The 71,263-nt window shown below is 48.4% G+C and overlaps 2 protein-coding genes across 2 annotated transcripts; both read left to right on the top strand.

The window, feature by feature from the left end:
- The first annotated feature begins 39,355 nt into the window (after nt 1-39,355).
- On the top strand, nt 39,356-46,983 carry LOC136129627 (trem-like transcript 2 protein). Its single transcript, XM_065885963.1, has 5 exons — nt 39,356-39,561; nt 41,895-42,215; nt 44,754-45,174; nt 46,481-46,587; nt 46,889-46,983. The coding sequence occupies exons 1-5, from the start codon at nt 39,513-39,515 to the stop codon at nt 46,981-46,983; spliced, it is 993 nt and encodes a 330-aa protein (XP_065742035.1). The 5' UTR covers nt 39,356-39,512.
- A 17,918-nt stretch (nt 46,984-64,901) lies between these two features.
- On the top strand, nt 64,902-69,354 carry LOC136129625 (triggering receptor expressed on myeloid cells 2-like). The gene is made up of 4 exons (XM_065885962.1): nt 64,902-65,022; nt 66,498-66,848; nt 68,288-68,378; nt 69,111-69,354. The coding sequence occupies exons 1-4, from the start codon at nt 64,983-64,985 to the stop codon at nt 69,352-69,354; spliced, it is 726 nt and encodes a 241-aa protein (XP_065742034.1). The 5' UTR covers nt 64,902-64,982.
- Nucleotides 69,355-71,263: the final 1,909 nt, after the last annotated feature.

Raw genomic sequence — 71,263 nt, 5'->3', positions numbered from 1 at the left:
ATTTATATGTCCGCCAACAGCTTTTGAGACTGCCCATTTTCTCACAACCTTATCACCACTGGAAATGACCAATATTTCAAATTCTTATTAATTTAATGGGTGCAAAAATGATCCCCTCTCTCAATTGTTTTAATTTGCATTTCCTATTTACTAATAAAATTGATCCTGTCTTCTGTATAACTTTTCCATGGGTGTTTTTTGGATTGCAATTTCTGTCCTTTTTTTTTTTTTAAATTTCTGTCCTTTTCTGTTTCTTCTGTAGAGTTGTTGCCCTACTTATAAAGTAATTCAGACCAGTAAATTTGCAGATCTAATTGGCTTTATTCAGGGGTTCATGAATTGTCAGCATTCCATCTAGAAGGGCACTCCAAGGAGTTGTACAGAATGGAAGGTCGTTATAGGAAGAAGGGTCGGGGGCAAGGGAGCTGTTAGCAAAAGAAAATAAAGTATTATCTTAAGTCCTGGGCATCTTTTTTGGGGGGAGGGGAGAAAGGGTTTTATCATGCAGACGGCCTCTTCTTCCTCTGAGAGATTAGCTCATTAGTGCTGACCATAACATTCCAGACTGGCTGACTGATTGTTCCTGGGGGAGGTTGAGACTGCAATTAGGTACTAAGTCTAGGTTAGTTGTCATGGGCTTTAGCACAAGTGGTGCCATTTTGGGCCTGTGGTTTTTCTCTTTAACACCCTTTACTTACTGATTTTATGAGCTCCTTATACATTCTGTACATTTTTTGTTTTTGTTTTTTTTTTAGATTTATTTATTTATTTAGGCTGCGCCAGGTCTTCGATGTGGCATGCGGGATCTTTTAGTTGCGGCATGCAGACTCTTACTTGCAGCAGGCATGTAGGATCTAGTTCCCCGACCAGGGATCGAACCCGGGCCTCCTGCATTGGGAGTGCGGAGTCTTACCCACTGGACCACCAGGGAAGTCCCTGGATATTTATTTTTTGTATAACATATTATTTTTCTATCCTGTCACTTTTTAAAGACAGTGTTTATAGCATCTTTTGTCATACGTAAGAATTGGTTTTCTAAGTAGAAAATCTGTAAGGCTTTTCCTCCCTGGCTTCTGTGTGGGGAGCTGTTTGCATGGAGGGGCCAGTCCTCTGTGGAAAGGGTGAGGAGCATTTCTCCTGGAAGCCTGATGCAAGCCGAGACCCATTTCCTCAGGGAAGGACTTCACTAGGGACACCGTGGGCGATTATGAAATTTTAGCAGCTGCAGGGAGCCCTGCGTTTCCCACCAGTGTGCCTGAGCTCGCCTCTCGCAGCCCAGTTAGGGCGACAGTGAAGCCAGACCTGGGCTGAGTGTGGGGAGGACACAGTCTTGCTGTATACCTGGGCCCGGGGACTGGCAGGTCACAGTGATTTGCTGAGACTCCCTCCTTTACCCCGTGAACAAAGAACAAAGAACTTTGCTCACCATCCAGTTCTGCAAGGGTTAAGTCATAACCCACTGCAGTGGCCCATGACTGTACCCTGAGAGGAATTCGGGGTGAAAACCAGCATAAGGCACAATGAGCTGTGGACAAACGGGCCCCTAGAGAGTTAGACGCGTATCCCAGGAAGAATTCCAATGACCCCAGATTCTCGCATCTTCCCGTTCACAGGAAAGCACTAAAATCATTAACTCAAAATATCCGTTCTCTGTGATAAGCAGTGATCTTTTACCAAGATGTCAACTTGACTGCATATATACCCTGGCCCCAAAACATCACATAGCTGGCTTCTCCTCTTCCTTCTTCGGAGCAGTTTCCTCAGGGCTTCTGAGCAACCGTCTCTCGGGCTACAGTCCTCAGTAAGCGTCCCTGAATAAAACTTAAACTCACAACTCTTATGTTGTGTGTTTTTCTTTAAGTTCAACAGCCCTTCTTCCCGGGGTAGGCATGGCCCTGCCCAGAGAAACCCTTCCCATTCCCTCCGACTTGGGTGTCTCTCCCCAGGAGCCTGGGATAGCTAAATGGCCTCAGGTCCAGAGGGCCCTCAGACTGGGGGAGGGGAGTGGCCTCCCATGTGCCACACTGAAACACACCTCCTGGCTGGCCCGCCGGCTGCAGGGCCTCGTCTCTCTGGCCCACCCCTTCCATCTCTCCCACCCTCCCCCTCAACCCCTCATCTGAAGTCAAGGGCACGTGCAGGCCAGGTGGAGGTGGTGTTAGCAGAAGGGGTCCTCCCAGCCAATCCGCCCCCTGCCCTGAGCCCTTGGGTGGGGTTGGAGGGTCTGAGGAATGATGTGGTCCTGGGGAAGGGGCCTGATTCATCAGGGCTCCCCCAGCACCTTTGAGAAGAAAGAATTGAGAAGGATAAAGGCCTCCTTAAGAAAGTGGGAGGCCTGGGGTGATGGGCTCTAAGGGCACAGGGGAGAAAGGAAGCAGAGCCAGGAGAAGCCCCTGTCCCCCAGGTGCACAGAACATCTCTGGGCCCTTAGAGACCTCAGCTCTGGCCGCCCTACCCCACCCCACGGCAGCCACGGGAAACTGTTGTGCTCTTGGCTCTCCTTGCCCAGCTACCCCTCCCCCCATTCAGGTGGGGCAGGGGAGGAGTTGAGAAGTCCCCGGAGGACACTGTGGTCATCTCAAGGCTGTCCACTCTCCCCCGCCCCCGGCACTTTCTACACGGTGTCTCTCATTTCCTGGGTTCTGGTTTTATCCCCCCACCCCCCAAAAGTTGGGCTAAAGACAGTTGACAAGGTCAGAGCCTCATTTGGAATCTGACCACTGTCCTAAGCCCCATTGGACCTCAGAGGTCTCACGCTCAGGTCTAACTGGTGGGTCAGTGATGTGTTTCCACCCTGGGAGGTTTCGTGGGTACTGGAGGGGAGAAAAGAGCTGGGAGCAAAGGAGGGGGCGCGTGCTGAGCAGGGGTCCCCAGGGGGGCTGGGGCTGGCTCAGGAGGAAGGCTGGGAGTAGGGGAGAGGCAGCCTGGGTGCTGGGGGTACCACTGAACCTCAGCTACCCCGCCAGAGGACATGAGGTTGGTGAAATGCTGCTTGAAAAAATAAGTAGACGAAAGAATCTAACCTACTTTCCTTCAATGAATCTGAGGATTTTTAGAATCAGGAAAACATTGGTGTTTATATGTAATTGACAAAGAAAAGAGCAAAAAACCAAAAACCTAGTGAGGTGGGTGCGATTCGAGGTGTGGCCATTGCAGACAGCAGCCGACCAGTGCCGAGCTCAGGGCTTCACTGTAATGGGGCACGTTGCTAGGACTGTGACTGTGATGGTGACTGCATTTACTGTCATCATCTGTTGATACCAGGTGGGACTCCCCAGCTGTGCCAGCCATCCGGCCTGTCCAGGGGGCACAGATGAGGCTGGAATCCCATGAGGTGCTGCCTGAGTAACCCCCTAAGAAGGGGATGCAGTTCTCTAATCAGCAGGCCCAGAGAGGTGCCTTTTTGTAACCTCCCCACAGGAAGGGGGGACCATTTGTCTTATTTCCAGAGAGGAGCATGATATGCCTGCCGTTGGCACTGTCATCGGAGCTCAGGGCCCAGATATGCCACTCTGTTTCTTTATTTTTAACTCACTGTATTTTTTATGAGGAAGTATTTAAAAATAAATTGCAGATATCCTGACATTTCACCTTTAAATAATTCAGTAGGCGTCTCTGAAAAAAGAGCTTCTTGCTACATAGGAAATTAATATTATCACAGCCAATGCAATTAAAAATCATTTCTTAATAGCCTGCGTTCACTAGTCCGTATTCAGATTTCTGAGCACTTTAACCTTGACCAGGAACCCATCTGCCTGAGACCTCTGGCTTTTCCAGAATCCCCTGCCTGGGGCCTGGAGCAGAACCTGGTCCCCAGAGGAGCCCAGAAAGAAGGCAGAGAACTGGAAAGAGGAAGTGAAAGACTGGGGTTTCTGAGGAAAAGACCCCAAACCTGGGAGCCCAAGGACACCAGCACATTGCCAGACTCTTAGAGGTGAGTGTCAATGGAATGGGGGCTTTGGCACCTTCCTGGGACTATGTACCCTCTCCAGGAAACTGTTAAAAGAAAAAGACATATTGCAATGTTTAAGAGTTTATTTGAACAAAAACAAATTTGAATTGGGCAGCATCCAATCTAGCAGATAAAGAAGAGCTCTGAGCTTTTCATAAAATGAAAGACTTTTATAGGGGAGTGGAAACAAAGAAGTTATACTGGCAAAAAAGCAGGTTGGTTATTGCAAAGTTGCTTTCCTTTAGGGGATGGCAGGGGTCTATTAGGCAGAGACCTTAACTAGGGGTGATCAGGTGATTCCTGATGGACTGGTTTAAGATTTCATTTCTGGGAGAGCTGAAACCGTAGATTAAGTTTTGGTTTGGTGACGTGGGGCTTAGCATAAGTGACTCCATTTTGGGTCTGTTGTCTTGTTTTAACAGAGCTCATGTGAAGTCATGGCTATTCTGACTCATCTTCATCCCCTCCCTTTTCTAGAGAAAGAAACAGAGGTTCAGAGAGGGGCAGTGACCTACCCAAGCCCACACAGGGAGAAACTAACCCGGGTCTTGGTTCCAAGCCTTGTTTACCCTGGACCCCTCCGCTCACTGGGCTTATGTGTAGACCCCTTCCCCGCTTCCAACAGCACCCAAGGGGCTCCCAGGCTTCCGGTTGGCCCACAAGAGAACTGAGGATCCGAAAGGGTGGTGATGGAAAAACAGAGGGCAAAGTGGAGAAGGTGGCCCCCTAGAGATCAAAGGTGGGAATACAGGGCAGAGTTTTAGAGCTTGAAGGAAATGTAGGAAAAAATATATATTCACATAATTTTATAACCTACAAGGCTTGTTCATTTGCCCTGTTTATCTTAATCCTCACAACAGTGTGGAGGTAATATGCCTCTCCCTACGGGTGAGGAAACAGGTCCAGAGAAGGTCAGTGACCTGCTGAAAGTGGCAGGTGGCTTTATTGGCGTCCGAGACTCCTGAGTTCCATCGGGATTTTCCATTGGGGCTCCCCCTGCAGTCAGAACAGGAAGCCAGGAGGGGGTCACGGGCTGCTGCAGAATGGCACACAGCCGCAGAGGCAACCCCGTCCCCATCCAGTCGTATATCAGGTTGGTGGCCCCAGCCTCCTGGTGAGGAGGAAGGCTGCCCCTGGCTGCTGCTGACCAGAAAGGGGTATCGATGAGGATGCGTGTGCTTTGGGCCCAGGTTGGTCAGTTCCTCACCCTGATTCTTTCCTATGTCCCCTCTGCTATCCACAGAGAAGAGGAGCTGACTTCCTGTAGGTCTGCAAGTTCGCCGTCTGCCCACACATTACCTGTCCCTCCAGCTGAGATCAGCTCTTTTGTCTCTGCTGTGCCACAGGCCAGTCCTCTCTCTGCTATACCTCACTCTCTCTAAAGCTCCGCATTTGTTCTGATGCTTCATGAATAGATGATCCTACTTAGTAATCCAAGTAGCTTGGCAATGTGGATGTTTTCAGTTCTGTTTCTAAGCAATGAGGAGATTGGAGGTAGAGACCGTAAGAACGTAGACCAGGTTCACTTAGCCAGTAGGTGAGGAGGAAAGGGGTCCCTGTCACGTGGTGGCAAAAAGTTTGGCAGCACCGCCACCTGCAGTAATGTGGAAAGTGGAAAATGTACCTGATGAACTGGGTGGTATAGCTGAGATCTCCAGGCAAAGTGATGAGGGAGCTGCCTCGTTTTTCTTGTGGCTTATTATGAAATGTGAGAGGAGAGAGAGAAACTACAGGCAGGGCTATTAAATGTGAAGGGAGCTGGGACTTGATGGCTTCGAAAATTCTCAGCCTCTCCAAACAGTAAATGTTGCTAAAATCAAATCCAGAGCACTCTCAGGAAAATATGGTCTAAAGATGAAACCAAGGGTATGATTGTAAAATCCTCTGTGAAGACCTCAGAAAGATCAATGATAGTGCCTCAGACCGAAGGCCCTTAATGAGTTTAAGGGCATGTGCCTCACAGATTCTTTCAATCAAACATGAGGTCTTCTAAGAAGCTTAAAGACAGTATGGAGGTTTCTAAAACACTAAAAATAAAACTGCCCTATGACCCAGCAATTCCACTCCTGGGTATATATCTGAAAAAAACAAAAACACTAATTTGAAAAGATACATGTGCCCCAATGTTCATAGCAGCAGTATTTAGAATTGCCAAGATATGGAAGCAACCTAAGTGTCCATCAACAAATGGACAGATATATACATATATATACACATACATAAAATGGGATACTGCTCAGCCATAAAAAAGAATGCATTTTACCATTTGCAACATGGATGGACTTGGAGGGCATTAGGCTAAGTGAAATAAGTCAGACAGAGAAAGACAAATACTGTATAACATCACTTATATGTGGAATCTGAAAAACACAACAAACTAGTGAATATGACAAAAAAGCAAAGTCACAGATATAGAGAACAAACTAGTGTTTACCAGAGGGGAGAGGGAAGGGAGGAGGGGCAACATAGGGGTAGGGGAGTAAGAGGTACAAATTATTCTGTACAAAATAAGCTACAAGGATATTGCACAACACAGGGGATACAGCCAATATTTTACAATAACTATAAATGGAACATAACCTTTAAATATTGTGAATCACTATATTGTACACCTGTAACTTATATAATATTGTTCATCAACTATACTTCAATTTAAAAAAGAAAGAAAAGCACTATTCCTCAGCAGCAGAAGCCCAAGGTACGGAAGAGATCTTATCTTGAAGAGATTTGCGGGGTGGCTTTTGTCTAATTGAGTGAATCCCAGTAAGATACACAGGAGACCCACACTTTTTTTTTTTTTTTTTTTTTTTAGGAGAATAACATTCACAGAACACTACCAGCTTGGACTGAAAGGCACGAGGGAGCATAACATTTAAAAAGTCCTTTGTGAAGATATACAATACAGATTGCCAACAAACACATGAAAGAATGCTCAACATCACTAATTAGAGAAATGCAAATCAAAACTACAATGAGGTATCACCTCACACCAGTCAGAATGGCCATGATCAAAAAATCTACAAACAATAAATACTGGAGAGGGTGTGGAGAAAAGGGAGCCCTCTTGCACAGTTGGTGGGAATGTAAATTGATACAGCCACTATGGAGAACAGTAGGGAGGTTCCTTAAAAAACTACAGATAGGGGCTTCCCTGGTGGCGCAGTGGTTGAGAGTCCGCCTGCCGATGCAGGGGACACGGGTTCGTGCCCCGGTCCGGGAAGATCCCACATGCCACGGAGCGGCTGGACCCGTGAGCCATGGCTGCTGAGCCTGCACGTCCAGAGCCTGTGCTCCGCAATGGGAGAGGCCACAACAGTGAGAGGCCCGCGTACCGCAAAAAAAAAAAAAAAAAAAAAAAAAAAAAAAAAAAACTACAGATAGGGGCTTCCCTGGTGGCGCAGTGGTTGAGAGTCCGCCTGCCGATGCAGGGGACACGGGTTCGTGCCCCGGTCTGGGAAGATCCCACATGCCGCGGAGCGGCTGGGCCCGTGAGCCATGGCCGCTGAGCCTGGGCGTCCGGAGCCTGTCCTCCGCAACGGGAGAGGCCACGACAGTGAGAGGCCCGCGTACCGCCAAAAAAAAAAAAAAAAAACTACAGATAGAACTACCATACGACCCAGCAATCCCACCACTGGGCATATACCCTGAGAAAACCATAATTCAAAAAGAGTCATGTACCACAATGTTCATTGCAGCTCTATTTACAATAACCAGGACATGGAAGCAACTAAGTGTCCATTAGCAGATGAGTGGATAAAGAAGATGTGGCACATATATACAATGGAATATTACTCAGCCATAAAAAGAAACGGAATTGAGTTATTTGTAGTGAGGTGGAAGGACCTAGAGTCTGTCATACAGAGTGAAGTAAGTCAGAAAGAGAAAAACAAACATCATATGCTAACACATATATACAGAATCTAAAAAAAAATAATGGTTATGGGGCTTCCCTGGTGGCGCAGTGGTTGAGAGTCCGCCTGCTGATGCAGGGGACACGGGTTCGTGCCCCGGTCCGGGAAGATCCCACATGCCGCGGAGCGGCTGGGCCCATAAGCCATGGCCGCTGAGCCTGCGCGTCTGGAGCCTGTGCTCTGCAATGGGAGAGGCCCCAACGGTGAGAGGCCCGCGTACCGCAAAAAAAAAAAAAAAAAAGATTCTCACACCCAGTGTCGGCGAGGGTGTGGGGAAGAACGTATTATCTATGTTTATAGTGGCATATAAGTTGTTCAGCATTTTTGAAGGTGAATAGGAAGGATCTATGAAGTCTAATGTGCATATTCTTTGGCTTGCCGATTCTACTTCTGGGTCTTCATCCCTGAGAAATACACACACGCGCGCACACACACACACACACACACACACGGGCACAGAAGGACCTGGACAAAGATGTTCATCACACATTGTTTGTAATTGTGAGCCTCTGTCGAGGGTTTAGCTAAACTCCCTGGTGGTCTTGCTGCCTGGACACCCATGTTGTTCAGCCAGGAGGCCTGTAGGGGCCTTAAACTGACGCCAGCCCCTCCTAGAAAGCAGTCCACAGAGTCACAAACCAACCTAAGCTCCCCATCTGACTTCCCTAATAGCCCTGTGGTCAAGAGCCTCCCCTGCAGCCCTGGGCCTTCCCTTTACCAAAACCCCACTCATTTTGGTTCGGGCTCAGCCTGGGTGCCCCAAAGCACTCCATCCACAGACCCTAATAAAGGCTTGGGCCCCAAGGTCTGTGCTCTGCCTTGACCTCCCTGTGTGGCCCCTCGAGGCACCCGTGAGTGATAACTTCTCTATTTCAATTTCCCTTGTGGCCTTTTGTTGAACACTAACTCACTATCCAGCATCCTTAACAATTGTTAATTTAACAAAGTCACAGCAGCCCCACGGGGCAGTAATAAGATAACCTGTGGTGCACCTCTTCCATTTGGTACCACGGAGCAGTTCAAAAAGAATAGGGTTCACCTTAGATGTGAACATAGCTCCATCTCTAAACCTCGTGTTGGATTTAATGGTTGTTGCAGAATAGCATGGATAGTATAATCCCATGTCTGTAAAGTAGAATCAACTCAGACTGTATATTTATTTGCTCATGCAAGCCTGTAGCTGTAGAAACTCAGAAATTGTCTGGAAAGCTACACATTCATCAAACCATGGGGGTACCTTTTGAGGGAAGGAGCTTTGTTAGTGTTGGGGGAAGGAGTGGAGAAGGGAACTTTATCTGTTTACTACTGTGGTGCTTGTTTTTAAGAAAGAATCTTTATGTACATGGGGACTTCCCTGGTGGTGCAGTGGTTGAGGATCCACCTGCCAATGCAGGGGACATAGGTTCGATCCCTGGTCCGGGAAGATCCCACATGCCACAGAGCAAGTAAGCCCGTGCGCCACAACTACTGAGCCTGCGCTCTAGAGTCTGTGCTCTAGAGCCTATGAGCCACAACTACAGAGCCAGCGTGCTGCAACGACTGAAGCCCGCACACCTACAGCCCATGCTCTGCAACAAGAGAAGCCACTGCAATGAGAAGCCCGTGCGCTGCAACGAAGAGTAGCCCCCGCTGGCTGCAACTAGAGAAAGTCCACACGCGGCAACGAAGACCCAACGCAGCCAAAAAAAAAAAAAAAGGAATCTTTATGTACATAATTTCATATGTTGCTGTGTAATGAAGATAATGTTTTACATGTTATATTTTAAATGGTAAAGGAGGTGGGACGGCGAAAATGGGCATTTGCCGAGGACCCAGGAGTCTGTGCTCCCGGAGGCCAGTGCAGGAGGGGTGGGTGGTGACAGCCCCAGGGCAGGACACCCCACCGAGGTGAGAGGCTTGTCTGAAAGTCCAAGAAGAAGGTATAAATTGAACAACGGCACAGGAGAACCAGTGAGAACACAGTGCTCAGGAGATAGCCAGCAGAGAGGGGCTTTAGACAAACTTGAGACCAGGAAGTGTCATGGGGACTGGAGCCCTTGATGACCAGAAGAGGGGCTGGTGAAGGGCATGGTCAGTAGTGATGGGGTTCAGGGCAGGCCACCCCAAAATATGCCACTTTGGTATGATCATTTTGAATGAAAGTTACTTGGGAAACAGCTGGTACAAGAAGAACACTCTGACTGGCCTTTGTGTCCCTGAGAGCAGGAAATTAATCTCCCATGTGAAGGTACCCTCCCTGTAGCAGGAGGATAGGAAGCATGCTTATTGCTAGAGACAGGGAGTTCAAGGCTGAGAAAGCTGTAGAAACAAACTTTGTTACTTCTTCATTATCTGCAACCTCAAGCCCAAACCCCTTTGTTTTGTCAAACCTTCACAACTAATTGTTTCTTTGTCTAAAAGGTATAAAAGCTGCCTGCTTTGGTCGCTTCTTTGAACCTCATGTCTTTGGAGTTCCCATAGGTATGAAATCAAATTTGATTGTTTTCTCTTGTTGATCTGGCTTCTGTCAATTTAATTATTAGATCAGCCAAAAAGAACCTATAGGCCCTGCCCCAGGCCCTGGGGAATCTTTCCAAGTACCTTGAAGAGCCTCTGACTTGAGCCTGGCCTTGTCCTGAGTCCTCAGGTGCGTCCTGTGCTGTCCAGGTATCCTGAGTGAGAGGAGGTGACAGCGGGGGCATGGGGGGCACAAGGTCCACAATCTGAGACCAGAGGGGACAGTGCCCCTCAGCAGACGGCAGCCTGAGAGAGAGAGAGAGGGAAGAGTGAGGAGTGAAAGCCTGAGCTGCTGTTAAGCTAACCATGCCGGAGTGACAGTCCCTTATTCTGCCTGTGCCAGGCTTGTCTTGGCGGTTTCACAGACAAGGAACTCACGTGCTTGTTGGAGTCAAAGTCACGGGCAATTTTGGTTGTCTAAATGACTGCTCAGGGTTCCCCATGCAAATGGTTTAAACCCTTGCAATGGTCAAGATGGAAAAAATTTTAAAAAACCAAATAAAATTCTCTAATTAAAGAAAAAACCCCTTCAAAAGTACTTGTATGTTCCTCTGTCGTAGAATATTGGAAAACTTTGATAAATATGCAATTTGAATCAATTGTGTTAGAGCTTCAGTTCTGTCCCAATTTGTGTCGAACTTCAAAACTGCTTTCAAATACTCAGTTTCTTTAAGGAAATCTTTTTCCTTTTTCCGGTCTTCCCAGTTTCTGGAATCCTTGCTGCGTTGCCCAGGTCTTATCTCCTTCCACCTGGTTGACAGCAAGAGTCACCCAACTGGACTTCCTCCCTGCAGTGTGGGCTGTACCTCCTGTACCTGGTCTCTGGAGGTCACAGAATTAATGGTGAGCTTTAGAAGGAGCATGGAAGAGTGGAAAGAGCCCTGACTCAGTCTGATCGTGTGTGTGTGTGTGTGTGTGTGTGTGTTTGTGGGTGGAGAGGTATTGAGAAGATCTGGTCCTGAGCCCACTCCTCTGTGGGGGACCAGAGTAGAGGGCCCCAGGCAGGAAGACTCCAGAAAAAAAACATCTAAGGGAAGGCTACTGGAAGTCTAGCCAGAGCTATGGACCTCACGGACATCATGGGAGAGAAAGTGTAATATTCCTATTTTACAGACAGGGAAATTGAGTCCCCTCTGTCCCTGCAGCCTTACTAAGAGGGAGGAGCGGCAGGTGGAGCTGCCTCTCCTCAGCCCTCCTAGGACTGCTGTGGTCTCAGCTTCTCCCAGATTCCTCTTGTGTCCTGAATCTTGGGGTTGGAGGAAGAAGTTACAGGTACTCCCTAGGTCAACAGAGTGGGTATGGGGGCCATCCTGGGCTGTTTCCTCTAACAGGGCCACAGACTATGCCACTCCTGGCAGTGACCCTGAGTGCCCCATTTCCCAGGCACCTCCCAGAACCCAGTTCCCACAGAGCCACCTGCCCCCAGCTCCTCCTGGGGGAGCTGCACCTGTGAAGAGGAGATGGACCTCAGGATTGGGGACAGAGACTGACTTGGGGCATTCTCTCTCTGCAGCCTCCATTTGCAGAGATCACACTGAGCTTCCAACAAAGGCCCAGATATTCAGCAGAGTCTGCACCCATGGGGGCTCTGAGACCTCGGCTCTGCATGAAGGATGCTCACCCCATTGACACCGGTGGGGAGACCACAGCTCAGAGAAATGGTGACTCCACCTTCCAAGCGCTCACTGTCTGTGGTGGAGGGAGGACGCCTTGTCACACAGCAAAGAGCAAGTCGGAAGGACAGAGGGCCACAGGGAGTATAGGGTGTGGGGAGAAGGTGATCTTGGGACCCTGCTGGGAGGAGGGAAAGGAGGGATCGGTGGGAAGCTGCGGCGCTGTTCACACACACACACACACACACACACACACACACACACACACACACACAATGGCTGTCGTAGCGCGCTTTGGCCAGCAGGGGGCGGGGCAGCCCGTCCATCACGCCAAGCGCACCCCAGGCTCCCTGGCGCTCCCCTGCTCTGCTGCAGACCAGCCCTGGCTGAGCTCCCTGTCCGGCCCGGGGAGGTACCGGCATCAGAAGGAGCTCTGAGCTCGGAGGCCTGGGCACTGGTGATGCCACTAATTCACTGGAAAACCTTAAGAGACTCCCCGTGCCTCAGTTTCCTCACCGTGAAAGGGGATAGTGACAACCGCTTCACAAGGATTTTGTGGAAATCAGATTAGATCAGTGGTAAAATAGATAGCTAGTGGGAAGCAGCCGAATAGCACAGGGAGATCAGCTCGGTGCTTTGTGACCACCTAGAGGGGTGGGATAGGGAGGGTGGGAGGGAGATGCAAGACGGAGGAGATATGGGGATATATGTATATGTATGGCTGATTCACTTTGTTATAAAGCAGAAACTAACACACCATTGTAAAGCAATTATACTCCAATAAAGATGTTTTAAAAAACAAAACAGAACAAAAAGAAAAAAACAAAAAACACCGATGCCTGGTCCCACCCCACTGGGATCATTTCACTGGTCTGGGTCTGGTGTGGGCGTTGGCATCTTCTCACACCGCCCAGGTGATTCTAAGGTGAAGATAAGTTTGGGAATTCCAGAGTTAGATACTCAGGTGACCAGGCTTTGGAAACTCTAAGTTGGAAGTTTGTTTTTAACTCTTTCTCCTAAGGTCCCTTTTTTTACTACCTTATTTTCATAAAATTCAAATTCTATCTTCTCTCTCTTTTTATCTTCATAGCTCCTGCATAACCTCTCGAAATGGAAAATGTAGATTTTCCTAACAATCTGAACTCAAATTACTCAACTATGCACTCCTACCACCTATGATGTAAATAAACCTGTGATGTAAAGACACATGAAATCATTAGTTAGCCTGAGCTGAGGGCTTGTTTCCTAGGCTCCTGGGTGGTGTGGGCAGTGCAGGGTCAGATAGTTGTGAAATATCAGTTCTCTTCCCAGGAAGGTGAGTATAAGAACAAAAACCGGGGTAAAGAAGTGGTTCCAGGTCATTGTTCCAGCTTAGTCCCCAGCTCCAGGCCCCAGGAAACGGCTCAGAACTCTCCATATTTTATCTGGGACAACCTTGCTGCTGAGGAAGATGACAGACTCCAGGGGGAAGGAGAGACTTCAAGGAATGAAAAGGGGCCTGGGAAGAGGGTCTGATGGAGGAGAAGGCATGGAACAGGGAGTGAATGAACTTCTTATCCTGAATTCCCTGCTCCTTCCCCTGCTCAAAAATAAACAAATGAGGGGCTTCCCTGGTGGCGCAGTGGTTGGGAGTCCTCCTGCCGATGCAGGGGACATGGGTTCGTGCCCCGGTCCGGGAAGATCCCACATGCTGCGGAGCGGCTGGGCCCGTGAGCCACAGCCGCTGAGCCTACGCGTCCGGAGCCTGTGCTCTGCAACGGGAGGGGCCACAACAGTGAGAGGCCCGCATACCGCAAAAAAACAAAAATGAAACAACAACAACAAAAAACAAAAACAAATGAGACCTAATGAAACTTAAAAGCTTTTGCAAAGCAAAGATAACTACAAACAAGACAAAAAGACAACCCTCAGAATGGGAGAAAATATTTGCAAATGAAACAACAGACAAAGGATTATTTCCAAAATATACAAACAGCCCATGGAGCTCAATATCAAAAAAACAAACAGTCCAGTTAAAAAATGGGCAGAAGACCTAAATAGACATTTCACCAAGGAAGACATACAGATGGCCAAAAGGCACATGAAAAGATGCTCAACATCACTGATTATTAGAGAAATGCAAATCAAAACTACAATGAGGTATCACCTCACGCTGGTCAGAATGGCCATTATCAAAATATCTAGAAAAAATAAAGGCTGGAAAGGGTGTGGTGAAGAGGGAACCCTCCTATATTGTTGGTGGGAATGTAAATTGATACAGCCACTATGGAGAACAGTATGGAGGTTCCTTAAAAAACTAAAACTAGAACTACCATATGACCCAGCAATCTCACTACTGGGCATATACCCTAAGAAAACCATAATTCAAAAAGAGACATGTACCACAATGTTCATTGCAGCACTATTTACCAGCCAGGACATGGAACCAACCTAAATGTCCATTGACAGATGAATGGATAAAGAAGATGTGGCCCATATATACAATGGAATATTACTCAGCCATAAAAAGAAACGAAACTGGGTCATTTGTAGAGACGTGGATGAATCTAGAGACTGTCATACAGAGTGAAGTAAGTCAGAAAGAGAAAAACAAATATCGTATATTAACGCATATACGTGGAACCTAGAAAGATGGTACAGATGAACCAGTTTGCAGGGCAGAAACTGAGACACAGATGTAGAGAACAAACGTATGGACATCAAGGGGGGAAAGCAGCGGGGGGTGGGGGTGGGGGTGTGATGAATTGGGAGATTGGGATTGACATGTATACACTAGTATGTATAAAATGGATAGCTAATAAGAACCTGCTGTATAGAAAAATAAAATTCATGAGCAGTCAAAAAACAAAAAAAGGCACTAATCCGATTCCTGAGGGCAGAGCCCGCATGAGCTAATCATCTCCCAAAGACCCCCACCTCCTAATACTATCACCTTGGAGGTTAGGATTTCAACATATGGATTTTGGGTGGACACAAATATTCAGGTTAATAATAGGAGCAGTAGTTGTAGGTAATGGTAGCCTGACTTTGGTAGTGGTAGGTAGTTTGACCCAGCATTACTGTCTAGCCCATTATTTGGTATCCCATGGAGGAAGGTACCCCAGGCCTGGGTGGATATACTGTAGTCTCTCAGTAAAGTTATAGAGCCCTGCTGTGTCCTGCTGAAAACACAGACCTGGATCTTCTTACTGCCATTCTACTTGGTCCTCCCATCAGCAAGGCTCCATTGGACCAGACCAGAAAGTCACTCCAATTCTAGGTTCAACATCCAAGAGTGTGATTAAAACTTTTGTCCCTGTAATCCAAGGGTTCTCAGCCTCGGCACTATTGACATTTTGGGTGGGATAAATTTTTGTCATGGCGGCCGTCCTGTGCGTTGGAGGATGTTTACCAGCATCCCTGGCCTCTACCCATTCGATGCCATTAGCACCCCCCTGCTCCCAGTTATAACAACAGAAAATGTCTCCAAGCATTGCCCAATGTCCGCAGGGGGAAAATTGTCCCCAGTAGAGGACCACTGCTGTGACTCCTTGACATCCCGTAGTATTTAGAACTCTTTTGGATGCAAGCAACATAAACCCAACTAAAGCAAAAATAGGAGGGGGAATTTCTTGGCTCAGGCAACTGGGAAGTATGAGGGGTGCTGGTTTGGAGCACAGCTGAGTTCCTGCCTCAGATAATGTTGCCAGGTCTCTGTCTTTCTCTCTCTCTTTTTCCCTTTCTTTGCCTCTGCTTGCCCTCATTCTCAGGCAGACTATTTCCTCACAGTGGAAATGTAGCAATTGAAGTTTCACATCCCACTGACCAATCAACACAGCCAGAAAGAGCTTTCTTCTCAATAGCTGCAGCAGTCTCAGGGAGGATTCTGATCGGCCCAGCCTCAGTCATGTGCCCATTTCTAGGCCAATCAGCATGGCCAGGATGATGAACTTCTTTGATTGGCTAAACCTGTGTCTGGGTGTCCATCCTGGAGAATAGGGTCAGCCCCATCAGTAAAGCTACATAGGATGAGAAAGATGAGCACCCTGAGAAAGAGGTGCTCTGCTACCCAAGGAAGGGAGAGGAGAGAACCACACAGCCAGACATCAATGTCCACCATGTCCTTGAGATGGCTTCCTCACCGTTTTTCCAATAGTCTCTTGAACTGATCTCTCTCCCCTGACTCAGATGAAGTTCCTCTAGCTGTTCAGGGGAATCGCTCTCTGCTAGTAGCATGTCTTCACATCCACTCTGCACCCTGCACGTCCTTCTCTATATCTTTCCCTCCCATCATGCCCCTGTTACTCACGGTCTTAGCATGCAACCCAAGCTCTGTCTTTATTCAAGCAATTTCTTCCTCTCAAAAACAATCATTTATAAAAGTTGATTTGCACAAACCATATGCAGTCTAGCTCTTGTAGTAAAAAAAAAAAACAAAAAAACCTCCATAAAACTACTCACAGTGATAAGATCTGGGGTCTAGTGCTAACTTGCAGGGAACTTGCATCTTCTCCGGACACCTTGAGGATCTTGTCTGAAAATTGGGTGATTGAACAAGTAAAAGAGGTGGCTCCTCTTTCTTTTTTCCAAAGAGAGAAAAGCTATTCCTCACAGAGCCTAGCTCTAATTCTCTGCTTACAGAAATCCAAACTGCCTCTGAACTACCCGAGGAAAAGTGTACTCTAGCAGAGGAGCGGACCTTGAAAGTGGACTGTCCCATCACCCACGACACGGATTCCAACAGCCGGAAGGCTTGGCAGAGTCTGAAAGATAAAGGGGCGGTCCAGACGCCGGCAATCACAGAGAGAGTCTCGGGGGAGTTTAGTCAAGTCCAGGTGGGGAGGTACTTCCTAAAAGACGTCCCCAGTGAGAGCATGCTGCGCGTCCGAATGACCAACCTTCCAGTGGAGGACACAGGGCTGTACCGATGTGTGATCTACCAGCCTCCCAAGGACCCCATCATCCTGTTCTACCTTGTCCACCTGGTGGACCAAGAGCGAGTAACCTGGGGGTGGGGGGTTGAGGGTGGGGAGAGCCAGGACGGGTGGGGGTGGAGCAGTGGTGGTAGCACGAACGGGGCTGTGGCTCAGGATTTCTAGGAGCCTGTGCTCCCCCAGAAGCTCCTTGTCTCTCATTTGAGGTCCTTGAAAGACATTTGGTCCAACAGTAAGAAGGGGCTTCTTTGTATGGGATTCCTCTTGGGGGGTAGAGCCTAACGTGCTATGCTGTTGTAGGAAGTGGGTGAAAGGTGAGCGGTGGACTTGGGACAATTTAGTCTCATTCGTCAGGTCTTCATGTAGTAGTCAATTCCTTGGGAAGCCTCTGTGAGTCCCCTCCCCCTCCTAAGGATGCATCTGAGGGCCCTCCTGTGTGCTTCCAAAGCAGTTCTCCCCAGACCTTACTGTGGACACGAATCACCTGGGGATCTTATTTCAAATGCAGACCCCGATGCAGTAGGTCTTGGGTGGGACCTAGGTTCTGCATTTCTGATCTCTTTGATAGACAGCACTATTTCACTGGATTAAGTAGTGGCCAGTTTCCTTATCTGTCTCCCCTATTCATATCTGAGAACCCTGAGGGCAAGACCTGAGCCTTGTTCGGCTCTATATCCCTAGCAACTAATGAAGTGCCTGGCACACAGTAGGGCCTCCGTAGATGTTGACTGGATGAATTAAGGAAAGCAGATTAGAGGGAGGCAGGTTCAAATTCCTAGCACCTGTGGAATTCTAAGCCGAAGGAAGACAAGATACATATGCAATATATTAATAAAGGTAACTTGTAAAGCAATATGCCACAGGTACAGGTGAGTGCAAGGCAGAGAGAATGGTATAAAGTAATCAGGGAATTATTCTTGAGGAAGGCGGGGGCATACGGATTGGTGAAGAATAGTAGGCAAGTGCATTTCTAAGGACATGAATAGCTTGGAAATTCCTTCCTTGTTCCCTATCCCCCTCCCTCCGTCTTTCCCACTCTTCTTCCCTTCTTCCCTCTCTCCTTCTCTCCCTCTCTTCCTTCTTTCCTTTTCGTTGTCTCTGACCCAGACAGATGCCACACTATTTCTTTAATTTTAGCAAAAGGAAACCTTGCTTCATGAATGGACATGTTCATTTCCCTCCTGAGTTCCATTTACCCTACCACTCATCCATCCATTTGTCCAACCACCCAATGTGCCTTCTTACAGATCCTTCGGGTGCCCCTGCCTCAGGTGACAATCCTACCCAGAACTTTGCTCAGATTCCCACCCTTCCTCCTATCACCACCAAGTACTGAAGCAAGCTCCATCCCAGCCCCAGGACTGTGACCCAACCCCTCCGCATGTCAGCTACCAGCGTCTCCTCTCCTGGCCTCAAAGTCACCCCCCACAAATGTGACAGATGTCACCAGGTATGGTTTCCAGGTCTCTGGGCCCCTGGTTTGGACACCAAGCCCTTTGATTCCCAGTCCATGTGCTGAGAGTGAGGGATGGGAAGAGTGCAAGGCAAGGGTGGACTTGAGTCACCTCAGTTGGGTGGACCTTCCCAGGGGAGGAAGGTCAGGCTGGAGTGAGGAGGCAATGGTGAGGCTGCCACTCTCCCCATGGTTCCCCTCTGTTTTACTTCTTGCACACCAGAGGAGTAAGAGAGGAAAACGGCATCTTTGCTGAATTCCAGTGGCTCAGCCAACCCCTGATGGTGTAGTGGAAAAAGAGATCCTGTCTTCTAACGTCAGTCAGACCGAGTGAAACTGTAACTCCGGGCCAGTCAGGAGCCCTCTCTGGCTTCAGTTTCCTTGTCTCTGCAGTAGGGTGGGGTGGAGCTCGAAAAACCAGAGCTGGAAGTGACGATCTAGCCAAACAGCTCTGAGCAGCTGCTACATGTTAAGATTTCCTGGACTGTTAGCTTTGGCTTTTATTTTTTTTCAATACTGATGCATGTGACCTACTGCAGACCAACAGAATTAGAATTTCTGGAGGTGGGGCTGGTCTTAGTATTTTTTCTGAGATTTTCAGGAGACATTTTTTTTTTTTTTTTTTTGCGGTACGCGGGCCTCTCACTGTTGTGGCCTCTCCCATTGCGGGGCACAGGCTCCAGACGCACAGACTCAGCGGCCATGGCTCACGGGCCCAGCCGCTCCGCGGCATGCGGGATCCTCCCGGACCGGGGCACGAACCTGTGTCCCCTGCATTGGCAGGCAGACGCTCAACCACTGCGCCACCAGGGAAGCCCAGGAGACATTTTTAATGTGCAGGCAAAGCTAAGAGTCACTGCCTTTGCATGCACACCCCTCCATACAGCTTATTACTAAATGTTGATTTATGTTAGAACATATTTATCATTAAATATTGAATGAACAGAGAAAGAAATATTCTTCCATATTCCCACTAATCTATCATGTCTTTTTTTCTCCGTCTTCTAGTTTTTATTCATTCTTATACATATTTTAACATAGCAATAATTCTAACTATACACATTTTCGTTATTTTTCTGTGCTAAAACTGTTCTCCAATGTTGCTACCTAGTCTTTGTAATTAGAATTTCAGCATACTTTTTTATCAGTAGAAAGCCATTTATAATCATTTGCCTTAGACATTAGATTATTTTAGACATTGAGATTATTTTCATTTTTTGTAGCATTGATAACTCTGAGACGAACATATATTTGCAGATGTCTTTTTCTTTTTTCTTTTTTTTTTAAATTTTTATTTTATTTTATTTATTTTTGGCTGCGTTCGGTCTTCATTGCTGTGCACGGGCTTTCTCTAGTTGCAGCGAGCGGGGCCTACTCTTCGTTGTGGTGCGCGGGCTTCTCATTGCGGTGGCTTCTCTTGTTGCAGAGCACGGGCTCTAGGCACGCGGGCTTCAGTAGTTGTGGCTGGCGGGCTCTAGAGCACAGGCTCAGTAGTTGTGGCACACGGGCTTAGTTGCTCCGCAGCATGTGGGATCCTCCCTGACCAGGGCTCGAACCCGTGTCCCCTGCATTGGCAGGCAGATTCTTAACCACTGTGCCACCAAGGAAGTCCCCTCTTTTTTCTTTTTTAAAATATTTATTTATTTATTTTGGCTGCACCGTGTCTTCGTTGCGACATGTGGGATCTTTAGTTGCAGCACGTGGGATCTTTAGTTGCGGCATGAGGACTTCTCAGCTGCAGTATGCAAACTCTTTGTTGTGGCAAGCATGCAGGATCTAGTTCCCTGACCAGGGATCGAATCCGGGTCCCCTGCATTGGGAGCTCGGAGTCTTACCCACTGGACCAGAAGGGAAGTCCCCTCTTTTTCTTCTTTTAAATTGTTTATTCAGAAGAAATTCCCTTAAGAGAATTTGAACATTTATATTGTTCTGTATACATATTGCCAAATGGTTTTCCAAAGATTGGAAACAATTTGCAGTGGGATCCCTAATGCATAAGGGAAGCAGCATCACTGCAGGCTTGTCTACAGGGATTTGGTATTTAAAAAATATACCTGTCAAAATAGATGTGAGCTGGGACCTGCTTTAATCTCTCTATTACTGTGGACTCTGAGCTCCATAGCGTAGAGGCAGCACCCTTTCCTCCTTATGTTGTGCCTAAGTGCCTGCTACCTAGAAGGTGCTCATTAATTCTTGAAAATAAATGATCTAGTGAGAGTCAATGTTTTTCATTTTTCACTAATTTTCCAGCATGTAAATTGAGAGCGCAAACCTTCGCCCACATTCCTACTAAAGGCTGCATCTCCTTCATCTATTTATCTGTTAATTAACAGGAACCATTCTATGAGTCATATTCCAGTCAGGGAAGCAGAAGCCACTGAGCTGTTTGAAAAAGAGAGAATTTAGTGGAGGGAGCCGTCTGTCCAGGTGATGGAAGAGCTGAGACACCAGTCAGGGGATGGAGGGTGTGGTGCCCCTGAGGAAGCCACCGTCACTGTCTTAGGAGGGTTCTGCTGAGGCAGGCCATGGGGAAATTCTTGTGCAAATGGTTTAGGAAGTGATCTCAGGTAAAGCCATTCGGGAAGTGGGACCGGGGAGGGAAGGAAACCTAGTAAACGGTGTCATAACCAAGGCGAGTCACACAGGAAGAACCTTTGTTCAGTCCTGCAGGGGGTTCTGGGGACCACGGGAGTTGTCTGTATGTGGGGGGCTGGGGAGCTGGAGTATTTGTACTCCCAGAACTCAGTGAGGGGCCATCCCAGCGGCACAGGAATTCCCAGGCACTGTGGCTGGGGTAGAGGTGGGATGGGGTGGGATGGAGTGCGGGTGTCTGGCCACCTGCGTGCAACCTCAGAAAGGGATGCAGTTCTGGCCCTCGAGAGTGGACACGTTCTAGGAGCTCCGTGCAAGAAAATGTTCAAGGGCTGGGAGGGGATAAGGTAGGGCACCGGCAGGAGAGACTTGGAGAGAATGGAGTTAGCGGGGCTGGGACCTTCAGGCAGCAGGGCTGGAACCGGGCACAGGCTGGCAACGCAGAGGGCACAGCTGCAAGCTTGAGGGTCCAGAGTGGCGCTGCCTTCCAGGCCGTGCCCCAGTCCCCAGCCAGTGCTGCCAGCGGCTGAACTTGGCTGGGCTGCCTCAGACATCTAGTTCCCGGAGATGCAAGGCAGTGCCGCAGGCTGGGGGTGGATTTTGGCACAAAAGGACCTTTGGTGCTTTCTATCGCCATTCTGTCATTTCTCCCTTTGCTGGTTTGCACATTCAGTTTTAAGTTTTGCGTAGGCAAATGTGTTGATTTTTGAATTATTTTGTGTTGATATTTTGAATTGCTTTTATTCCTTAATTGTGCTTGATTCTATTTCCTGGTTACTTCTCTATTTTTTCCTCTTATTTTAATCTTAATCCATGGAGGGGGGGTGTTACTTTACTTTATGGTATAAATTATAGAACAAATGCCTTTTTCTTCATCTTGTTATCCAGATCCCACAAGACTATTTACTAGACAATTCTTGCTTACTTACTGGGCTACCGATTTCCTTAGATGCTAAATTCTTAGAAACCCTTAGATCTATATCTGCTTCTATTTGTTGCCCTGCTGCCGATTTCTCTTTTGGACCCTGTGTCTCTATAGATTAATTGTGCTCGAACCTATTTCCACATCTGCTGAGTCTAGATAGGCCAAGTTTCCTCACTCATTTGCATCTCTTTCTTATGGTACCTACTGATGTTTACCCAGGACTTTTAGAATCATGTTGCTAAAGTCTATAAAAATTCATGGTGGGATTTTTCTCAGTTTATAGATGAGGAAACTGAGGCCAAAGAGGTGAGGTGACTCTCCCAGGAAGTAGGTCCTGATGCTGAGAATGGAAACCAGGTTTCCTTTCTCTGGGAGCCCTCGCTCCCTCTGCTGCATCACAGCGGGAAGGAGCCTCGTCAGCCTGCCCTTTCTCCCTGATGCCTCTCTGGACATGGACCCTATGCTCTCTACTAACTATATTTCTAATCGGTAGCTTTAAGCAATGGAACAAGCTAAATGCACAGGACAATCCCAGTTAGTATGGGGAAAGGAAGGATGAGAGCAGATGAACTAAGGGGTGTGAAGGACTTTTGCAAATGCTCAAGTGTACAAGAGCATGTGTGCCAACAGCAGCACTGAATCTCCTCTCTTCCCCAGGGCCCCTGGGACCCGCATTGTCATTCCCGTGGCACGTGGACTCCTGAGTAAGAACCTGGTCTTCATTGCTCTTTTTGCTGTCACGCAGAGGTCATTTGCATCCTAGGCGCTGGAAGCCACGAGAATGAACTCTGACCTCCAGCCACGTCCATCTGGCAGTTGTGTCCAAAGAGGAGTGTGAGGGGCAGGGGATGGGGTAGGGCGTCAATGACATGAATTGAAGCTGTAGCACAGGTACTTTCTAAGGCTCAGGATCCCACCTTCTTGGCCCCGCTAACTCCCCTCACTTCACTGATAACCTTGGGTGCGTGCTTTGCCCCCTCACAAGAGAAGCTACTGCCCCAAACGTGCCATTCCACCAGCAGTTCAGGGTGTGCATTAAATACACTGTCCAGTGCTTTTCACTGTCAATGTCTTATGGGGGTCGTGAGACACAGGGGGCACAGCTGCTCACTCTGCCCTGGTCCTTGCCCTGGACCACAACATTTTGGCCTGAATTGGACAGAATTCCCGCTAGAGAGCATCCCGTTCGCCCGACTGCCAGGGCCGTCCTCTCCTCTACAATCAGATGTTTACGTTTCTCCCCTTAATTTATGGCCCTTTCGACACTCCCAGAAAAGACTGTTGAAAACCACGGAACGAAGAGAAGATGAGATCCACGGTGAGAATTCCATGTTTGGGAGGATGAGCTAGGATCCAGGGCATAGGACGGAAAATAGGATATCATCATTTGACTACTGTGTGCATTTATTGTGTGCATCATCAGGGATGCATTTTGCCACTGGATCCTCAGAACAGCCCCATGAAGGCAGAGAAGTACGTGGCTGGAAGGAGACCACGTGAGAAGTAAATCTCCTCTTACTGGCAGGAAAAACTAGAGCTCCTTTACTGAAGACCACGCACCTAAAAGCCATATAGAATGGAATAACCGGGAGCCTGCTCTATCTAAATGCTTCTTCCTTGTACCACACGAGGGGCAGGGATGGTGGGTGACCGGCTCTCACCAGTTAGGCTCCTGAAGGCTGTCCCCCATGTGCACTTTCCCCCTCCTCTCTCTCTGTTCCTTTAACTCCCCTTTCACTCCCAAGCTCTTCCATAAAATAGGCATCCAGGGCCACCAACAGATTTAAATCACTAGTTTCTGATTTTCTACCTCTTCTGACTCTAAAGGGGAAGGGGTCTCATTAGTGGGGAAGAGATGATAGGTCCTTCCATTCCCATTCAGGAATGGCCAAGGCCAATGTCATCCTAAATTCCCCAAGAAAAAACACACTCTATCACCCACAATCCACCTCGTGTTAGGAAAACACAGTCTTACCATCAGGTTGCCCTTCCCCTACTCCTGTGAGCTAAGGTACAGTCTTCCCCTCCCTGGCGCCACTGCCATCTTATGAGGACTTCCTCACCAACCTGGGGCCTGAACCCTCCAAGAGGATGGCACTGATCCCATACAGATTATCTCTGATCATCCAGCTGAGTCCATTAGAAGGTGATGAAGGGAATTCATGTCATCCTGGTGCCGTGGTGAGAGTCTTCTGAGAGGCACTGGATCCAGAAGCTGTTCTGCTCAGCACATCTATTGATATTTTCCTGGCCAAGAGAACCCAGCCACACGGAGGCTGTAAGTGCATGGCATGCAGTGTTTGCTTTCTCAGGTGGCTTGTTTGGGACCTGCATTTCAGCAGTTTCAATGTTTCCTCTGTTTGTGAAGTTGACAAAAAAGGCTAGGGCAAGGGAGGAACCACCGTTAAATGCTCTCTAGGAGAGGCAGAGCACTTTAGGGCAGTCTCTCTCGAACTGCAGTCCTTAGGCCACCCGCATCAGATACTCCTGGAGCATTTGTGTAAAATGCAGATGCCTGCCCCCCCCCCCCCCGCCCCGCCAGACACCCACTGAATCAGAGCACGGGCTGTCTCTTGGTGGTTCTCAAGCTTGTTTGGGAGATAGGGTTCTAAGGAGTCATCGTGCTCCTTTCCAAACACCACGACGCATTTATATATTCATCCTGAGTTAACCAACTGCATGATTTGGTGTGCTTGTGTGATTAATTTAATTATAGATGAAATAATACTTCAGTTCAATATATTAAACTCGCCTGAGGAATTACACACACTAAATTGGAAGGCAAATGGTTGTACTGGACGCTCTCCCACTTGCACCATCAGGCCCACTCTCCATCCTTTTCCTCCCTGGTCTGTTCCTGGGAACTGACCAGGCTCCCTTTCCCACCAGCTTCTGGTTGGGTGTGGCCAGTAGGCAGCAAGGAAGAAGGGCAGGGGATGGAAAGAGAATGAGGTCAGAGTTTTTATCCTCTGGGTTCCTTCTCCGTGGAGAGGCACAAGGGGCCCTCAAGGCCCCTTCAAGCCTTGCATCAAACAGCTGTTATCTTCAAGTTTGGGCAACTGCTCCGGTCCCTTGATTTTAGGCCACGGCAAGTAGTCACTCACCACTGCTCCAGCCCCAGGGTACTGCAGCCTCCCTTAGTGGTTTCCCCGAATTCTACCCACACTTTCATTAAACACTTCTCAGTCACCTGTTTCAGTGAGCCACCTCTTTCTTGCTGGGACCTTGACCTACACAACAGTGTTATGTGGTTAATTACACAGGCCTTGGAATTAAACAGGACCCAGGTTTGATCTCAGCTCCGTCACATCCTTGATGTATGTCTGATCTTGAGTAACTCAGTTAATCTTGCTAGGCCTCAGCCTGAAGATATTCCTCACTGCCTCAAAGGGCATAATAACCAGGGCTTCCCTGGTGGCGCGGTGGTTGAGAGTCCGCCTGCCGATGCAGGGGACACGGGTTCGTGCCCCGGTCCGGGAAGAGCCCACGTGCCGCGGAGCGGCTGGGCCCGTGAGCCATGGCCGCCGAGCCTGCGCGTCCAGAGCCTGTGCTCCACAACGGGAGAGGCCACAGCAGTGAGAGGCCCGTGTACCGCCAAAAAAAAAAGGGCATAATAACCAATACGAGTCATGATTCTTGATGCTACCAACTGAATCCAATCCTGGCTAGCAAAGGAATTTAGAAAGATATTGGTAGCTCACAGAGTCGATGAGAAGGCTGAAGGACCCGTTTTAGAAAATGGCAGAAACCAAGTTATAACTTGAGACAGTCCAGTGGTGTTGCCGTTGTCACTGCCCCTGTACAGGTGAAGCCACCAAGTACTTGCCACCATACTATTCCTGGACTCTCAGTGCTTCAATTGCCTCTGAGTAAGTCACTTACAACTGGCCCTGCATCTTGTATCGCACCCCTAGGATCCAGAATCCTGGGCAGAATCATGCATTTGCCCATACTTAGGTCAAGTCACATGTCTGTACCATAGGTGCCAGGGAGAAGGGGCAGAAGAAATATCTGCCTCCATGCTCAAGGGAAGGGGGCCTCGTGAGACCCAAACACTGGGGCATAGCCCCCAAATGGGAAAGGTATTGGGTGCTGGAGAGCCAAAAGATGACAAGTGTTCATTACACAATCCCAAAGCTGACAGAATTAAACGAGATAACCTGCGTAAAGCACCTGGCACACAGTAGAACTTCAATCCATGGAGGTCACTCCTGGTGCTGTTATAATTGTGGTCTCCAAGCTCACGCCTAGACTAGGAGCTCAGGGAAGCACACACCTCTGACGTGGGGAGAGCCCCTGAGGAATGCTTTGGGGCCCGCCTGACTCACACACAGCTCTTACAGGTATCCTGTTTGAACCACTTGCTTCAGAATCACCTGGGCTGCTTGTTAAAGCGCAGGCTCCTGGGCCCTCTCCACACTTACCGAATCAGTATGTCTGGGGTGGAGCCCAGGCACGTGTCTGTTTGCTAAGCTCCCCAAGTGATTCAGCCATATGCCCACCCTTGAGAATTGTGGTGTGGCATAACACGAAAGATGGTGGGTCATCAGGAAGGCTTGACTCGGGCCTCAAAAGGCAAGTCAAATCTGGATGCACAGTGTCAGGCAGGCAGGGATAATGGTGGGAGGGGTTGTGGAATGTAGTGGTCAGTGGTCAATGATGAGAATGTCTTGGTGGCCTGAGGAAGTGAGTGGAGCAGAGGTGGGACATCAGATGGGTGGGTCTAGACTTGCTCCGGTGGAGAATGGGGAGCTACTGAGTGTTGCCCAATTGGGCTGTGACAAAATGAAAGCAGGAAGGAAGATGTCACAAGGGCAGTGATCTCTCTTTTCTGCTGCTGCTTCTGCATTTTCCTGAGCTGCCGCCTCTCATCGCATTTTCCTCAGGGTTTCCCAACTGCAAACTGACAACCAAGCCTCTCAGGGAAGATGGAAAACACCCAAGTGGGGCAACATCCTCCAGTAAATGGAAAAGGCACTGAAGCGACTGGCACACAGTGGGTCCAGGGAGCAGGATGGAGTGAGGGGAAGGGCTCTGGGGGTGGCCGTGGCTACCGCTGCTGCTCTAGGTCTCAGGTAAGGAGAGGCAGGGAGAGGGATGTAGATGGCCAAGTGGAGGTACCTACTAAGAGGGGTTTTCTCTCATTTCTTAAGGAGGGACTTAAGAGAGAATGAGATCAGGGTATGTACATGTTAGAGACAGGAAAGCAAGAAAGGAAGGTCATGAATGCGGACTGTGCTGGTTGACCCCATCCCATCAGGGATTGGATGATGAAATAGAAGGTGGAGGTTCTTCTAGAGCATCTTGAGGTTGAGAAAATTATGTGAAGTCAAACAAACAGTCTCTCCTCGCTGTGCTGATATCCTGGGAGACGTCAAGAAGTGTAAGGCAGTCTCCCCCTAAAGGAATCAGGCGCTAAGGCATAGGGGCATTAATAGAGGAAAAGGCAAATGACGACAAAAGGGTCAAGCAGCAACATGAAGGCCAAACTATGGTGGAAGTCGCTCTAGCAAGCCACAGAGAGGGGATGTGGAAAGAAGGTAAGGGCAGACAGAGCTGGGTTCAAATCCTATCTCTGCCATTTTCTACCTATGTGACCTTAGGAAGTCCTCTCTCCTCTTTGAACTTCATTTTTGTCATTTGTAAAGAGTACCTACTCAGAAATACTCATTTGTAAATGGTACCTACTTCAGAGGGTGTCCTGAGAGTTTAAAAGCAGACTGATGTAAACTACTGGCTCAGGATTTATAGCACAGTAGGTGCCTAGTAAAAGGTATAGTGGATGATGATGATGTACCCAGGTGTAGGGTGATCAGTGGTATTGAGGACCTGTTCAGGTAGACTCCCAGTGCTTTCCTTTTGTCTGTATCTGAATATGGTATTTAAGCCAGAGTTCTAAACTACCTTGGGGAGCTCCTCATTTTACCCTGGGTATTTCCCACATATACATGAGGTATACATGTTTAAAAGCTTGTTTGCTTTTCTCTTATTAATCTTCTTTTATTACAAGGATCTCAGCTGAGAACTCAGAGGGTAGAGGGAAAATGATTTTTCCTCCCCTACATCTGTCAACCTCTAGCCTCCTTCCTCCACTGAGGTCTCTCCAACTTCAGGCAGCCTTTTTGGACCAGATCTATGAAACCTATGCTGGTAGTTTCACATAGGTGCAGCCCGCATCCGGTCCATGGGACGCACCCATTTCATTCACCCCAGCAAACTCATGGAGCCCTGGTGGATCCCCATACAGCCATCTTCTCTTCACTCTACCGTGGGGACAGCTAGTCATTGGCAGTCTCTGCCCATTGTAGTTCTCAGGTTTGAGTCAGACTCCAGTCTGCTGTGTCTCCCAAACTCCAGGGGACGCTTAACAAGCTCTCCAAGTTGTGACCCTGAAGCCCCTCTCCCTAAGCTTGTGGTAAGGGGCAGGTGTCCACTCCCTTCTGCGCCCAGGGTCACAGGACACCAAAACTGTCTCCAAGAATCCTCTCCTAGTCTTCAAGATCCCCACAACTTTATACCCTTGATGTGGGCAAGGTTTAGATACCTTTTTGTGTGTGTTGCACTGGTCTCCCAGCTCACTCTGGAATGGGGCATCTATTTCCTTGGGACTTCCATTAGTCAAGGTTCAGCTGCAGACAACAAAATCCAATGTACCTATGTTAAGTAGAAAGGGATCCTTTTAAAATAGAATATTAAATGGTTTACAGAATCAGATCCTACTCTGAGCTTCTGGGAATGACTGTCAAAGCCACACTACAGCGGGGGGAGATTAAGGGGCCACTGCTCTTCCCACAGTCAGCACTCTGAAGAATCAGCAAACTTTGCAAATCAGGAAGCTACTGGCATAGTTTCTCCAGACCCACCCCACGTCAGCCACACTCTATCCCACCAAAGTGGATGCCTTTTTCCCTACTTAACTCAGTTCCAAATTTGTTTCATACAAATGCCTTTGATGGGTAAAGCCTAAATTATCTCTGGAGCCCTAGCTGCCAGAAAACCTGAGAAATGATTGTGCAGACCTTTCATAATAAAGAGGCCCACGAGAAGGAGGTGGGAACGGAATTTAATTCCACAGCATCTGCCCAAACAATCTCAGCGAAAACTGAGATGAAAATAGTTCACATTTTAAAGATTTTCTTTCTTGCTGTCAGTGAAAGACAAACTGAGTGGAAAACAAACACCCACTCTTTGTTGTGTTATGGCAAATACATTCTTTTATCTATTATAGAGTTATGTTATAACAGCAAGTTCCTATTCACCAAAAATAATATTTTGGATATTATTATATGCTATATATCACCCTCAAGCCATAAAAAGATACAGACCCAGAGAACAAATTCCAAACTTTATGGTACTTTTCTTGGAAACTTCAGTGTGTTCTAAAAAATGAATCCTATTTCCCATCCATCTACTTTATTCTATTCCTGGGATACTGACATAATCACTCATTGTGCAGTGACATTTGGAAAATTCACCTTCCACGGCAGTCACGAAAGTAAAAATAGTTCCACTTTAGCGTCCTGTAAATTGAGAGTTTTCAGAACTTCATAAAATCAGAAACGAGTACTTTAGGAACCAAGTGCAGGTCTTTGGGGGTAGGGGTTGCTGTTTCTACCAATTGCGGCTATTATATTGTGATCCTTCCTCAATCTTAATCCAGCCCCGTCTTTGAAAGACTTGCCTTGAACCAAACTTCCCAGTACATTCGGACCTTGCCTTATCTAAGCCGCTCTCAGAGCTCTGTTGAGGCTGAGTTCTTGAACTCCGTGAGGAATAAGTTCAGCTTTCTCTTATTAACACGTTGTGCTGGGGATATTTGAGAAACAGCACGGGACAATGTAATTAAATCCATCCATTTCCCCCTTATGACTTATGCTTTGGGGTCTTATTTAAGATGTCCTTTCCAATCTGAAACACAATTATATTCTGAATATTGTCTTTTAGACAATGTATGAAGAGAGTCTCACACATTATCTTCTATTAGCTTTACAGTTTTGACACAAACAGGACACAACAAAGAAATCTGCCCCTTAGGATGGTGGCAGGGTCTTGTTAAAGTCCACCTCCGTCATTTAGAGCTGTGCTAGTACTCTAGCCATTAACCTCATGTGCCTATTTGCATTTAAGTTAATTAAAATTCAACGAAAAATAAGAATTCAGTTCCTCAGTTGCATTTGCCTCATGTCAGAGCTGAACAACCACACGTGGCGAGCGCCTACTGTGCTGGATGGGCAGGTACAGAACAGCTCCATTATTGCAGGAAATGGTGTCAGACAGCACTGCTTTCTGTATTTCTGTTTCAACATAACTGGCCGGCTAACAAAGCTTTCAGTTCCTTGTTATAAATTTAGTGTCTTACTAATACAGATGAAAACTTTTTATAGCACACTGTACTTTCACGCCTGGGTAGTTTGCTTTAGCGTTTCCATTTAACTAAAGCAGATTTTCCTCTTAGAGAATCACACTTCTGATTTTGTACTTTCCTTTCTCAGAGAAGGGTTTATATTATTTTGGTGCTTCAATCCTTTTGCCCTATTCCCCCCAAGTCCCCTCCAAAGCCTTCTTGCCCTCGCACAAAGCAAGTGCAAGTGCGGCCCATTTGGATGGATGAGGGGGATACACTGCCGGAAGCCAGGGTGCATGGGGGCTGCTCGGCAGTGGGCAAAGCGCTGGGGGGCCGGGTGTTGGAGGACAGGGTCCAAATGCCCAGCTCGGCTTTGATATCTTTCTGTGAAGTCTGTGAAACGTGGGCAAGTCACTGGCCTGCTCTTCAGCTCAGCCTCCACAAGAAAAAAGGCTGGAGATCCGCTCTGGGGTCCCCTCTGCATGCGATCAAGGCACATGCGTGAACAGCGATGCAGAGTTGAGCAAAGCAGGGCTCACGCGGTTAAGTTAAGCCCCCTTGGCCCTCGGGGGACTCGCAGGCTGTCTAGAGAGGATGGAAGAATGTCCACAACAGGGTGGTGACAGAACACAGCACAGAATCAGGGCCAGTGCAGCCAGACGCTACGTGCTCAGGGCAGGGTCGGATGGTGGCTGCAGGCTGGAGTCCTCTGCACCAGCTTCTTGCAAGAGGGCCCCCTTGTGGCCCAACACAAGTGAGGCTAGTTGGGGAGTAGCCCCCAGAGGCATTCCGGGGGCTGGTGAGGGGGACAAGCTCCAGCAGCCTGAGGCACGACCAGCATGGAGTGGGACCATAAGGAGACTGGACACCCCGGGGGCTAGAGACAGGGTGGGCACAGATAATGGGGTCTTAACGCAGACCCAGGCCTCTAACCGAGCAGTGAAGTCCAGTTAATGCAGGGGAGCTGAGCACTCTCGTGAGCTCAGTAAGCAAGACACACAGTCAGGGACAAGTAGCTGTAGACCCCTCCCCAATTTGTCCCCTCTTCTCTGGGCTGCCTAGTGACCACTTGGCCTCCAGGTCTCTTCGTTACTTTCCTCAGAAACTCCAGCTTCCCAACTCCTCTCTCCTGTTGTCGCCCTTCTCCCTGGGGCTCCTGGAGGCCCAGCTCCGCAGCAGGACCGGGGCAGGGAGACTTCTGCTCATTTTAGGGAGCGGAGATAATTACGTTACCTGAACAGGACACTGTGCATACCAAACGCACCCAGGGAGAGCTGGGTTATAACCAACTGGGAAAAACCGTGGATTCAACACCCACTGGAATGTATGCCTGACCGGCATGCAGTACAGCAAACCCACCTCAGGTAAACTAGTCACTTAACATGACCCTACTCGGTGTTCTTTAAGCCTAATCAAACTAAGTGTTTTAAAAACGTTTTCTTTGTTAGTTATCAAGTGCTTATAAATATTTTGTGCAAATAGTCTCTCTCCCTTTTTAAGTGAAATTTTTTATTTTAGAGTAGTTTTAGGGTTCAGAAAAATGAGGCTATTACACAGAGTTCCCATATATCCCACACCCAGTTTCCCTTATTGCTAATATCTTACCTTAATGTGGTACATTTGTCATAATTACTGAACCAATAATGATATATTATTATTGACTAAAGTTCGTACTTCATTCATATTTCCTTAGCTTTTACCTAATGTCCTTTTTCTGTTCCAGGGTTCCACCCAGGACACCTCATCACATTGAGTCTGCATGTCTCCTTAGATTCTTCTTGGCTGTGACCGTTTCTTAAAATTTCCTTATTTTTGATGGTTTTGACAGTTTTGAGGAGTACTGGCCAGGTATTTCATGAAGTCTTTCATTTGAGAGTTGTTTGATGTTTTTTCTCATGGGGTTAGGGGTTTGGGGGAGGAAGACTGCAGGGGTAAAATGCTGTTCTCATCACATCTTATCAAGGGTTCATGCTATCAATGTGATTATCACTCTTGATCTTAACCTTGATAACCAGGCTGAGGCGGTGACTGTCAGTCTCGTCTACCATAAAGTTACTCTTCCCCCCTTCTCCATGCTGTCCTCTTTGGACACTATGGATGGCCCACACTTAGGGGGTGGGGAGTTATGCTTTCCCTCCTTGAGGGCAGAGTATCTACATAAATTATTTGGAATTCTTCTGCATGGGAGATTTGTCTGTTCTCCCCCATTTATTTATTTATTCAATCATTTCCTAGGAACCATCTTTACAGTTCCTTGAATTAAAACTTTGCCCCCCCCAAACCTCCCAGGGTGGAAAGACATCATTGACCTCCCCCATGCCTGGAACTCAGGACCCAGCTCGGGCCACCAAGGGCCCCTGACCACTCGCAGGCAGAACACAAAGTGAAAGAAAAGAGGAACAGCCTCTTCACCACGGTTTCATTTTGGGCATCCCCAGGCGCCCCCAGCAACAGTGAAGAAGTGTGACGGGGTGGAAGGTGTGAGCTGTGGAGATGGGGAGGAGTTGGGCCACAGGGAGCAAGTGAGGCTTTTTAAAAATGTTTTGGTCACGCCACGTGGCATGTGAGATCTTGGCTCCCCGACCAGGGATTGAACCTGCACTCCCTGCAGTGGAAGCGTGGAGTCTTAACCTCTGGACCCCCAGGGAGGGCCCGGCTTTTTGCTTCAAAAGCATATTTTTTTTGAAGTATAGTTGATTTACAATGTTGTGTTAGTTTCAGGTATACAGCAAAGTTATTTATATATGCTGGATTCAAGTTCTTTCTCCCAATCCATAGCTTGCCTTTTTGTTTCCTTAAATAGGTGTTTGATGGGCAAAATTTTAATTTCTCATTAAGTCTAGCTAATCAAAATTTGAAATTTTGTGCTTAGTGTTTTTTGTGTCCTATCTAGAAAACATTTGACTAGCCCAAAGTCATGAAGATACTCTCTAATGTGAGGCTTTTTTCTTTTTTAAAATTTTTTAAAAGAGGAACAGCCTCTTACTTTCCTCTACAATGACATTCTAGAAGCTTTATCGTTTTAGTCTTTACATTTAGGTTTATGGTCCATTTTAAACTAATTTTCATATATTATATGAGGCAAGACTTGAGGTTCGCTTTTGTCCTTGATCCAGTTGTTTAAGCACCAATTTTTTAAAAAGACTTTTTTTCATATTTAATTACCTTTAGCAAACATTGATTTACTGTATATGTGGGCCTATTTCTGGATCCTCTATTTTATTCTATTGATTTATTTGTCCTTACACGAATACCACGCTGTCTTGATTACTGTAGCAAATATTTACATCAGATAATGTAAGTATTTCAACCTGTTTTTCTTTTTCAAGATTGTTTTGGCTATTCCATAACCTTTGCATCTCTGTATAAATTTTAGGATCATATTGTTAATTTCCACAAATAAAATGTCTATTGACTGATGAGTGGATAAACAAAATGTATATCCATACAATGGAATATTATTCAGCTATTTAAAGGAGTGAAGTACTGATATAACGTTGCAGAAAGTACTGCTACAACATGGCCAAATCTCAAAAACACTACCCTAAAGGAGCCGATCACAAAGCACCAATACTGTATGATTTTGTTTTCTTGAATTGTCCAGAAGAGGCAAATCTATAAAGATAGAAAGTAGTGGTCACCTGGGGCTGCAGTGTGGGGAGAGGCAGGAAAAGGGAGAGTGATAAGCTGGAAAGTGGCCTCCCCAAGGATATCCACATCCTAATCCCCAGAACCTGTGAATGTTACCTCATATGGCAAACCAAGGGGCTTTGCAGATGTGGTAAGTTAAGGATTTTTTTTTTTTAAACATCTTTATTGGGGTATAATTGCTTTACAATGGTGTGTTATTTTCTGCTTTATAACAAAGTGAATCAGTTATACATATACATATGTTCCCATATGTCTTCCCTCTTGCGTCTCCCTCCTTCCCACCCTCCCTATCCCACCCCTCCAGGTGGTCACAAAGCACCTAGCCGATATCCCTGTGCCATGCGGCTGCTTCCCACTAGCTATCTACCTTACGTTTGTTAGTGTGTATATGTCCATGACTCTCTCTCGCCCTGTCACAGCTCACCCTTCCCCCTCCCCATATCCTCAAGTCCGTTCTCCAGTAGGTCTGCGTCTTTATTCCTGTCTTACCCCTAGGTTCTTCATGACATTTTTTTCCCTTAAATTCCATATATATGTGTTAGCATACGGTATTTGTCTTTTTCTTTCTGACTTACTTCACTCTGTACGACAGACTCTAGGTCTATCCACCTCATTACAAATAGCTCAATTTCGTTTCTTTTTATGGCTGAGTAATATTCCATTGTGTATATGTGCCACATCTTCTTTATCCATTCATCCGATGATGGGCACTTAGGTTGTTTCCATCTCCGGGCTGTTGTAAATAGAGCTGCAATGAACATTTTGGTACATGACTCTTTTTGAATTTTGGTTTTCTCAGGGTATATGCCCAGTAGTGGGATTGCGGGGTCATATGGTAGTTCTATTTGATTATCCTGGATTATGTGGCTGGCACTAAATGCATTCACATGTATCCTTATAACAGGAGACAGAGGGAGGTCTGAACACGCACAGAAGAGAAGGTGATGCGGAGATGGAACAGAGAGATTTGAAGATGCTGGCTTTGAAGACTGGAGTGATACAGTCACAAGCCAAAGAGTGTTGGCACCCACTGGAAGCTGGAGGAAGCAAGGGCTAGATTCTTCCCTAGAGTCTCTGAAGGGATCACAGCCTTGCCAATACCTTGATCCTGGATCAGTGATACTGACTTCAGACTTCTGGCCTCCAGAACTGTGAGAGAATATATTTCTATTGTCTTAAGCCACCACATTTGCAGTAATAGGAAACTAATGCAGGATGTGACTGCTAATGGGCATGGGGCTTCATTTTAGGGGGACGAAATGTTCTAAAACTGGACTGTGATACACTGAAGTGTATACTTTAAATGGGTCAATTTTATATTATGTGAATTATATCTCAATAAGGCTGATATACGATGTTTGTGGGGACTCCCCTGGTGGTGCAGGGGTTAAGAATTCACCTGCCAATTCAGGGGACATGGGTTTGGTCCCTGGTCCGAGAAGATCCAACATGCCGCAGAGCAACTAAGCCTGTGTGCCACAACTACTAAGTCTGCGCTCTAGAACCCGTGAGCCACAACTACTGAGCCTGTGTGCCATAACTGCTGAAGCCTGTGCGCCTAGAGCCCGTGCTCTACAAGAGAAGCCACCGCAATGAGAAGCCCGCGCGCCACAACTAGGGAAAGCCTGCGTGCAGCAACGGAGACCCAATGCAGCCAAAAATAAATAAATAAAATAAATAAATTTATTAAAAAAAGACATATTAGACTAAAGAGCCCTTAAACTCATTAAGAAGAAAACAAACAAATAAAAATGAAAAAAATCTGAAGAGACCCATCTCAAAGAAGATATGTTGATGGCAAATAGATACAATAAGATATACTCAGTATCATTAGTTATTGGAGAAATGCAAAATAAAATCACAATGAATACTACTGCACACTATTAGAATGGGAGAAAAAATACCTGGCAACAATAAAATGCTAGGAAGGATAGGGAGCAACAGGAACATCAATGCAAATGCAAAACGGGCAGCCACTTTGAAAAACAATTAGTTTCTTTAAAATTAAACATAATCTTACCATACAACGCAGCAATTTCACCGTAGGTATTTACCCAAGTGAAATGTAAACCTATGTTCACACAAAAACCTGTGTATAAATATTTGTAGTAGTTAAAAAAAATTATTTATTTATTTATTACACAGCAGGTTCTTATTAGTTATCTATTTTATACATGTTAGTGTCAATCCCAGTCTCCGAATCCATCTCACCCCCACCCCCCTGCTTTCCCCCTTTGGTGTCCATACATTTGTTCTCTACATCTGTGTCTCTACTTCTGCCTTGCAAACCAGTTCATCTGTACCATTTTTCTAGATTCCATATATATGTGTTAATATATGATATTTATTTTTCTCTTTCTGACTTATTTGGAATAACCCCAAACTGGAAACCAAATCTGATTGTCCCTGACCTGGGAGGGATATGTATAAACAATTGTGATACATCCATACAATGGGGTCCTGCTTTGAAGTAAAAAGAAACAAAGTACTGATATACTCAACACACAACATCTCAAATGCCTCATACTAAGTGAAAGAAGCCAACTTAATATGCTTGGCTGGAGGAAAGGGAACCCTCCTACACTGTTGGTGGGAATGTAAGTTGGTGCAGCCATATGGAAAACAGTATGGAGGGTCCTCAGAAAACTAGAGTTGCTACATGATCCAGCAATCCCACTCCTGGGCATATATCCGGACAAAACTATAATTCAAAAAGATACATGCACCCCTATGTTCATAGTAGCACTATTTACAATAGCCAGGACATGGAAACAACCTAAATGTCCATTGACAGATGAATGGATAAAGAAGGTGTGGTACATATATACAATAGAATATTACTCAGCCATAAAAAAGAATGAAATAATGCCATTTGCAGCAACATGGATGGAACTAGAGATTATCATACTAAGTGAAGTAAGTCAGAAAGACAAATACCATATATCACTTATATGTGGAATCTAAAATATGACACAAGTGAACTTATCAACCAAACAGAAACAGACTCACAGACAGAGAACAGACTTGTGGTTGCCAAGGGAGAGGGGGTTGGGGGAGGGATGGATTGGGAGTTGGGGATTAGCAGATGTAAGCTATTATATATAGAATGGATAAACAACAAGGTCTCACTGTATAACACAGGGAACTATATTTAATATCCTGTGATAAACCATAATGGAAAAGAATATTAAAAATGTATATATGTATAACTGAATCACTTTGCTGTACAGCAGAAATTAACACAACATTGTAAATCAACTATACTTCAATAAAAAATATATGCTACACACTGTACCAGTCCATTTTTATAACATTCTGGAAAGGGTAAAACTATAGAGGGAAAAAAAAAAACCAGATCAGTTTCCTAGGAACTGAGGGTGGAGCAAGGGGAGAACTAAAAAAGGACACGAGGAAACTTTGGCGGGTAATGAAACACTTCTATATCTTGATTATGGTGGTGGTTACAAGTTCCCATGGGTTTCTCAAACTCCCAGAACTTTCTACTGAAAAGGGTGAATTTTACTCTATGTAAATTAGAACTTAATTTTTTAAAATCCAAAATAGAAAGACACAAAAATATCCTGCTATGTTAAATTATTTTGTACACAAAAGCCTAATTAACGTATACACATTTTTAGAGATTTTGATAAATCCTTCCAAATTTCCCTCAGAAACATTGGATCCAGTTTATACCTGTCTGTCAATGGAATGAGAGCATTTGGGTTTTTATATCCTTGTCAGCACAACTATCAGTGATTGCACTTTTCACAAGGCCTCACTCAGGGCTAGGGACACAGCAGGGATTTAATAGAAGCATTTATTCCAAGCACATGAAGTCCCCACAAGAGATAAATGAGATTTTCCCTGAGTCCTGAAGCCATTTACTGTTCTGATGGAGGAAAGAAAGGAAGGAAGATACCATGTGTGTTGGGAGGAGAGACAGCCTCTGAACTCCGGGGTCTGAGGAGCAGTGTTAAACTGGGGGAGAATATGAAAAAGGAAGGGTGAATAAGGAAAGCATACTATGTCTTATGGGGGCTGAGAGGTCTGAAGTGACAACTGTATCTCATTTCTATATGCTGGTGCCCAGCACCAGGCATAGCACATAAGGCTGTAAGAACAAACAAACTGATGAGTGAATGAATGAATGTTGAGACTAAAATTTGGGATCAGCAAAGATAAAACTTCCTTGCTCTGGGAATTGCGGGTTCAAGCTCCGTTTAAGACTGTGGCCATGCAAACTTGAGGACGTTTGACTCTGAGTCCTGTCTAAGGAGAAGAAAGTCAGCATAGGTGAGTAGGGGGAGGGCACATAGTCATGAGGGTCCACCTGGGTCCCCACGCACATAGGAGCCTACGACACAACTCCTGGATGTCAGAAGTCTATCCTTCTGATTCTCAGCCCTGGGGACTGAGTGAAGGGTGGGGTCTTGGGCCAAATGCTGGGTCATTTTAGCTGGAGCTGGGCGGCTGTATAGGAGAGATAGGGTTGGTTGAGAGGAAGTTGAGTGCGCATGCCTGTGTGCTGGCTGGGGGCTGGAGCAGGGGAAGAAGGGGTAGGGGGCGTGGTTTCTGGAGAAGAGGTGGGGGAGGGGAAGCATTGGGGCTGCTTTAGGAAGGCTGCAGCAGGGAGCCGGAGTCTTGACAGAGCTGATGGGTGATTAGAGGTGTTGGTAGGAGAGGCAGAGAGAGGGATAAAGGTAAGGAGATGTGAGCATTGAAAAGGAGAGGTAGCTGCCGCTTGTGTAAATATGAGACAGTGCATGAGTGTGTGTGTGTGTGTGTGTATGAGAGAGTGTGTGAGTGTATGTGTGAGTATGAGAGAGTGTGTGTATGTGTGTGTGTGTGTGTGCGTGCGCAGGCATACGTGAGAGCACGGGGGCTCCTCCCTGAACCCAAACTTTATGCTCCGAGTCTTACGATTTGAATCTTCTTTTCTCCTGTCACTCTAACCATGACAAAAATAAGGTTGCATTTGAGCATGTAAGGGGTTATTTGCAAGTGTGAGCTTGAGTGACTGTTCTGACCAGCCAGGAGCCTGGGAGAGAGAGAGGCAGAGAGCCGGGACAAACACACAGATGCACGAATGAGTGCATGAATAAGCACATGGGAGTTTACAAGAAGCTCCCCTGAGTGTGGGTTCATGAAAAACGCTGGGTCTGAGATGCCCCACCCAAGCCCCGTAGCCTGTATCTCTGGGTCTCTGAGCACAGAGGATTCCAGGGACGTCTGTGCCTGAGGTTCTAGAAACCTCACGCTAGCCCCCTAGAATAATGAATAACTGGCTTCAAAGGATGGCATTCCTAATGGACCAGATTCCAGGAGGGAATCCAAAGAGGGTGAGGAGTCTTCTGACCCCGAGAGCCCTCCCTGGGCTGGGAGGCCCCGGACCGGGTGGAGCAGCCACACCTGCCTGAAGTTTTGAGTAAGAGGGGGTGGAAACTGCACCAGCACCGCCCTCTCGCAGGCCCTGCGGGCCCCTGCGGTCTGCCGGTCACAGTGGGTCCCACAACTTCCTCACTTCCCTAAATGGGCAACTTCATATTTAGAACCCCAGGTCTTCCCTGGCAGCCCCAAGTGGTACGTCCAGCATAGGCCTGGGGCCCTAACCTCGGATCCCTGCCCCCTGCTGGACTTGTGCCCGTCCCCACTGCTGGGAGCCATGGCTCCCGCCTTGCTGCTGCTGCTGTGGCTCCAGGGCCCTGTCGCAGGTGAGAGGGTGGGCGGGTGGCTTACGGGGGAGGGAATGGTCTGCTCCTGGACCCGCTTCCTGCTTTTCCTTTGCTCAGTGATCTTGTGGGGTCGGAGGAGGAGGAGACGGTCTGGCTGACCTCGTAGCTCCCCAGCAGAGACGGGTGAGAAGGTGCCCTCCTAGTTATCTGGCCCCGGGCAAAGCTAACCCAGGCCTCACAAACTAAGATAAAGCTCTGGACCCTCTCTGCATGGGCCCCTTTATCTGCCTGTCTTCCTCAGGACCTCTGACCAGGGCCACCCCACTTCCTCACACACAACAAGCCCTCATCCCTTGGCCTCTGTCGGGAGAGCCCTGTTTGGTGCCTATGGGAATCATTACCTTACGTGTGTGCGCTTTGAATTTGCTTTTTCTTGGAATGTTGATGCCACGACCTCCGTCCTTACCCCCTGTCCTGGGGTGGGGGTAGGGAAGCAATCCCTGAAGCAATCTCTCCCACCCCACATCTACTAAATGCTCCTTGAGGGGGCCTCACCCCATCCTGCCTCGCTTGCTGCCATGACAACCAAGTTACCATTTCCTGTTCAGTTCTGCGCACCTCCTGTGCGAGGGGTGGAAGGTGGGCACATGTAAACACAGTGCCCTGGAGACCCATTCCAAGGTCACCCTATCTGTACGCCTCTCCCAGAGAGACCCGCTTTTCCAGGCCAGAAGAGTGTCCCCTGGGGTCCCCCAAACCTGCCACCTGCCAAATAATTGAGTTAGATCCTTCTGTTTAACTTGCATGGGACAAAGAGATACGAGAGAGGGCGTTACCTTACTCCAAGCCTCAACTCTAGTGGCGGCTGGGTTGGAAACTAAGGTGGATGTCTGGGGTGCTGGGCCTTTGGCTATCACAGCTCTGGGTTCCATTGGGAAAGTCTGGAGCAACCTGCATTTGGGAGAAGGAGACGTGCACTGAGCATGTACTACATTCAAGGCACTGTCCTGGGGCACAGTTCTCAGAGTCAGCCAGAGACAGATAAGAAACAGAGACATTAAGTGATCTGCTCACATGGTTAGTCAGTGGTAGAACCCGAGTTTTAACCTATGTTTATTTAGACTCCAAAATGCTGTCCACTCTGTCCTCCTGGGGAGAACTGTGTGCGTGTCTGCAGAAGGCTCGGAGGGTGTTAGAGGAGGAAATGCCAAGCTGAGGGTGGGTAGAGGGCTGGAGGACCCTCACTGCAGCTTTCTCTCTCTCCCTGTTCCTGATTCACCACCCCAGCCTTAGTTTTACCCCCTCCCCATCAGACCACGGGTTATGAAGCTCACTGACCACATCTTCTTCCTAGGCATAGAAGGCAACATATGAACAGTGAGTAACTGTAGAATTCTTTGGTTTACACTCCATTGGGAGTGTATATAAATGTCCAGGCATATCGGATCTATGGGTTTTAGGTAACTAGAATATTTTATTTTTTCTTTTTTTTGCGGTACGCGGGCCTCTCACTGTTGTGGCCTCTCCTGTTGTGGAGCACAGGCTCCGGACGCACAGGCTCAGCGTCCATGGCTCACGGGCCCAGCCGCTCCGCGGCACGTGGGATCTTCCCGGACCAGGGCACGAACCCGTGTCTCCTGCATCGGCAGGTGGACTCTCAACCACTGCGCCACCAGGGAAGCCCATAGAATATTTTAAAATTAAACATCACCTAGAATGAACTCAGACAACTTGCTATTTAAAAGGTGACTAGAGTAAACCTGTTTTTGAAACAAATAACTACTCTTAATATTTTCAAAGATTGAATTTTCTTATCTACCTAAGTTCGTTGTGTTCTGGAATTTCAGAATGATGACTTGCGTTTGTGTCTGTGTCTCTGTCTTATTGAGGGCAGGACCTGACTCTTTCCCACAAGACCCTGAAGACAGGGCTTATTATTCTTCCATCAGACTAGAAAATGCCGCAAAGAAAATGGCTGCGTCTGCTGAAGTTCCCTGAGTGTAAGGGCTGAGTTTCCTTCGTTAGACTAGGGGCTCCCTGTGGGCTAGGCCTGTGTCTCCACCATCAGACTGGGCGTCCCCGTAGCGCTAGCCCTAACTTCCTCATCATTTTAGGATTCCCCAAGGGCACAGGACTACTGTCTCCCCCATCAGTCTGGGAACTACGGGGCAGGGCTAGTGTCTCCTCCAACAGACCAAGAGCTCCCTGGGGGACGAGCCTGTGTCCCCCTCCATTGGAGTTGGGCTGTATTTCTTCTTCACACTCTTGAGTTCCATGACAGCAGAGCAATATCCACCTCCTCTCCCTTCACCATGAGCTTTGAGTTTCAAGATGCTTCCTTCCTCCTTTCTCAACAAGTCGTGTCTCCCCAGGTGCCCCTGTCGAGAGCGTGTACTCCAAAGTGCGGCACTTTGAAGGGGAGACTCTGTCTGTGCAGTGCTCCTACAAGAGCCGCAAAAACCACACAGAGGGTAAGGTTTGGTGCAAAATCAGGAGGAAGAAGTGCGAGACTGTGTTCACCCGTGTTGGGGTGCAGGGGCCGCGCTATTTGCTGCAGGACGATACCCAGGCCAAGGTGGTCAGTATCACCATGGCGGCCCTGAGGCGCCAGGACTCGGGCCGGTACTGGTGCATGCGCAACAACTCTGGCATCCTCTACCCTCTGATGGGCTTCCTGCTGGAAGTGTCTCCAGGTGAGCAGGCCTGCTGGGGCACTGGGATGCTGGGGGGGGGGGGGTGTCCTCCCCGCCCTGTACTCCACTGACATCAAATATAACAATAATAATAATCCATCAATAGGCATGATGTACAGTGGGGTTTTCACAATTCCTTTACAGACAGCTTCATGGGCATTCTTGTCACCCTTTTACAGATGAAGGAAATGAGATGTAAAAAGTCCTCGCGGCTCTGACTTTGTCCAGGGTCACAGAACTAGCAAGTGGACGAGATGAGATTAGAACTCAGGACTCTCTGTGCTTGTTTTATTCAATCATCTGTTCCATATATATTCACTGAGCCCTGATTCTGTGCCAGGCACTATTCTAGGCTCTGAGGATACAGTGGTGAGCAAAACCGGACCCATTCCTACCCTAGGGGAGGTGACAGGCAATAGCACATTGTCAGATAAACAGTTGCAGATAACAATAAATGTTCTGAAGAAAATAAAACAATGTGATGAACTAGAAAGTTCAGTGGTGGGGGGAGCTACTGAATTAGTGGGGCATCAGAGAAGACCTCCCTGAGCAGACGACGTCAAGCAGAGCCTGCGTGTGATGAGAGCTTTCTAGCCCTGTTGAAAGTGGGTGATTCAAAGGGCTTTCCAGCTGGACAGAACTGCACGTGCAAAGTCCCTGAGGTGAGAAGAAGCTGGTCCATATTGAGTGTGGGGCAGAGTGATAGAAGATGAGGCTGGACAGGCAAACAGCAGCCCTAAAGTCCATGATTTGGGGTTTGAGTTTTATCCTAGGTAGAATAGGAAGCTATGGGAGAGTTTAGAGGAGGTGATATGGTGCCTCGTCTTTAAGGTTATCAAAACTCTCCCTTGAGTGTAGAAAAAGAGAGGAGGGCCAAGAATGTAGCCCTGTGCTCCTTCCACATTTATAAGATGGGAAAGGGTGAGGAGCCAGACAAAGAGCAGCCAGTGACTGTGAAACTTATTATCCACCCTTCCCTGTTCCCCTAACCCAACTGCATCCCCATCTTCTGTTGGGTCTGAGCTAGGGTAACTGCTGTCTCTAAGATATGGAGCAAATCTCATTCCTTCCCTCTCCGGGTTCCGATTTAGCCCTAGGGAAGGAGTCGAAACCAATTTATTGAAGCCTTAATTTGCAGGGATACAAACATGAAATGGTTTTATTTTTCCCTTAGTGTATCCATCTGTTGTACTATGTCAGATCTCACTTTCCATCTCTTAACCACAGTTTGGGGAGATTCCAACTTTGCAGACCTTTTCAATTATTAGGAAATGAGAAATGCACAGGCAATTAAAAAGGCCAATCTTCTAGCAATATATGCTCTTCCAGTCCCCCTTGAAAACCAGGTTTATGGCCCCAGGCACTTGAAGTGGAGAAGGGGGACTGCTGCTGTCCAGCTCCCCATCCTTGATCTCAGGAGGTAGGGAAGGGGTACCCCTCTCCATCACCTCCTCCTGGCCCTGCCCCTCCCAACCCTTTGGTATATTGAGGCAGGCATGAAGGAGAGGGAAACGGTTGTGTGACTTCACTGACCCTTGTAGGAGGTCTCTCTCTGTTGGATGTCACTCCTTTTCTGCCCACTCTTAGATCCTCTGTGGCCAAATGCCAGCTCTCCCAAGGCACCTGTGTCTGAGTTCTTTGAAAGGTCCTTTGGGGGCCTCTTCACACGGCTGAGCAGGATGATGTGGGAGATCTGGCTCCAGATCAGCCCCTTCCCCCATCCCCACCCTCACCAATGCCACTTGTTCTGGTTCCCTTGCCCAGAAAAATGGGTGCCTTCCACGGTGACCATGTGGCTCTCAGGAGGGCATCCTTGCACGCATAGTAGTGGGAAGCAGCAGCAGCCAGCAGCAGCCCTCTCCCCCTCACCATCCCTCTCTATTTTCCTGTTCCCTGATAAGAGTCAACACTGCCTTCTAGACTGAGCCCTCACAGCTCCTACCACTCCCTCCTCTTCTACCATCCAAAGTCCAAACTTCTTCTAGAAAATGGGATGATAAAGGCCTGAACTGATGCATGAAGGTGGCAGGACCAGTTCCTGTGTCTCTTAATAAGCCCCCAAGGAAGGCACCTGGTCCCGCTGCTCATGGCGTTCTTTGGGATCTGGGCCTTTGATGCTTCCTTGTCTTCGTCTCTGGATCCCAGTCACCAATCATGGAGCAACTGGGAATGTTCATGTTCAACATCAGAGCAGAGAAATCTCTGACTTACAGGAATGAGGAAGGTCCAGGAAGTGACAAGAGAGATGGGGGTGGGGAGGGAAGTGTCCTCTTGGCCCAGGTGGCCTGACAGGGGACACTAAAAATTTTGTGAAAGGCTCTTCCTTCTTTCCTGTGCCTACTTCCTCCTCCCTGACCTCACCCTCTGAACAAGCACGCACCTGGTCCCTCGGCAGAGCAGAATCCTAGGTCCAAGGTCAAGGAGCAAAAGACAAGGACAGGTCCGACCCAGACAAGCGTGTGGGCTGCCGGGAGCTGCTTCTAGCACCAAGGCCCCCGACTCAGTCTCACCTTCCTCCCTCCCTCTCTGGTCCCTCAGCCTCCACAACCAAGAGAAACACTCCTCTTACGAAGCTGCCCACCATCCTCCAGAGTGGAACTGTCGTCACAGCAGGCCCAGCCCTCACTTCAGGCCCTGATGCCCCTTTCACCACCAGCACGACGGTGTTCACACCTGGACTCCTCACCTTGCCTAGACTCTTGCCCTTCCCTGCCTCAGGGAGCATCAGACTGACCTCTGTGACGGGCTACGGCTTCACTGGCACCAGCCCCTCCACCACGGGGCCCAGTAGGACCATGGGGTCCCAGACAGTGACTGCGTCTCCCAGCAATGCCGGAGCCTCCGCTGCTGGCCCAGCCTCCACCCCCACTAAGGCTGGGCACCTATGCACCATGGGATCGCCCACCACGGGAATGTGCCCCACTGGCAGGTCTCTCCTCAACCTATTATCCCCCAGCAGGTACCCGGGGGGCCTGGGTTGAATGCCATTTTCCCAGACATGGCAACAGTTCTTGGTGCCTGAACAGACCCCAAGGTGAAATGTTGCAGCAGACCAGCCCCTTTCGCCCACTGGGAACTCAGTTTGGCCTGTTGCTGAATGGGAGGTGGGAGAGGGAAGCTGGGATGGACATGGGACAGAAATGATGGCAGTGGGAAAGGAGGGCAGGGGCTGGGTCAGCACAAGAGTCTGTGGATGAAGAGGAGAGGGTAGGGACCAGACAAGGGGAGCAGCCTGGGCAGTAGGAAGTGGGAAATGGGGACACTTCAATTTGGGTTCCCTGAGGAGTGGACTCTGAGACCAGGATTCACATTGTATTTGGAACACTGGAAAGAGCATGGGGAAGTGAGACAGGGAAGGGACGGCAGCAGATAGAGAACTTACTGAGGCTGGTTATCACTGTGGGCAGCAAGAGCTCAATCCCATTGGGGAGACTCTAGGGTCCAGTGTCTAGCAGCCACCTGGAGGGCAAGGGAGCTGGGGTATTTATACACCCACTCTGTTGGTCATTGGTAGAGGGCTGCCTGCCATGCGTGGCATGGAGACAGCCAGTGACAAGAGAAAGCCCTCAGGCCCCCCAATTTTTTTATTTTTTATTTATTTATTTTTTTTGGCGGTACACGGGCCTCTCACTGTTGTGGTCTCTCCCGTTGCGGAGCACAGGCTCCGGACACACAGGCTCAGCGGCCATGGCTCACGGGCCCAGCCGCTCCGCGGCATATGGGATCTTCCCAGACCGGGTCACAAACCTGTGTCCCCTGCATTGGCAGGCGGACTCTCAACCACTGCGCCACCAGGGAAGCCCAGGCCCCCAAATTTTTAAATGGAGTTGCTGAGGACTGGTGTACATGGAAGTGATACAGAAAGGGAATATAGGCAGGGCACCTATAGCACCTGTTCCAGAGGACAAAGGTGGGAAGTGCCATCCTCAGTCACCACGAGGAGAGTAAGAACGTTGGTCTCTTCCGTCACAAATGGGGGTCTCTTAGAGCACTTGTCCTCAGCAGATTTGGGGGAATAATGGAGGAGAGGTACTAAAGTGGAGATGCTTCCCTTCGCTGGGGGCAGGGGGCTTCATCCCCTTACCTCTGAGCACCTCACTTCCTTCTCCCACAGCTGGGTCCCCAAGGAAGGGAGGCCATCACTCCCCGCGGGGACTGGCAGGTTTCCCCTGGTCCCACTCCTCTCCCGTGGTGTGCAGAAAGACGTGGGCCAGGGTGGGGCACCCTAGTACTCACCTCCTCCGCACTCTGTCCTGTCTCCGCAGGCACCAGGACTTCTATCCTGCTGTGCTCGTGGCGGTGCTGGCCTTGCTCCCAGTGCCTGTGATGCTGATCGTGGTCTATGGGTTCTGGAAGAAGAGACACATGGGAAGTGAGTAGAGCCCACCCTCCTGGCACCCCGAGGACAGAGCGCTGGGGGGTTTGACACCCTTTCCAAAGTGCCCGACTGCCCTCGGTCCCCAGATGGTGTGTCCTCGCCTGTGTCCAGTCAGGAGGACCGTACAGCACCCAGGTGAGGGAGGTGGGTGGGCAGGCGGCGACAGCTCAGCGTAGCCTTCTGGGGCTGAGCCAACAGCAAGCGGAGGGCAGAGGCAGAGGGGCTGGGCTGGCCCAGGAGCTGTGGGTGGTGGGCAGGGGGACTGCCCTCTTCATCTCTGTCCCCATCCTCGCAGGCTACAGCATGTGCCGTGATCCTGCCAGATCCTGGAGGGACCCATCCACAAGACCGGAGCCTCCGTGGAAGCCTGCTTGGTCTGAAGCCACTTAACTGTATGGTGTGGGGGAGCTTCTCCCAGAGGGGTCCCGGGAGACCAGAGGAGGAGTGAAGATGGGGACCTGTCTGGATTGGAGCCAGGCTGGGGATGAGGACTGTGCAATGCTGGACTCAGGCCTTCCCAGAACCGGAGGCTGCACTGCATCCTCTCAGTTCCCCTGGGCTGCCTGGAACCTGGAGGGGGACAGGGGGCAGAGCAGGGGGCACCAGGTGGGAAGTCCCTGGGGGAAGGGGGGGAACCACTGAGGTGATTCTGCTGAGAGCCACAGACTCCTGGGCCCTGGCTGGATGGCAGAGAAGCCCCAGGTGTGCTGTTTGCAGACAGAGACCTCAGCTCCCATCGGCCTTGGAACCTCTTACTATCAAGCTGATGGGGGGAGGGGTAGACAGCTAGGGCTGCCCTCTCCCCACCCGGGGCTCTGTCCTCAGTTTCCCTCCGCTCTTTTCAAGCGTCCCCATGCCCTTGGGGGAAGAAAGAGTCCAGAAACAGCCCATGTCCCAAGGGTCCCACCCTGGAAGAGAAGAAGGAACAGTGACTAAGAGTTGGGGGTCGCCCAAGGTGTTGGGGATCCCAGAGCTGTCCAAGCCCCCCACCCCCTGGGCCAAGTGTCCTCTACGGGGCCTCTGGATGGGCCCTGATCTGACTGTGGCTGCTTGTCCGTCGAGTCCTGGGAGCCAGCAGAGCCCACACTCCCGCTGCTGCTGCCTGCTGGCCGGCCCCTCCAGGGAAAGCTGTGACCGGGCAGCTGAGAACCCCTCACCCGCAGGACCAGCTTGTCCCTCGACTTGCATGCAGAGGCTGATCAGGGCTCTCTCCCCCAGTTCCCACACCCAGGCTCCGGGTCTGAGCTCCTAAAGAGAACAGGGGGCCCTTGAGAGTCCAATGGAGGGGAGGCCATGGCTCAGAGAAGGGGGGGTCACCTTCCCTCTGGGGACTCATTGTCCCCTGGGAAGAGAGGACCCACTGGTGACACAGCAAAGACACCTAAGAGCTGACCAGAGCCTGGAGGACTGCCTGGGCCGGGAGGGGCAGGGAGGATGGAGCTAAGGAGCCTGGGCCAGGGGCCCAATGGCCGGGGGTGTCTGCCCCTGCCTCACTGGCTCGTGCCTCAGAGTTGGCTTCTTCTGCGGTGAAGGCTGAAGAATATGGACTGCATTCCTCCCCTAGGGAGGGGTATCCACCAGCCTGGAGCCACTGGAATGAGAGACTGGGGGGAGATGTGGCCTGTCCACCCTTGGTCTTGGGACACAGCCCTCGCAGGTGGGAGATCAAATGTCATAGTCAGGGGAGTGACACAGCTGGGGCCTTGGTGGGCAGCCAGCCTGCAGGTGCCACTCCAGGATGGAAGTGGGGAGGGAGGAAGGGGAAGGGGGCAATCCTGGGGGACAGCAGGGAGGCAGCACCTCTTTCCCATGTCCAGGAGAAGGCACTAGAGGGGAGACTCAGACTGAGGAACTGACAGACCTGGTGCCAGGACACACACACACACACACACACACACACACACACACACACACACACACGGTGATAACCGTCCTCCTGATCCTGGTGTGTAACTAGGACGGTGTTTATTCTCCACCCTAAAACCACACGCTGACGGCCCTGCGCCGGCTGAGAGCGGGATGCTGGTGGGTGCAGAGGCTCAGGACTGGGACCCAGGGATGCCACCTGTCACTGTAGGACCCTGTGCAAGTCACTAAGCGTATTGGGCCTCACTTTTCCTCTCTTGTGAAAGGGGACGCTAATTCCTACCTCTCAAGACTGTTTTCAGGATAAAATGAATTAACACGAACCTCAAACACTGAGTAAAAGCCTCACGCTGCTTGGTCCTCCAGTTCTTTTCCAGGTCTGATGCTTGTCACATTCTACTTTTAAAACCATCGGATCCTATTTCTCTGTTTTGTACTTGACGGGAAGGGGCTAGGGAGGGTGTAGGGGGACATGGTCTGGTCCCAGGAGGTGGGTCTGGGCCCAGGCAGAGGCCTTTGTTACCTGATGTCATGCCGAGTAGCTGTTAGGTGGACCGACCATCCTTATTTGCCCAGGATGAGGGGCTCCTGGAACCAGACACACCTCCCACCCGTGGAGCCTGCCCCCATGTGAATCCATGGTAAGGAAGGACACAGGGTGCTGAGAAGGAGGTGCAGACTCCATACCCAGCTTCCTAGCTCTTATGGGCCAGGGTGGCCTCTTTGGACCTCCAGGCTCCAGGACATTTTACTCAAACCCTGGACCCTTACATGCTCCTTCTGTTTGCCCTTCTCCCCGGAGCTCCAGGGGTATCCAGACCCCCAGCAGATCCAGGGCGGGCAGGTGCAGGGCAGGGGTAGGTGTCAGGCCAGAGCTGCTACTGCCTTTGGTGGACGAGACGAGGAGTCTTCCTGAGCAATGGACTGAGACTACGGGACATACCTGCGAAGGGCTTCCTGTCGTGGCCAAGGGAAGGAACAAATACAGGAAGCCCAGCACCCACGGGATGTTCACTCTGTGAGCCCTGATCTGATCCCACAGGACACACGTGTTCTTGCTGTGAGGCCAGCAGGCAAGGCTGAGGATCACAGTCCCAGTGGCTACAAATGTGCTTTTCATTCTGCATCACCCTGCGTGGGTGGACGCCGCTCTGTGCAGCCCGGCTCCTCCTTCGGGCTGATGGGCTTCTTGCCCCTGTGCTGGGAGTAGTGAAGGCGGAAGGCAGCCTCACGCCTGGGGCAGACCCTTCCCAGGGCAGCCCCCCGAACCCCACTGATTGACGCAGGGGGTCTGAAGCCCCGGCACCCCCTGCCACCTTGGCAAGTTCTGAAGGGTATTCCATTTCCAGAATGGCTCCCAAAGTGACCTGAGCTTCCTGTGGCCCAAGCCTGACTTCTCCTGCCTGTCCTGCTTCCCCTGCCCTTCTCTTCCCCAGCCTGGTCCCCGAGCACTTTAAACTTCCTGGTACTAATCACTGCCTCGGAGTCTGCTACCCACAAGCCCAATCTGCCCGTCTGCTTGTTTACAGGGTTGTCTCTTTTCTTTGTTGTTTCTCTAGTAACCATTAATGGCCTGTGACAATTGTTTTTCTGTAGCTCATATAAAGACAATTTAAAAAAATGTGTTTGATTAGTGTGGCCTTTCAGCAAACACTATGGAGTGACTACGGCAGGCTGGGAGCTGGGGCACAGGGATGACCTGAGGGGCAGAGATCCTTTCTCCTCCTCTCCCTCCCCCTCCTTCTGCACCCATTTCCCCCTTCCCCTCCCCTCTGATGTTCCTGCCCCCAGCTTTGTTCTCTCCCACCCTTGCCAGGGACCCTCCCTGCACCTCCATTCCTGGAAATGACTCTCCATCTCCCTTCCCCTCTTCCCTCAGTCCCCACGAAACTTCCCAATTCCCAGGCAGGCCTGGGCGGGAAGTCTCTGACCCCTGGAGACCTTGCAAGTGTCCCCTAACTCTGTCATTCACCTTCAGCCCCTGCTTTTCTTCGGTGGGGAGGAGAAAGTTGAGGCTTGGGAGGAACTGGTAGGAGAGAAGGGAGAAGGAAGGAGGAAAGATAGGTTCTTAATTTGTTACCAAGTCCAAGCTCGTACTTCTTGCCACACGACAGGCCAATCCATGGAGAGACAAGCTGTTGGGATAAGGAATAGCGATTTCATTTGGAAAGCCAGCAGACAGAGAAGATGGTGGACTAGTGACTCGAAGAACCATCCTAGCCCAGTTAGAATTCAGGTTTGCTTTATACTAAAAGGGGAGGGGGTGTGGCTGGTGGCTGCAAACATCTTGGTGCCAGCCAGACCCTGGAGGGGATGTGATAATCCTTTGTTCTTGTAGTTGTCTACGCAGGTCAGGTCACCACGTTCCTGTAAATCTCCAACAAGACAAATGTGTTTCTCTGTTGTGCAACTTTGTATCTCTATATGAATGGAAAAGTGTTATACCTTTAAAGGTCAGAGCCTTGAGAATGGGCTCTCCTGTATATTTCAGGCCATAAACAACATTCTTAACTCCAAGCAAAAGCAATGGAATACAAAGGTGAAAATAAAAGAAACAGATCCAATATGGAGTCAGATTCGTTCTTCAGTATTACAATTTCACCATGGTTTCCTCCTGGGCTTTTATGGCTTTCTCCACCCCAGAGGGAGTGAGACAGGCTGACGGGGAAGAGGCTGGGCACAAGAGAGCCAGAGTTCCCTGGAGTCTCTATCTAGTCTCAGATGTAGCACCTGCAGCTGAGGGTCCCACCTATAGGCCAAGGTCTCCCCCTCTTCTCCAGGCAGGCTTCAGTGGATGGGCTGAATCCCCCTGGCTCTGGGTTTCTCTCCTCAGGGGCTTCCCTGCTCCCTTGCTTTCCTCCCCCCCAACCCAACTCAAGAAGAGGGCCCATGGCCTGGGAGGCCACATACCTGCTGCCACCTGTCCTGCTGGTGCTCTTGGCCTCAGACGAGGGGCAGGCAAGGAGGGCAGAGGGATCAGGGCAAGAGGAGGGGGAGATGGCTAAGTGAGATAGGTATGAAGGGGGCTCTGGGGAGGAGAGGGCAGGGACAGGGTGGCACTGTGGCCAGAGGCCGGCTCTGGGGCTCATTCTGAGTGTAGACACAAAGAGGGTGGCTCCCTGCAGGGGGGAAGCCCTCATCTCACAGCCCTGCAGTGGCAGTTGGCAGGGCTCCCTGACCTCAGGGAACAGAGGCCAGAGTTGCTGTGTAAACTAGAGGACAGGACAACTCCGTGCAATGCTGGTATCCACCCCAGCAAGGCTTAAAGATGAAAACCCACACAGGGAAATATCAGCACAGAGCTGTACTGTATCAACCACGTTCCAGGCTCTGGACAAGCCCCAGCAGCTCTGATTCTCTAGCCGGATGACCTCAGCTTGGGCTTCTTCATCATGGCTGAACTCAGGGCAAAGGACTGGGGGTTCTATTGGTGTGGGATCTACGAGTCTTCCAGGAACTCTGGTCTCAGAACCATCCGTCTGGTATATCCCAGGGTGAGTTCCTTTCCTCCTTTTGTGTGCCTCTCAGACTTCCTGAATCACAAGATGTTAGGGCTGGAAAGGACCCTAAAAATCACTTCCTTCAACCGTTTCATAGCTGAAAACTAGGGCCCCTTCCCCAAGGTCTTTGGTTGGTCAGGGGTAGAACCAGCACCAGAACTCAGGCCTGCTAGCTTTCAGTAGGTTCTTCTTTTCCCGTCACACACATTTCTCTGAACCTTTTTGTTGCTACCAACAGGACTCCTCCATTGATGTGTGATGATTGCAGAGCTTCCTCAGGCTTGAACAAGACTGGCTTATTGGTCCATTCCCAGGCATCCCTACCCCGACCCTGACCCCCAACTTTCTCTCAAAGGGCTGTGCTCGAGATGGGTCACAGGTAACTGGGTGAGGGTCAAGAAATGTGGACACAGGAGACAGCCAGGTAGCGAGGCAGACATGAGGCCCTGGGGGTGGAGCTGAGAGGCACAGCAGCCAAGGCCTCAGAGGGCCTGAACTTGCCCCTGATAGTAAGAGACCTTACCTGTCAGAGTGGGAACTTTGGGGTCATCCCTAACCCAAGGCCCTCAGTATTCCTCTTGCAATCTTCAGAGTTGCAAAGCATCCCCTGCGTTCTCTGCAATGGTCAGGGCTTGAGTGACACCCTCCCAGACTCCTGCCCTACGGGAGCCTGTCCAGCTGTTTGGATGCCTGAGGACCCAGATCGGTGGCTGGTGGCTGGGTCATTCACTGCCCAAGCCTTGGCTCGTTCCCTTCTGCCTGTAGGGCATGGGGCTAGGCTCCGGGAGGGGAATCAAAAACCTTGAGACCCCATCCTCAGCTGGAGGAGCCCACAGCCCAGCCAGGGAGACAGACAAGTAAATTAAGGATTATGATGCAGGGTGATAGGTAACATCAGAGAAGCATGTTGGGTGGAGGTCCAGTGAAGAGAGGAACAGGTTGATGGAGAAAGCCAGGATTTGGACTCTCCTGGGGGACTCCCCAGAGGAGGTGACACCACCTGGGCCTTGTTGGTTGAGCAGGAATTTATCCAGGGGAGACAACACAGGTTGGGAGGGTGGAGGGAACCATTAAACGTTGAAAGTGTATGACACGTTCAAATGAAAGCAGAAGAGACTGTAGAACACATCCAATATACAAGTGACCGTGTGACGCTTAATCTAAAATTGTGGCACTTCACAGTGAAGGAAATCCAACACTGCGGAGCATGACACCTCCATTCATCTGCAGGGCCATGTGTGGCCTCCTCTTACCCAGGCCTGGGGGCTACAAGTGGGGAGCCCTGGAGTGTGGGGCAAATAGATAGGAGTGCTCCCCTCCCTGTCACCTCCTCCAGCTTCAACACTGCTCACCACCAGGAGCACCAGGAGGACCACTGCTGCCATCAGCCCTGTCATTGACAGGCACTGTCCCCTCACCCCTGTCCTCTCAGCCCTTCATTTCCTCCCACACACACACTGCTGACTGTGCCAAATGCCTCCAACTACCACAGTCCCACAGATACCTGGCTCTTGGGATGAAATGGAGTCAGACAGTTCGCTTCCGGTCACTTCACCTCTTTGAGCCTCAGTTTTCTCATCTGCAAAATGGGACCGATAACATTCCCACTTTCATCTGGGGTTCTTACCTTTGGCACTGTTGACATTTGGATATTATTCTGAACATTTCTTTGTTGTGAGGGCCCATCCTGTACGTTGTAGGATATTTAGCAGCATCCCTGGCCTCTACCCGTTAGACAGCAATAGCACAAATACCCCCAGACTGCACAGTTGTGGCAACCAAAAATGTCTCCAGACATTGGCAAGTTTGTCTTGTGGGACACAACCTCCCCCAGTTGGGGACCACCATTTTACAGGGTTGTTGTGAAGATTAAATGAGATCATGGACTCAGAGGGCCCAGTGCCAGGCATGTGATCAGGGCTGCTTCTTTCTCTTCCTTCCCATTCCAGCCCTTCTCTATCTTTCAATACAAGCAGGGGAGCTATCCTGGATCCGCAGGGGTCTAGGGAAAGGGCACACTCTGTGGTTACTACCACCCATGGCCGGATTTCTTCTCTAACCCCGCCTGATGGTTTCCAGGTGGATGATGACAGCGGAGGTGGCACAAGTGAGAGTCACTCACCCCGCCTTCCTCCTGGAGGAAGACCTCATCCTTACACACCTGCCCACCGGACCTCAGACCACCCTCCCTTCTCCCCTCCAACCCCTCACTCCATTTCTGGCCATGACACAGGCCCTGTGAGCAAGGCTGACATCTCATTATAGCTGAGGGCAAGCAAGGTCCTGTCTAACAAAAACATTCCCAAACAAGCTGTCTGAGCAGGAGGCAGTGAGATTGCAGCAGAGGCTGCGTGACTCACTGGGATTTTGCCCAGGGAGCTCTAGCATCTGGTTGGCAGCTGGATTCGATGACCTTTTATATCACCCTGGACAAGTGATGAATCTGCAGTTCCAAGTAATCTTTCCCATGATGTGGCAGGACATCACCCTTCTGCCCACATGGCCTGGAGTTCCCAGAGTTCTGAGTCATTCCTTGGGGGCACTTCTGTCTCTGTCTCTGTGTGTCACCATAGGAAAAAGAATAGGTGAACATACATCAAAATATCACTACGATTATCTCTGGGCAATGGGATTAGAGGAGGGAAGGAAAATTCCACTCAATAAAATGAAGGACCGGCTCTGGAGCCAGATTACGTGGATCTAAATCTAACTTCTACCTTATATGAGCTGTGTGATCCTGGGTAAGTTATTTAATTTCTCTGGATCCCAGTTACCTGGAACAATCATATTATCTACCTGATGGGTAATAAGGTAACACATGTAAAGTATGTGTTTGCCTAGTACATAGTAAGCACTCGATAAGTGTTAGTGTGTTTTAAGTGGTGGGATTATGGACAACTTTTACCTTTTTAGAGTGAATTTTCATATATTTTTCTGATAAAGATTAACTGAATATAGTTTTTAGAAGATTTTATAAGTGCTGAATACATTTTACATAGGTATTCTTGCAATAACCATAATCCGCCTTGAAAGCTGGGCGCCACCTAAGTGTGGCAGCTGATCCTGGAGGAAATTGCTTGTGGTTTGAAGGTATGGTGTTTCAACTGCACAAGAAGTATTTACCAAGTAACTGTTGACATCATTTGCTCTATGTCATCTACTTAGTAAGCACGGTTAAATCTTGAGTCTTATAATTTCAATACTAGGTCTTTAAAAATTATCTAATTTTTCTAAATGAGACCGTAAAAATTCTGCTAAAATTTTCTTTTCGAAACAAGCGAATTTCACAGCAACGAATTTGTCTTTAGGACTATTTTTGCTTTCTACTCTAATTAAGGCACAAATTATTGCTCCAGAACTCCTGTGGATGTCTCGAAATTTAGAGTAATTTTAAAAGGGTCTCATGGCCAGATAATGTTAGGAAGGGCTGATGCTAGATGCACATTGGTCTCAAGATTTATTTCCTTGTTGATCCCTGATTGCCCAACACACTCTGGGTGTAGAGGGAAGGACTTGTGACCTAGCTTAGACCAGGGCATCACACAGAAACAGTGCCACCGTGTGGGGTCCAGTCTGTGCTAGAAGTGGGAATCAGCCCCTCCCTGGAGAAACTTTTTCTTTCTTTTCAGAAAGGCTGCAATTCTCTAATAATTCTCTTTCATTTTTAAGGCATTATGCATCCGACTATGGCAAGACCAATTTCAGCTGGCAGATCTCTGTGGTCAAAGCCTGGCCTGATTTCTACCCTGATGGGCATTCTGACTTCTCAACTCGATCTTGGACCAGAAGCCCAAGTGTGCCTTTCTGGATGAGATGGCCAGATATGTCCCAGACTTTCTCTGATGACTCATTTGAGGGCCTTACTTCACTCCCCAAACCCAGGTATTAACCTTCTAGAATCCAGCCACTACAGATTTTACAATATCAACATCACTTCCACATCTAGCAACGAAGAGGAACTGCCTCTTGTTTATTGCATCTCCCTAGCACCTGGCATGGTGCTTGGCATATGGTAGGTGCTTGGAAAATATTTGTAGAATAAATGAATGTGTCCCTGAGAAGAGTGCTCCAGCCTCTCCCGTTCCCTTCTATAAGAGGGAAAGGAATGCCAAGAAGGAGGGGGCATTTGAAGGCCAAGTTTCCTTCCAGGAACAAATGGCTTACACAAAAGGGCTGAATTATCAATCATTTTAACAGGGTTCTTTACAGAGGAGTGGGCAAGGATAAGGGAACCAGTAAGGGAAGGGATCGTGATGCATCCAAAGACTGGGAGCTGTTAACACCCCCACACTTGAAAGAGCAAGGAGAAAGAATTGTGTTATTGGAACTGAGTGAGCACCAGAGCCATGGAAGAGGGACCACCAATAAGAGCTGTAGCTACAGAGGAAAGCAGCCCCTGTTTAAACCACAGCAGATGAGGAGGGAGTAGGAGGAAGTAAAGACCCCAACTTATTTCTCCTCCTGGCCTCCAAACTCTTGCCAATATCTTCCCTTGACTCGACCCCTCAGTAAGCCAGTAAGCTGGGAGCCTGGGTTATGCAGTCCAGAGGGGGTCAGTCTCCTTGGGACAGAGCAGGACTAAGCAGAAAGAACATGGGTTGGTGGAGGGGGCAGGAGAGGTGAATAACCAGCACAGCGGTCAAGGATGTCAAAGGCAGCAGAAAAGCCAAGAAGGAGAGGACTGGGAGGAGGCCACTTGTGACTTCTAAGGATCAGATTCAAAGGCATGAACAGCAAAGCCATCTCTAAAATTTTTTTTAAATAAAAGAAATACAAGATAGAGAAGCAAGAAGGACTACAATTCTGCAGCCTGTGGAAGAAAAACCACATTCACAGAAAGAGAGACAAAATGAAAAGGCAGAGGACTTTGTACCAGATGAAGGAACAAGATAAAACCCCAGAAAAACAATTAAATGAAGTGGAGATAGGCAACCTTCCAGAAAAGAATTCAGAATAATGATAGTGAAGGTGATCCAGGACCTCGGAAAAAGAATAGAGGCAAACATCAAGAAGATGCAAGAGGGCTTTCCTGGTGGCACAGTGGTTGAGAGTCCGCCTGCCGATGCAGGGGACATGGGTTCTTGCCCCAGTCCGGGAAGATCCCGCATGCCATGGAGTGGCTGGGCCCGTGAGCCATGGCCGCTGGGCCTGCGCGTCTGGAGCCTGTGCTCCACAACGGGAGAGGCCACAACAGTGAGAGGCCCATGTACCACAAAAAAGAAAAAAAAAAAAGAAGATGCAAGAAATGCTCAACGAAGACCTAGAAGAATTAAAGAACAAACACCTAGAAGAATTAAAGAACAAACAAACAGAGATGAACAATACAATAACCGAAATGAAAAATACACTAGAAGGAATCAATAGTAGAATAACTGAGGCAGAAGAACGGATAAATGACCTGGAAGACAGAATGGTGGAATTCACTGCCATGGAAAAGAATAAAGAAAAAAGAATGAAAAGAATTGAAGACAGCCTAAAAGACCTCTGGGACAACACTAAACCCTACAACATTCACATTATAGGGGTCCCAGAAGGAGAAGAGAGAGAGAAAGGACCCGAGAAAATATTGAAGTGATTATAGTCGAAAACTTCTCTAACATGGGAAAGGAAATAGCCACCCAAGTCCAGGAAGCGCAGAGAGTTCCAGGCAGGATAAACCCAAGGAGAAACATGCCAAGACACATAGTAATCAAACTGACAAAAATTAAAGACAAAGAAAAATTATTAAAAGCAACAAGGGAAAAATGACAAATAACATACAAGGGAACTCCCATAAGGTTAACAGTTGATTTTTCAGCAGAAACTCTACAAGCCAGAAAGGAGTGGCATGATATTTTTAAAGTGATGAAAGGGAAGAACCTACAACAAAGATTACCTGGCAAGGATCTCATTCAGATTCGACAGAGAAATCAAAAGCTTTACAGACAAGCAAAAGCTAAGAGAATTCAGCACCACCAAACCAGCTCTACAACAAATGCTAAAGGAACTTCTCTAAGTGGGAAACAGAGAAGGAAAGGACCTACAAAAACAAACCCATAACAATTAAGAAAATGGTAATAGGAACATACATATCGATAATCACCTTAAATGTGAATGGATTAAATGCTCCAACCAAAAGACACAGGCTCTCTGAATGGATACAAAAACAAGACCCATATATATGCTGTCTACAAGAGACCCACTTCAGACCTAGGGACACATACAGACTGAAAGTGAGGGGATGGAAAAAGATATTCCATGCCAATGGAAATTTTCAAAAGAAAGCTGGAGTAGCAATATTCATATCAGATAAAATAGGCTTTAAAATAAAGAGTGTTACAAGAGACAAGAAAGGACACTACATAATGATCAAGGGATCAATCCAAGAAGAAGATATAAAAATTATAAATATATATGCACCCAACATAGGAGCACCTCAATACATAAGGCAACTGCTAATAGCTATAAAAGAGGAAATCAACAGTAACACAATAATAGTGGGGGACTTTAATATCTCACACCAATGGACAGATCATCCAGACAGAAAATTAATAAGGAAACACAAGCTTTAAATGACACAACAGACCAGATAGATTTAATTGATATTTATAGGACATTCCATCCAAAACCAGCAGATTACACTTCCTTCTCAAGTGCACATGGAATATTCTCCAGGATAGATCACATCTTGGGTCACAAATCAAGCCTCGGTAACTTTAAGAAAACTGAAAGCATATCAAGCATCTTTTCTGACCACAACGCTATGAAATTAGAAATCAATTACAGGGAAAAAAAGGTAAAAAACACAAACACATGGAGGCTAAACAATATGTTACTAAATAACCAAGAGATCACTGAAGAAATCAAAGAGGAAATCAAAAAAATACTTAGAGACAAATGACAATGAAAACACAACGATCCAAAACCTATGGGATGCAGCAAAAGCAGTTCTAAGAGGGAAGTTTATAGGAATATAAGCCTACCTAAGAAATAAGAAAAATCTCAAATAAACAATCTAAACTTACACCTAAAGGAACTAGACAAAGAAGAACAACAAACCCAAAGTTAGTAAAAGGAAAGAAATCATAAAGATCAGAGCAGAAATAAATCAAAGAGAAACAAAGAAAACAATAGCAAAGATCAATAAAACTAAAAGCTGGTTCTTTGAGAAGATAAACAAAATTGATAAACTTTTAGCCAGATGCATCAAGAAAAAGAGGGAGAGGACTCAAATCAATAAAATTAGAAATGAAAAAGGAGAAATTACAACAGACACGGCAGAAATACAAAGCATCCTAAGAGACTACTACAAGGAACTCTATGCCCATAAAATGGACAACCTGGATGAAATGGACAAATTCTTAGAAAGGTATAACCCTCCAAGACTGAACAAGGAAGAAACAGAAAATATGAACAGACCAATCACAAATAATGAAATTGAAACTGTGATTAAAAATCTTCCAACAAACAAAAGTCCAGGACCAGATGGCTTCACAGGTTAATTCTATCAAACATTTAGAGAAGAGCTAACACCCATCCTTCTCAAACTCTTCCAAAAAATTGCAGAGGAAGGAACACTCCCAAACTCATTCTATGAGGCCACCATCACCCTGATACCAAAACCAGACAAAGATACTACAAAAAAAGAAAATTACAGGCCAATATCACTGATGAATGTAGATGCAAAACTCCTCAACAAAATACTAGCAAACAGAAATCCAACAACACATTAAAAGGATCATACACCATGATCAAATGGGATTTATCCCAGGGATGCAAGGATTCTTTAATATACGCAAATCAATCAATGTGATACACCATATTAACAAATTGAAGAAGAAAAACCATATGATTATCTCAATAGATACAGAAAAAGCTTTTGACAAAATTCAACACCCATTTTTGATGAAAAACTCTCCAGAAAGTGGGCATAGAGGGAACCTACCTCAACATAATAAAGGCCATATACGACAAACCCACAGCAAACATCATTCTCAATGGTGAAAAACTGAAAGCATTTCCTCTAAGATCAGGAACAAGACAAGGGTGTCCACTCTTGCCACTATTATTCAACATAGTTCTGGAATTTTTAGCCACAGCAATCAGAGAAGAAAAAGAAATAAAAGGAATACAAATTGGAAAAGAAGAAATAAAACTGTCACTGTTTGCAGATGACATGATCCTATACATAGAGAAACCTAAAGATGCCACCAGAAAACTACTAGAGCTAATCAATGAATCTGGTAAAGTTGCAGGATACAAAATTAATGCACAGATATTTCTTGCATGCCTATACACTAATGATGAAAAATCTGAAAGAGAAATTAAGGAAACACTCCCATTTACCATGGCAACAAAAAGAATAAAATACCTAGGAATAAACCTACCTAGGGAGACAAAAGACCTGTATGCAGAAAATTATAAGACACTGATGAAAGAAATTAAAGATGATACCAACAGATGGAGAGATATACCATGTTCTTGGATTGAGAGAATCAATATTGTGAAAATGACTATACTACCCAAAGCAATCTATAGATTCATTACAATCCCTATCAAACTACCAATGGCATTTTTTACAGAACTCGAACAAAAAGTCTTAAAATTTGTATGGAGACACAAAAGATCCCGAATAGCCAAAGCAGTCTTGAGGGAAAAAAACGGAGCTGTAGGAATCAGACTATACTGATTCAGACTATACTACAGAACTACAGTAAGAACTACAGTAAGAACTACAGTAATCAGACTATACCCTGACTTCAGACTATACTACAGAACTACAGTAATAAGACAGCATGGTACTGGCACAAAAACAGAAACATAGATCAATGGAACAGGATAGAAAATCCAGAGATAAACCCATGCACCTATGGTCAACTAATCTATGACAAAGGAGGCAAGGATATACAATGGAGAAAAGACAGTCTCTTCAATAAGTGGTGCTGGGAAAACTGGACAGCTTCATGTAAAAGAATGAAATCAGAACACGCCCTAATATCATACACAAAAATAAACTCCAAGTGGATTAGAGAACTAAATGTAAGACCGGACACTATAAAACTCTTAGAGGAAAACATAGGAAGAACATTCTTTGACATAAATCACAGCAAGATCTTTTTTGATCCACTTCCTAGAGTAATGGAAATAAAAACAAAAATAAACGAATGGGACCTAATAAAACTTAAAAGCTTTTGCACAGCAAAGGAAACCATAAACAAGACAAAAAGACAACCCTCAGAACGGGAGAAAATATTTGCAAATGAAGCAACGGACCAAGGATTAATCTCCAAAATATACAAGCAGTTCATGGAGCTCAATATCAAAAAACAAACAACCCAGTCAAAAAATGGGCAGAAGACCTAAATAGACATTTCTCCAAAGAAGACATACAGGTGGCCAAAAAGCACATGAAAAGCTGCTCAACATCACTAATTATTAGAGAAATGCAAATCAAAACTACAATGAGGTGTCACCTCACAGCAGTTAGAATGGGCATCATCAGAAAATCTACAAACAGTAAATGCTGGAGAGAGTGTGGAGAAAAGGGAATTCTCTTGCACTGTAGGTAGGAATGTAAATTGATACAGCCACTATGGAGAACAGTATGGAGGTTCCTTAAAAAACTAAAAATAGAATTACCATATGACTCAGCAATCCCACTACTGGGCATATACCCAGAGAAAACCATAATTCAAAAAGACACATGCACCTCAGTGTTCATTGCAGCACTATTTACAATAGCCAGGTCATGGAAGCCACCTAAATGCCCATCGACAGACGAATGGATAAAGAAGATGTGGTACATATATACAATGGATTATTACTCAGCCATAAGAAGGAACGAAACCGGGTCATTTGTGGAGACATGGATGGATCCAGAGACTGTCATACAGAGTGAAGTAAGTCAGAAAGAGAAAAACAAATTCCCTATATGCGGAAACTAGAAAAATGGTACAGATGAACTGGTTTGCAGGGCAGAAACAGAGACATAGATGTAGAGAACAAACGTATGGACACTAATGGGGGGAAGCGGCGGGGCGTGGTGGTGGGATGAACTGGGAGATTGGGATTGACATGTATACACTGATGTGTATAAAGTGGATGACTAATAAGAACCTACTGTATAAAAATAAATAAAATTAAATTTTAAAAAATGAAATACAAGATAATAAAAGAACACCAATTGAAGGGGCAGCAGAGACAAACGAGGGGTTTTCAGGACAGGTGAGACTGTGCCCATGTGAACATGGAGGAAAAAATGGCTCTGGGGGTGGGAGGGCGGTAGAACTTAAAGATACTGGAAGAGAGAGGACATAGGTGAGAAAGCAAGTTCCTGGGGATTGTCAAAGGCAGGGAGGGGGGGAGAGAGAGACAGAGAGAGAGAGAGAGAGAGAGAGAGAGCAGTCATCTTGGAAAAGGAAAATGGAAATCTGGGATGGACATAGACAGGAGAAAGAAAGAAAGAATTTAGAGAAAAATATATTGAAGAGGGAGAAAAATAATGCCAGCTACTTTTTTTGAGCACTTGACAATGTGCCATACACACTTACATACCCAGATAGTGAAGCCAACTGGAGAGTTAGGAAACCTGCCCAATAGCTAGTAAATAACAGAGCTGGGCTTACTCACCATAAGAAGCAGAGCCTGTGTGCTTAACCCCTACTCTGTAATTTCAATTTCTGTCCCACTCAGCCTACCAATCCTACACTCTGCCCCACGCTCAGGCTAGACATCTTCCCCTGCCCCTGCCAGATCTGGATCACTCCTGATCCAATCAAGTGGCAGGTGAGATTCCCTACACCTATGATGCCTTTCACCAGGTTCAGTGCCTGGGTCCCTTCTTCTAAGCTCTGGTGTTCTCAACCAGATCTTCCCTTTGGCTGGACATCCTGCCTCACTATGGCCCCTGGACAGGGGTTGAGATCTTTAGCTTAGAAAATATATCTTAATAATGGGAGAATGGCCTCAGCTGGAAGTGGCGGAGAGTGACAATGCAAATACAAAGAGACAGGTGGGAGCACGTCAAGTCTGTGAGGGATCAGAAGTGAGAGAGAGTTTGGGGGTGGAAGGCAGGGGTTTGGATCCAGGAAGATGAGATAGAGCAAAAGCAGGACGGGACCAAAGAGGGAAGTGGGAAAAGGAAATCTTAAGTGGTTGCTTAGCAGCAGATGATGTTTGTAGGCTCTAATGTCTGTGGTTGGTGGTGCCAGCTAGGGGTGGAGTGGGTACCAAAAGTCACTCTCTCAAGCCCACTTCTCAGGCAGGGCTGGGCAAGGGATTTCCCAGGTTGGGCTGATGGTGTGCCTGGATAGAGTTTGAGTTGTTTCAGTTTCAAGAAGCTTATCTCCCTGCCAGTTGTCGGCAGCCACACCCTTTCCCATCCCAGGGCCTGTCTGGGTGCTGGCCATGGTCCTGACCGGACTCTTGTACTTCTCTGGCCGCCCAGGTGGGCGAGAGTGGGGATAGGAGGATAACAGAATCTGAAAGAGGGTGAGGATGATCACATATGTTGATTTATTTCTAGGGAAGGAGGGAGAGTAGAGCTGTGTATTTGAGGACAGTGACGATTTGGAAGAGCTGCTATAGGCAGTTTACTAGGAAACTTCCAGACATTCTGAAAGGGATTACGCAGCAGCTGTGAAGTCTTAGCCAAAGTTAGACATCAGGAGTATGTCATGTTTCCAGTCATGCCTCTGGTTCTAGGGCTCCCCTCAGCAATGGTCACCACCGTATCCAGGAACACTGAGGCTCCAAGAGACCTGAGTTCTCCAGCACATACATGGTAGTTGAATAAATGCATGCATACGTGAATGATGGCATTCAGCTGGAATGATGTAATAGAGGGGAAAAGATCTTTGTGCCCAAGTGTGAAGTGGCAGGTATCTTTGAACTCACATTTAGCAAAAGGAAAGGAAGGACCCTGTGCTTCGGAGTGGGGTGGTGCAGAAATGTTCCTATGCTCAGACATGAGAATTAGGGGGTTGAACTATAGATTAGCACAAGCTAAGGGAAGAGAGAGTTTGATGTGCACATGCTGTGAATTCATACGCGTGAATTGGCAAAGATTTCTTGGTGCCTACCCTTTGCTATGAGGCTTAGAGGAATAAAAAATATGCTTTTCTCAGGTAGGAAGGATGTGAGAAGAAGAGGTCAGAATGGAGCATAAGTGGGACAGAAAGTAAGATAAAGATTCATGGGATTTCTGAGTTCTGCTTCTGCCTAAGATACAGAAAGCTAGAAACATTTAAAATAGCACCAAAATCATGAACTACTTAGATAGAAATTTAACAAAATATGTGCAAGATTTGTATGCCGAAAACTATAAAACATTGGTGAGAGAAACCATAGAAGAAATATGTCCACAGATTGGAAGACTCAATAGTGTTAAGATGTCTAGTTCCCTCCAAATCGAGCTACAGATTCAGTGTAATCCCATCAAAAGCCTAGCAGGCTTTGGGGAGAGTGTAGGGGGGAGAAATTGACATACAGTGTCTAAAATTTACATAACAAAATTACTAGAACAGCTAAAACCATTTTGGAAAGGAACAATGTAGTTGGATTACTCACATCACCTGATTTCAAGACTTGTTATAAAGCTACAGAGAGTAGTCAAGATGGGGTGATATTGGTAAAAGGATAGACACATAGATCAATGGAACAGAGTAGACAGTCAAGAAGTAGACCTACATGTCAAGGGATTTTCAATAAAGATACTAAGGCAATTGAATGGAGAAAGGGTAGTCTTCTAAACCATGAGAAGGCTGGTACAGGCAGGACAGTGGGCTGTCCTCTTGGAGGTCTGGGATCCTCAGCACCGCGCTGCTGGGCTGCAGTGGTGGCTCCTCCTCTCCTCCCCTCCCCCACCCCACTCCCCCTCCTTGAATCATAAAGCCAGATCCCAGTTCTGATGATTACTCAACCTCCAGGAGCTGGTTCCTGTGGGCAGCGCCTGACGAGCCTGACCCTCTCCTTTCTGCAGTTCAAGGGAAAGACGAGATCTTGCACAAGGCACCCTACGTCTGTCCTCCACAAGGGAAGGGTGACATGGAGCCTCTTGGGCTGCTCATCTTGCTCTTTGTCACAGGTAGGATTCCCTCCCTCCGCTGCCTTCTTTCCCTCTCCTTCCTTGAGTATATGGCAAGTGGGTGGGTGGGTAGGGAGCACTGAGCCAAAGTGTGAAGATGGCTGAAATTCTCGGCATGTCCTGCACCCCCTCTTCTCACTGTGCCCCATATTCTTCATCATCTCCCTCTCTCCCCAGCATCAGATTCTTCATGTACGTGGAAGTGTCAGAGGCTGGTGGATTCGGACATCTAGAAAGGGAAGGAGTTCTGATGGTGGCATCTCAGGCACTAGCTAGTAGTTGGGGGAAGTTTTGGGGGGCACTGGTAAGAGCCCCTAAAATGATGAACCACTTAACTAGCCCCAGAAGAGTAGCAGCGTGGGAGGGAGAAAAGAACCTGGTACTGGCAATATGCATCTTTGGGGTGCCCCTCCTGTGCTCTGAAGGTCCTCTTGTCCTCAGCCCTGGATGGGAGGTGAAGGGGCTGAAGATTTTGTGATTGAGCTGGGGAGACTGGCATCCCAGATTCTTGCACATGACGGCCTTTTCTCGTTGGGGAAGGGTGCCTCTTGCTCCCCCAGAGCAATAGGCATACCTGGGTGAGAGGAGAGACTGTTCCAATGGAGCTGGAGCTTCTTGGCTGGAGGTGGAGTAAGGGAAGGGGGATGCATTGGCCTGCCCAAAGGCAGAGGGATGGACTGGGTAGTATGGAAGGGGCACTGCTCACCAGGTCTTTCTGGTTCCAAAAGACAGGCCACCAGCTCCCCAATCCTTTTTACAAGTTTCTGTCACCATGTGGTTGAAGATGTGGTTGAAGAGAGGGGAGGCTGAGGCAGAGGGCGCTGGGTGGTTCTCTTATAGCCCCTGCCCTGGCAATAGACTGGCACTCTAAGCCCACCCCAAGGAGGGTCCCTAAAATAGCAGCCTCATGTCTCTCCCAAAATAGTTCTGAGATGCATCCCTCCTGAAAGGGGAACAAAGGCACAGAAATAGGGAAGCTGGAAGCTAAAGGTCAGAAAGAGGAGAATGCAGTGCTGGTATGAGCGTGGGCAGCTGCAAAGGAAGCAAGGATGGAGGGCGTGGGGAGGGGGTGCCCAGCCCCACGTGGGACCAGCCCAAGGCCTGAGAGGGCCACTGGCCCTGCTCTCTTGAGATGGAGTGGGAGAGGGGAGGGCTTGATTTCATGTGACAGGAAGAACATGAGTGTACTAGGACTGGAGGGAACTTCAAGACCAAATGTCTCTGGAAATAGGCCCAGAGAGGGTCAGTTATTTCTCTAAAGATGTCCAGCAAGTCCAATGGTGATAAAGCCAGATCCAGGACCCGGGTTTCCTGGTTTCCAGCTTCCTATAAACACATACCTGGGTTATACCACCTTCTCCCAACCTGTGTAAAGGCCTGAGTCCCTTAAGTGTGGGATTGCTGTCTCTTCTGTTCATTGAGCATAGTAGGTGTTCAATAAACACTTGGTAAGTGAATGAATGTCTCCTCCCCAGAGCTATCCCGAGCCCACAACACCACGGTGTTCCAGGGCATGGCAGGCCGGTCCCTGAGGGTCTCCTGCCCCTACAACTCCTTGAAGCACTGGGGGAGACGCAAAGCCTGGTGCCGCCAGCTGGGTGAAGAGGGCCTGTGCCAGCAGGTGGTCAGCACTCACCCCTCGTGGCTGCTGTCCTTCCTGAAGAGGCACAATGGGAGCACGGCCATCATGGATGATGCCCTGGGTGGCACACTCACCATTACTCTGCGGAATCTTCAAGCCCACGACGCTGGCCTCTATCAGTGCCAGAGTCTCCATGGTAGCGAGGCCGACACCCTCAGGAAGGTCCTGGTGGAGGTGCTGGCTGGTGAGTGGGCAGCTGACTGCACCCTGGCCTGCCCTTGGGCCTGGGGTCGTCTTTAGTATCTGAGCACAAGACCACCCTCAGGGCTTTTGGGGACCCTGGGAGATCCCACAGTGTGGATCTTGTCCCTCCCCACCCCACAACTCAGGGTCAACTCAGGGTCACTGTGGATAGTTGTGCAGGTTGCTAACTGCACAAGGGGGTCACAATCCAGCCCTGCTGTCTCTCTCCAGGCTGTGCTCCCTGGTGGAGGACTGCATCACTTGCAGGAAGGGTACAGTTCTCTAATTTGCCCAAGGCACCTTATGAGCTAGCTGTGGTCCTGCTTCCCCCAAACAGCTTTATCCATTTGGCATCTGGTTAGGATGTGAGCACTGAGGTGGTCTTTAAGGAGTAGGAGGACATTCATCTATTCCTTCACCCAACCACCCAACGGACCTACCAACATAGATTAAGCACCAACCTGGTACAGAGAAACAACCCTAGAAAGGAACACTGCTGTGACCCTGGGCAACGTGCTTCTCCTCTCTGGGCCTCCATTTCCCCATCTTGAAATGGAGGTCGTGGTGCCTGTGCTGCTGACCCCACAGGGCTCCCATGAGACACAAATGACATGACAGAGTTAAAATTGCTTGGGGCTCAGTGACAGTCGTTGCCCCAGCCTCCTGCTGCTAACTGCTCAGGATCCTCATTTCAGGCTTGACGAGGTGAGATGCGCCGTGGTGGGGTCCTTCTCATCCCTGAGCTTGCACAGGGGATGCCCTTCGGGAAAGCTTTCTGTCTGTGTCTCCGGAACGTGATTGTGTCCCAAAGGAGAACAAATCTGAGGTTACGTATCCCTTTTCTGACTCTCCCCTTGTCCAACTCCTCTCTCCAACATGGCCCCTTATCATGGAAATGAAGGTTGAAAGTAACATTTGTCTAAGGTGGGGAGGGTAGGGGACACCGCCTGCCTTAGACCCCAAACCCTACCCCCATGAGAGTAGGGGGCGAGGACACACAGATTTTCAGCCCTATCAGGGTCTAAGGCTCAGCTGACTCCCAAGAGAACAGCAGGAAAAGAATAACAACAACAACAGTAACAGTAAGCCATAGCTGGTACAGGCAGCTTGACTGTTCACACAGGACTTTCAAAAACACCCATGATTTCGTCTGATCTTCCTAAAGACCCTGTGTGATGGGAGGGTGGGAGTTGCAGTTACTGAGCTCCTGTGAGGGGATGGGCACTACACAGGATGCTTTCCCTGTATCCTGCAACACTATTATTAAGAAGGTGTTCCTAATTGCCCCACTTTACAGGTGAGGAAACTGAGGCTCAGAGAGGTTAACAACTTGATCCACCCAGGGCCATGTCCCAGAGAGCCTCACCCCACCCAGAGAGGTTCTCCCCCCTGTGGCATCAAGGAGGGGGGCTAGAAGCTCACAGGCTCTGTCTCCCACAGACCCCCTTGATTACCAGGACCCTGGAGATCTCTGGATCCCTGAGGAGTCCGAGCGCTTTGAGGATGCCCAGGTGGAGCACAGCATCTCCAGGTATAGTGACAAGTCTTTCCTAAAATCCCTGGGCAGACCTCCACCCTGCAGAGCCAAGGCATGGGATGGCAGCTGGGGGGTGGCACGTGCCAGAAGTACAAATTCCAAGGCAATGAGACACTAAAGTGTCTGCATGTGATCTTGTCTAAACACCCCTGCAACCAGCCAGTGTGTGTTGGTATGACTGTGCCAGTTGTTAAAATATTGCAAAACTTCCCTAACAGTTTGTAAGTAGCTGCTGCTCCAAGACTGCTGAGTGGTCGGCCTCCCACCCCCTCCCCTGGCAGCCCTCAGACATCTCCACAATTCAGCAACAATGAAACTTTGAGTATTTTAGTACAAAACTGGTACCCTCAGACCCCTGCTTCCCTGATGGGACCAGAATCAGTTCCGACTGGTTCTTGATTGGTGTTTAAACACTGTGAGTATAACCATGAAGTGCACATGTGCATGCAGACACACACACACCATACCACACCATCGTGCAGAAAACTGCTCAGCAAGGGAGGTAATTGTTTAAAAGCAGTCAGCAGGCAGATCCATGCCTGGAACTCAGGTCTCCTGACTACAGGTTCCCCCAAGCCCCGCAAAGCCTCATCCAGGGATGGTGCTGGATGGGGAGATATCCTCAGCCCCCGGAGCTCCTCGTGTCTCCCCATTCCTTCTTTGAGGGCAGATTCCAGTCTGTGGGTCCCCTCATGGCCTCCCACATGTCCTCTTTTTTTCTCCAAGGAACCTTTCTGAAGAGGAGAGCCCCTTCCCACCCATTTCCATCCTTTTCCTCCTGGCCTGCATCTTTCTCAGCAAGCTTCTGGCAGCCAGCGCTCTCTGGGCTGCAGCCTGGCATGGGCAGAAACGGAGGACACCCCATGCCAGTGGGCTGGACTGTGGCCATGACCCAGGTTACCAGCTCCAAACCTTGACAGGTGAGCTTGGAGAGCACGGTGGCCGCTGGGGGCTGGTGAGGTGGTGCTGAGAGGGGCCAAGTGAGTACTCTGGCTGTTGCAGAGCTGAGAGACACGTGAGAGGAGGACCCACGGTGGAGGAGAGGCCCAGGAGAGGTCTGCACGGACCACCCCAGCCTGCTGCACACCTGCCCCTTGGCCACCAAGTCTCTTGGTTCTGCTTTCGCAAAAGGCCACTCTGCCTGTACCCTGCTTCTCTTGGCCCCTGGAAGCAGGGATTTGTGCGTGTGTGCATGTGTGTGCGTGTGCACGTGTGTGTGTGTGCATGTGTGTGTGTGTGTGTACATGGGAGGTGGGAAGGACATCTACCAACTTCTGGACATTGGACATTAAACACTCTCACAAATAAATCCAAGACTTCATGCTTAACTGATGGTTTAGGGCGTCATGAAGGTCTCTTTTGCTACAGGGCTAGGAGAGTGAATTCAGATGAGGAAAAGATAAAAGGTCTGGCTCCTTGGGGCCTAGGGTTTTAGGATATCATGTCCCTCCATTCCCACAGGCTCCAAACTGGCCAATCTTTTTATTCTTCTCTCTCCCTCCCAGAGATCTGATTACCAAGCCCTGCCTCCTCCTGTGGAATTTCTCTAGCATCCTCTCCTCTCTTCCTCCTGCCTCCTGTCCATCAGTTTCCTAGGATTACTGCTGGGCCCCCTGCCCCAGGCCCCCTTCCTCCCTCCACCCTCCTTAAGTCCATCCAATTCCCAGCTGACTCAAACCTCTAGCAAACCTAGAGGCTTGCTTTTATCATGTTACTCCGCCTCCGGAGAAATGGCAAGGGATTGGGTTGCAGAGTACAGTGAACCAGAGCTGGGGACTACTGGTGCAAGCCCCTTATCCTGTGGAAGGGAAACTGCGGCTCAAAAGGGAAAGGATTTACCCAAAGTCCCTCGTAGAGCCTGGAAATCCTACTTTCACTTGGCGTTCAAGGTGTCCTTCGCTCTAGCTCAATCCTACTCATTTATTTGTATATTTATTCAATAAATATTTTCTGGGCCAGGTACTAGTCTAGGCATTGGGGACATATCAGTGAACAAAACAAGCAAAGATTTCTGCCCACACAGAGCCATGTTCTAGTGGGAAGAGAGCAGACAAACAGAGTAAGTCAGTCAGTCAGATGGTTAGGAGTACGGGGAGTGCAGAAGGCGTGGGGGATGATGCAATTCTGAAGAGCAGTCAGAAGGAACCGTTTGAGAAACGCTTTGAGGAAGCAAGGGGGGAAGAGTGCCAGGCAGCTCAGGGAACCTTCTCTCTCTCTTCAACACACACACGCCAGGTGGAGTGAGGAGAATGGGATGGACACTACCCTGAGGGTGGGTTGCCCCGAAGAGGAGGAAGCAAGTTGGCCACATCCTCAGGTTCTCTGTCCTGGGCCTCAGGGAGGTGGAAGCCCAGGAGCCCCTCTGGCCATGGCCACACGGGGCTGCATTGCCTCCTAAGCTGGGTGTGGGTACCTGGGGTTTTGAATCACTGGGAAGGAGCCCCTGATGCAGTCCTGTGTTCCAGCCTCATGTCAACACATCACTCCCCTAATTGCAGTCCTGCCCCAGCCCTGCCTCACCCACTCCCTGCTTAGGCTGCTCCGCTGTCTCTGTCCCCAGCTCCAGGACTCTGGTCCAGTCTGTGTTTCCCTGGTGTCTCTGACTCAGCGGCACATGAAACTTCCCCATCGGGTCCTGGGGCAGTCGTCTCCTTCCTGCAGACACAGGCACAGTCTAGGAGCCAAGGCTGACCAGAGCCCAAACTGAGCCCCCTGCACCTCCCTCGCTCCCGCCCCGTCTGGGCACCAAGAGTGATGAGATGGAAGGGGAGGCTCCAGGATGTGCCTGGTGGTGGAGTGCCGCTGGAACTTTCCTCCCCTTGGGAACTCAGCCTTTTCTCCTGCCTGCTCTGCCATGTCAGAGACATCTACCCTGGGAT

This window comes from Phocoena phocoena, chromosome 10 (genome assembly GCF_963924675.1).
Source record: "Phocoena phocoena chromosome 10, mPhoPho1.1, whole genome shotgun sequence".
Lineage (NCBI taxonomy): Eukaryota > Metazoa > Chordata > Mammalia > Artiodactyla > Phocoenidae > Phocoena > Phocoena phocoena.
The sequence above is the reverse complement of the archived record's forward strand: the minus strand, read 5'-3'. Positions and strand labels throughout refer to the sequence as shown.

Excerpts from the sequence above, each read along its gene's own strand:
- LOC136129627 (XM_065885963.1), top strand. The coding sequence starts at position 39,513 with ATGGCTCCCGCCTTGCTGCTGCTGCTGTGGCTCCAGGGCCCTGTCGCA. Across the intron at positions 45,175-46,480 it reads AACCTATTATCCCCCAGCAG|GCACCAGGACTTCTATCCTG; the intron begins GTACCCGGGGGG and ends CTGTCTCCGCAG. Across the intron at positions 46,588-46,888 it reads GAAGAAGAGACACATGGGAA|GCTACAGCATGTGCCGTGAT; the intron begins GTGAGTAGAGCC and ends CCATCCTCGCAG.
- LOC136129625 (XM_065885962.1), top strand. The coding sequence starts at position 64,983 with ATGGAGCCTCTTGGGCTGCTCATCTTGCTCTTTGTCACAG. Across the intron at positions 65,023-66,497 it reads CATCTTGCTCTTTGTCACAG|AGCTATCCCGAGCCCACAAC; the intron begins GTAGGATTCCCT and ends TCTCCTCCCCAG. Across the intron at positions 66,849-68,287 it reads CCTGGTGGAGGTGCTGGCTG|ACCCCCTTGATTACCAGGAC; the intron begins GTGAGTGGGCAG and ends TGTCTCCCACAG.